Source organism: Oncorhynchus nerka, linkage group LG22, assembly GCF_034236695.1.
Source record: "Oncorhynchus nerka isolate Pitt River linkage group LG22, Oner_Uvic_2.0, whole genome shotgun sequence".
Classification (NCBI taxonomy): Eukaryota; Metazoa; Chordata; class Actinopteri; order Salmoniformes; family Salmonidae; genus Oncorhynchus; species Oncorhynchus nerka.
Window position 1 is genome coordinate 64604352 of NC_088417.1, and position 66892 is coordinate 64671243.

The following is a 66892-nucleotide window of genomic DNA, read 5'->3' on the forward strand; positions in this document are numbered from 1 at the left end:
CTGACAATGAACTGACAAGGTAAAAATCTGTCGTTCTGCCCCTGAACAAGGCAGTTAACCCACTGTTCCTAGGCCATCATTGTAAATAAGAATTTGTTCTTAACTGACTTGCCTAGTTAAATATAGGTTACATTTTAAATTAAAAAATTAAAAAGTTATGGACCACACACTCCCGCACAGTAGGTGGCGGCATGCACGAAACATTTGCAAACGCAATGATACCGAAGAAGGTCGTTAGTAGGGTAGCCAGCTAGCTAATGTCAACTTTATAAAGTTTAGCTACATAGCTTGCCAGTTCCCTACGCGTTTATCTAAATGTCTAGCCACGTTGTTAAAGATAATGTCAAATTGCTGCTGATAACTTCGTGATAGTTGACCAACTTATTTGGCTATCAGCTTTACTCCAGCTAACTTTAGCCTCTAGCTAGGTCGCTTGCATTCTAACTGACAAGCTAGCTAGCAAAGCTACTCGCTAATTTAGCTGGCCAAAGATCTCTGCACTGCAAGTTACTCCTCAGGTCTGTCATCTTTCTTGCTAGATATATCTTACATGTATTTTATTTTACTGTAGAAAGCGTAATGACGACAGGGCAATGTTCAAAGTATGATGACGAAAAAAACTATGAATAACGTTAGCCAGCTAAGCGTGCAATGACAAAGTAAATGGTAGGCTATTATCTCAATCAGGGGAGGGTGGAGAACAATCAACACCTTTTTTTGTGTGTGAATTTCAAAAACAAATATTCTGATTTATATCTACACAAAAATCTGCAATTCCCAAAATAGTGTGGATTGTTCTCTACTCTACCCTGATTCAGAACCATTTTCATTGTCATGGCATTCTTGGTTCCATAGAGCAGTTGAAGACAAACTGCACAGACAACCGGTATAGTAAGTTTAAATGTAATTTTATTAAGCATTCTGTGATGTAAGCAAAATATACATGATTTGCAGGCATTACTTTAAGGCGGTATATACCAATTCATTGTGTATTACAGCCTGATTAATCAGACAACTAGCCACCTAGGTACGCTGTTCTCACATTAATTGAATTGAGTTGCCTGCCATCTGCAATGATTTGACAGGCCGCTAGCCAATTAAACTCAAAGATTTTACGATGGAGTTGGGCAGACTGGATTTATGCACCCAAAGAATAAAACAAAGATAGTTCCAGCTAATCCACACTGCATGAAAATGAACCTACTAACATTTGACTAATCCTGTTGCCTAATCAGCTAACTACATCCAAGTATAGTCTTACAGGGGTAGTATAGGCTTGTCAAAGATGCACTGTGACTGACTTCAGAAGTTGTAACACATTTTGATCTTAAAACAGCAGCTGCCATGGCCTCTTCGGAGTTTCGGGGTGACGTTTCCCAGGTGCGCAGCGGCCGTGACACCATCTTCTCTGAGGCCATCAACCAGAAGATGCGTGTCCCCGACCGGCTGAGAGTGGGGCCAGGCATGGGACAGAGATGGGAAGAGGAGAGGCAGGAGTGTGCTGACTGTCCTGCTTCTTACAGCATGCACATCCCAGACAGGCTGTCTCTCACAGGTGGGGACATGGCTGGTCTGGAGATGGGCCTATTGATAAAGACAAAACAGGAGGCATTTATATGGCTTAAGTTCAAATCAAAATAAAATTGTATTTGTCACGTGTCGAATACAGCAGGTGTAGACCTTAAAGTTAAATGCTTACTTACAAGCCCTTAATTAGGGATAGGCGGGATGCAAATGTCTCAACTGGCCAATTGGCAGGGAAAATGCAGAGCGCCAGATTAAAATAAAATACTATAAAATTCAAGCTTTCATTAAATCACACATGTAAGATACTCAATAAAAGCTACACTCGCTGTGAATCCAGCCAACATGTCAGATTTTAAAAATGCTTTTCGGCGAAAGTATAAGAAGCTAATATCTGATAGCCTGCACCATCTGCACCAGCAGTAAACAAAGGAGTTACTAGCATATTTCAACCCTGCAGGCGCTACACAAAACGCTGAAATAAAATATAAAACATGCATCACCTTTGACGAGCTTCTTTTGTTGGCACTCCAATATGTCCCATAAACATCACAATTGGTCCTTTTGTTCGATTAATTCCGTCCATATATATCCAAAATGTCCATTTATAAAGCGCGTTTGATCCAGAAAAAAACAGCTTACAAAAAACGCAACGTCACTAACAAAATATTTCAAAAGTTGCCTATAAACTTTGCCAAAATATTTCAAACTACTTTTGTAATACAACTTTAGGTATTTTTAAAAGGTAATAATCGATCAAATTGTAGACGGGGCAATCTTCAATACAGGAAAGAAAACAAACAACTCACAAAAGTTTACCCAGTTCCGAGTTGGCCTACTTCTTCATTGCACAAAGGAATAACCTCAACCAAATTCCAAAGACTGGTGACATCCAGTGGAAGCGGTAGGAACTGAAAACAGGTTCCTACGAAATATCCCTTGGCAATAACAAGGCAGGGAACAGGTAAAAAATAATAATACATCTGAACAGTTAGTCCTCAGGGTTTTGCCTGTTATACTCAGACATGATTCAAACAGTTTTAGAAACTTCAGAGTGTTTTCTATCCAAATCTATGAATAATATGCATATCTTATATTCTTGGCCTGAGTAGCAGGAAGTTGAAATTGGGCACGCTATTTATCCAAAAGTGAAAATTCTGCCCCCTAGCCCCAAGAGGTTTTAACCAACAATGTAGTTTTAAGAAAAATAAGTGTTAAGTAAAAAATAGATACAAAAATAAAAGTAACAATTAATTAAAGAGCAGCATTAAAATAACAGTAGCGAGGCTATATACAGGGGGTACCGGTACAGAGTCAATGTGCGGGGGCACCGGTTAGTTGAGGTAATATGTACATGGGGGGCAATGCAATGCAAATTGTTTGGGTAGCAATTTGATTAGCTGTTCAGGAGTCTTATGGCTTGTTAAGAAGCCTTTTGGACCTAGACATGGAACTCCGGTACCACTTGCCGTGCGGTAGCAGAGAGAACCATCTTTTACAATTTTTAGGGTCTTCCTCTGACACCGCCTGGTATAGAGGTCCTGGATGGCAGGAAACTTGGCCCCAGTGATGTTCTGGGCTGTACGCACTACCCTCTGTCGTGCGGTCGGAGGCTGAGCAGTTGCCATACCAGGCATTGATGCAACCAAGGTGCAGCTCTATAACTTTGAGTCTCTGAGGACCCATGCCAAATCTTTTGTCTCCTGAGGGCGAATAGGATTTGTTGTGCCCTCTTCACGACTGTCTTGGTGTGTTTGGACAGTGATAGTTTATTGGTGATGTGCACACCAAGGAACTTGAAGTAGAGTTGCGATAGAACGAAGACGGGTCAGAAAAACTCCTTTAGCCACTTAACAATGCTGGTCTAAAATGCTCTGTTTTTTCATTTTTTTTTCAGGATTTGGGTCAGAGCAATAATGAGATCTGTGTGTGAGTCCCTATCATATCTCGGTGTTCTTATATCTTTGTGACTTACTAATAGATGCCCCGGACATGAGCCCCCATCCACTGTTCACGTCATCCAAGCCAGGCTCAGCCCTCCCTCTGGGGCCTGCATGGGAGGCACAGCAGCACAGTGCCTGGAACAGAGAAAGAGACCCCTACATGAGGGAACCAGTGCAGGTATGTGAGAGTGGAGACTGGACCTTTTCTTTGGGAATGAGTTGTCTGACAATAATTGGATAAGTGTAGTGTCACCGATACATTTAGTGTCAAGCCATTGCTCTGTGTCATTCTTTAAAGTGTTCAGAGTCATGCTTGGGGATAGCATTTGAGGAGATGGAGTTAGCAAAAGATTCAATATGCAGGTACCACCTGGATTGAAACATTCCCAGCAGCTTCCATCTGGACCTATCCTCACCATCGAACTCAGGGATGGCCAACTTTGATGGGGGTGGGGGCCACCAAAAAGATCTGGATTCAACACGGGGGGCCGCAGTGGCTTTCGGTTCTGCATAGCTATATCTATACCTAAACATTGTCAGCCGGCACTAGCCTTTTGGTGGGCCTAAGCAAAATTAAAAGTTTTAGTTAATTTCATGCAATTGTACACATTTTGCCATCGGGTGGAGAGAAATGTTTGCCTGAGAATGACTAACAAAATCAAGGGAGCCCCCGTTTGGTATTTCAACCATGATTACTACAAGTTTAGCTGGCCTCAAGATCAATTTACAATCTAAAAATGTTTGCTGACATGGCTAATTGAGTGACTGACATAACAAGAGAAACTGCTGATGCACAACCACATTTCTAAATTGCAACTTGTGTATTCTGCTCTTTTACCTGACGGAGTCCCACCTCACCCAAAAGAGATTTGCAGGGATGCAAACTAGTCACCTTTTTGGCGAAATACGCCGTTTTGAATCCAAAATAGGTGACCTATGTGATTCGTGTAGAATCGTGCAACTGGAATTTGGAAAGTTTGAGGTGAGGGAGAAAATGTGGTGGAACAAGTATTGTTAGCATTGTTAAGCATCTTGCTACAGTAGCTGGATAGAATTCTCCGTTAGCTAGCCAGAGATATGTTGAGCCACATTAGCCAACATAACTGATCAAATAATTGAGTTTATGGAGTGAAAATTAGCTGGCTAATAACGTCAGACAGCTAACGTTACAACATCAGATGAGCTAATGTTAGTAACCTAACCATTCGCTATAGTATTAACTGGTATACAACTCCTTGTCGTTCCTCAAGTTATAATGCGTTAGTTGCTTAGTGGACCCTGGCAATCTGTGTGAAATGTTAACGAACTGTTTTCAAATCAAATTATATTAGTCACATGCGCCGAATACAACAGCAACCAGTGAAATGCTTACTTACGAGCCCCTAACTGACAAAACAGTTAAAAAAGGATAAGAATAAGAAATAAAAGTAACAAGTAATTAAGGAGCAGCAGTAAAATAACAATAGCGAGACTATATACAGGGGGGTACCGGTACAGAGTCAATGTGTGGGGGCACCGGTTAGTTAAGGTAATATGTACATGTAGGTAGAGTTATTAAAGTGACTGTGCATGGATAACAACAGAGTGGCAGCCGTGTAAAAACAAAAAAAGGTGGGGGTGTACAATGCAAATAGTCTAGGTAGACATTTGATTAGATGTTCAAGAGTCTTATGGCTTCGGGTAGAAGCTGTTTAGAAGCCTCTTGGACCTAGACTTGGAGCTCCGGTACCGCTTGCCGTGCGGTAGCAGTGAAAACCGACTATGACTAGGGTGGCTGGAGCTTTGACAATTTTTAGGGCCTTCCTCTGACACCGCCTGGTATAGAGGTCCTGGATGGCAGGAAGCTTGGCCCTGTTGGGGCGGTATGCAAATTGGAGTGGGTCTCGGGTTAATGGTGTTGATGTGAGCCATGAGCAGCCTTTCAAAGCACTTCATGGCTACAGACGTGAGTGCTACGTGTCGGTAGTTGTTTAGGCAGGTTACCTTAGTGTTCTTGGGCACAGGCACTATGGTGGTTTGCTTAAAACATGTTGGTATTACAGACTCGGACAGGGAGAGGTAGAAAATGTCAGTGAAGACACTTGCCAGTTGGTCGGCGTGTGCTCGCAGTACATGTCCTGGCTATCCGTCTGGCCCTGCGGCCTTGTGAATGTTGATCAGTTTTAACGCTCTTACTCACATTGGGGCCGGACAGCGTGATCAGTCTTTCGGAACAGCTGGTGCTCTCATGTATGTTTAAGTGTTATTTGCCTTGAAGCAAGCATAGAAGTAGTTTAGCTCATCTGTTAGGCTTGTGTCACTGGGCAGCTCTTGGCTGTGCTTCCCTTTGTAGATTGTAATGGTTTGCAAGCCCTGCCACATCCAACGAGCGTCAGAGCCGGTGTAGTACGATTCGATCTTAGTCCTGTATTGATGCTTTGCCTGTTTGATGGTAAGTCGGAGGGCATAGCAAGCTTCCGGGTTAGAGTCCTGCTCCTTGAAAGCGGCAGCTCTAGCCTTTAGCTCAGTGTGGATGTTGCCTGTAATCCATGGCTTCTGGTTGGGGTATGTACGTACGGTCACTTTGGGGACGATGTCATCGATGCACTTATTGATGAAGCCAATGACTGATGTGGTGTACCCCTCAATGCCATTGGAGGAATCCCGGATCATATTCCAGTCTGTGCTAGAAAAACAGTCCTGTAGCTTAGCATCTGCTTCATCTGACCACTTTTTTATTGATCTAGTCACTGGTGCTTCCCGCTTTCATTTTTGATTGTAAGCAGGAATCAGGAGGATAGAATTATGGTCAGATTTGCCAAATGGAGGGTGAGGGAGAGCTTTGTATGCGCCTCTGTACGTGGAGTAAAAGTGATCGAGTTATTTTTTTGGGGGTTGCACATTTAACATACTGAAAGAAAGTTGGTAAAACTGATTTAAGTTTCCCTGCATTAAAGTCCCCAGCTACTAGGAGTGCTGCCTCTGGGTGAGCGTTTTCTTGTTTGCTTATGGCGGAATACAGCTCATTCAATGCTGTCTTAGTGCCAGCCTCTGACTGTGGTGGTATGTAAATAGCTACGAAAAATACAGATAAATTCTCTAGGCAGGTAGTGTGGTCTACAGTTTATCATGAGATACTCTACCTCAGGCGAGCAATAGCTCGAGACTTCCTTAGATATCGTGCACCAGCTGTTATTTACAAAAATACATAGTCCGCCTCCCCTTGTCTTACCAGACGCCGCTGTTCTATCCTGCCGGTGCAGCGTATAACCAGCCAGCTGTATGTTGATAGTGGCGTTGTTCAGTCACGTCAATGAAGCATAAGATATTACAGTTTTGAATGTCCCGTTGGTAGTTTAATCTTCTGTGTGGGTCATCTATTTTATTGTCCAAAGATTGCACGTTTGCTAGCAGAAGGAAGGAAGTGGGGGTTTATTCGATCACCTACGAATTCCCTCTACAGTATGTGGTTAATTTTCAGAATGCGAGAATTAGGTGAAACTTAGGCGTTGCTTGTTAAACAAGTGGATTCAGGGATTAAGTGTAGCTGAGCCTGGCTTAAGCTGGAAGCCACTATAGAGTTGAAAGGAACACCATTACCCTCCCTCTTTTTCAATACAGTGGATAAAAAGGGGTATGCCAGGTGTACTTTGCATGTTTCAGTGCAAAAAAAAAGTGTCACCTTTTTGGGCCCTCACCAGTTTGCATCACTGGATTTGGAAATTGATCCGCAGGCCTACCAAAGGGGGCCACCAGTTACCCATCTCTTCCTTATTGAACTCATGTTACTCTTTCTCTCTTCTGTGACAGAGTCCACTGCGTAGGTCCTACAGTGACCAGGCTTTTGGCAGGAGCAACCCTGGCACCCCCACCTGCAAACAGACACCGCACACCCCTATCTCGTAAGTACAAGGCACATTGGATTAAACACTTTTTTAACTCCTTTTAAATGTCACCATAGAGATCCATCTCTTTCCTTGGACCAGACTGAGTGGCTTATTACATTTACATTTGTCATTTAGTAGAAGCTCTTATCCAGAGCGACTTACAGGAGAATTTAGGGTTAAGTGCCTTGCTCAAGGGCACATCGACAGATTTTTCACCTCGTTGGCTCGGGGATTTGAACCAGCGGTCTTCTGGTTACTGGCCCAACGCTCTTAGCCGCTAGGCTACCTGCCTCTCTGCATGCTCCTCTGCCCAGTGAGGTGGTTACATGTACAACGCTTCCTCAAAAGTGGAGAAAAAAAGCTAAAAAAACACATTACAAAAAGCTCCCAAAACACATGGTGCTGAATGTTTTCAGAACACTTCACTTTGAAGCATGATTTTTGTTGGTTTTCATCACCTTGTGGACGAGACAACTCGGGCCATATGTAACCAGAGTAGCATAAATTACTTACAAAATTACAAAATTCTTTCAACACCTGGAACATTTCAGAAAGACACAAAGGGGAAGTTGCATTGTTGGCTTGGGACACTACATTCTATTGACTTTGCGCTGCCTCAGGCCCCATGCAGCGTTGTCCTCCTATTCGTCACCTGTGTTTCCTGTGTTTCCAGCAGAGGGAGACACATTGGTTTCTCTGATCTCTAGCCTCTCCTTACATGTAGGTTATATTGGAGGCAACGTGAAGTTGTGGCGTTGTCACTATGCTTGGTAAGTGTTGTACCCCTCTGTCTGTCTTGGTGACCCAACCCACCCCCACCCCTCACTTGTGCCTGTTGTAGTTGCGGCGGTGCAGGATGCCCCCCTCAGCGCTCCTCTACTGCTGCTGCAGACACCCTGCCCATGCCCCTGGGGCTCCCTGCCACCCTACCCAGCCTCCTGTCCCCACAGACCATGCTGCAGGCTGCCAAGGAACTGGGCCAGCAGGCCTCACAGTGCCTTCTGCAGACTGTCACTCAGAAATACAGGTTAGGGGTCCTACCTTCTCCGACCTGAGTGACCCCTGCCTACCCAAACCGAAATCTTAACAAATGGCACCTAACCTCCTTCCATTTCTTCCTTGCTTGGGCTTGCATTTATGTCCTTACACTACTAGTTCTAACTTTCTTGGCAAAGCTTTTGCCTCAATAAAGGATTCATTCTTGACTACAGGATCACTTCCTTTACTCACGACTTAGGTTGAAATCATACTATTTTTATTTGACCTTTTATTTTACTAGGCAAGTCAGTTAAGAACAAATGATTATTTACAATGACGGCCTAGGAACAGTGGGTTAAGTGCTCTAACCACTAGGCTACCTGCCGCCCCAAGTATACCATGAAATGCTTGCTTATTAGCCCTTTCCAACGATGCAGAGTAAAAAACAAGAAGATAAGGTATTTGAGGTAGATATGGACATAAAGTGACTAGGAATCATGATATATAATAATAATGAGTAAAATGGTGTCTGTATTTACAGTACCAGTCAAAAGTTGACACCTACTCATTCAAGGGTTTTTCTTAAATTTTTTATTTTCTACATTGTAGAATAATAGTGAAGACATCAAAACTATGAAATAATACATATGGAATCATGTAGTAACCAAAAACGATCAAATATATTTTTGATTGAACACTTATTTGGTTACTACATCATTCCATATGTGCTATTTCATAGTTTTGATGTCTTCACTATTCTACAATGTAGAAAAAAAACTGGAATGAGTAGGTGTCAACTTTTGACTGGTACTGGATATAGTGTACAAAATATTAAGAACATCCTAATATTGAGTTGACCCCCCAGTTTTGCCCTCAGAACAGCCTCAATTTGTCAGGACATGGACTCTACAAGGTGTCAAGCGGTCCACAGGGATACTGGCCCCTGTTGACTCCAATGCTTCCCACAGCTGTCAAGTTGGCTGAATGTCCTTTGGGTGGTGGACCATTCTTGATACACACGGGAAACTGTTGAGTGTGAAAAACCCAGCAGCGTTGCAGTTCTTGACACAAACCGGTGCGCCTGGCACTTACTACCATACCTCGTTCAAAGGCACGCCAATATTTTGTCTTGCCCATTCACCCTCTGAATGACACACATACACAATCCGTCTCAAGGCTTAACAATCCTTCTTTAACCTGTCTCCTCTCCTTCATCTACACTGATTGAAGTGGATTTAACAGGTGACATCAATATGGGATCATAGCTTTCACCTGGTCAATCTGTGTCATGGAAAGAGCACAGTCTATGACTAGGGTGGCTGAGTCTTTGACAATTTTTCAGACCTTCTTCTTACCCCGCCTGATATTAGAGGTCCTGGAAGGCAAGGGAGCTCTGCCCCAGTGATGTACAGGGCCGTCCGCACCACCCTCTGTAGCGCTTTGCGGTCGAGGGAGTTGCATTTGCCATAGCAAGCGGTGATGCAGCCAGTCAAGGTGCTCTTGAGGGTCCAGCTGTAGCACTTATTGAGAATGGGCCCATGCCAAATTTTTTCAGCCACCTGAGGGGGAAGAGGCGCTGTCGTGCCCACTTCATTAATATGCGGGTCTGTGTGGACCATGTTAAGTCCTTAGTGATGAACTGTCCCGTCCCTCTGCACTCTAAACTCTGCATGCTGCTTCTCCCTGCTTTGCTCTTGCTTCGGGTAGAAGTTGCCAGTTGGCGCACATCTTGGCTCAGCCCATTGTACCCTAATCCTAACCTTAGCCTTTACAGGCAACAATGGAAAACTGATCTTAGATCAGCATCCATGGGACAACTTCATCTTACTACTGCTTTGTGCTGTCTTTTGTTGCCCACTTCTGGTTGTTTTTCCTCATGCTGGATCCTTCCCTGTTGTTCTTCTATCTGCCTTGTGTTGAAAGCCCCTTTGCAGACTGTGGTCTCTCTCCCTGGTTTAAAGGTTCAGCTCTCCTGAACACCCAACTACTGCTGTGGTTGAGGAGCCCCCTGTGTATGTCGAAACAGACAGGAAAAGGTGACAAGTTCTGGCAAACCATTGGCATTTCCTATTATTGGGCTTGTTTTGTGGTACCAACAACACTTTTCTGAAGCCTAAAGCATTGAAATGTGGGTGTGTGTGCACATGCACCATTTACCTTTATCCCTGTTTGTGCGGTTGGCAGTGCCATGCGGGACTCCTGGATGAGCCCAGATGAGGGATGTGCAGCTGTGGAATTCATCGTACTTAGGAGACAGGTAAGCAGGCTAATAACCCCTCTCGTGGGTGAAAAGAGACAATAATGAGCTACTTTTGCCTTCCATTGAACGTCTGAATGACACTGTCTGATTGACACCTGTATGTGAACTAGTCTACCTTATAGGATAATGCAAAATCAATATAATATAAATTGACGTGGAAAGTTAAGGGGAAGCTATAGAGCCAGCTGTGATATAGGCCTAGGCTATATGAAGATGAAATTGACAACCATTTGAAAATAGGCTATGGACAGATTGAGTGCATGTCTTCTATCAGCCATTGATACATTTTAGTGAAGCAATCGGTGGTTATGTTGACACTGGGCCTTCATTTTTATTTGATTAATTATTTTATCTAAGAGTAGCCTATACTCTGGCGGATATTTCACTGTTTTTTTTACTTTCGCACATCTCGACAGACAACTTGCCTATCTCTTCCCCCTCTCTCTTAAACGAGTAGCATATAAACTCAGCAAAAAAAGAAACGTTCCTTTTTCAGGACCCTGTCTTTTAAAAGATCATTAGTAAATATCCAAATAACTTCAGATCTTCATTGTAAACACTGTTTCCCATGCTTGTTCAATAATTAACTATAAACAATTAATGAACATGCACCTGTGGAACAGTCGTTAAGACACTAACAGCTTACAGACAGTAGGCAATGAAGGTCACAGTTATGAAAACTTAGGACACTATAGAGGCCTTTCTACGGACTCTGAAAAACACCAAAAGAAAGATGCCCAGGGTCCTTGCTCATCTGCGTGAACGTGCCTTAGGCATGCTGCATGGGGACTGCAGATGTGGCCAGGGCAATAAATTGCAATGTCCGTACTGTGAGACGCCTGAGACAGGATGGACAGTTCATCGTCCTCGCAGTGGCAGACCACGTGTAACAACACCTGCATAGGATCAGTACATCCGAACATCACACCTGCGGGACAGGATGGCAACAACAACTGCCCGAGTTACACCAGGAACGCACAATCCTTCCATCAGTGTTCAGACTGTCCGCAATAGGCTGAGAGAGGCTGGACTGAGGGTTGTAGGCCTGTTGTAAGGCACTGGCAAAAAGTGCTCTTCATTGACTAGTCGCAGTTTTGTCTCACCGGGGGTGATGGTCGGATTCATACTTATCGTTGAAGGAATGAGCGTTACACTGAGGCCTGTACTCTGGAGCAGGACCGATTTGGAGGTGGTGGGTCCGTCATGGTCTAGGGGCTTTGTGTCACAGCATCATCAGACTGAGCTTGTTGTCATTGCAGGCAATCTCAACGCTGTGCGTTACAGGGAAGACATCCTCCTCCCTCATGAGCTACCCTTCCTGCAGGCTCATCCTGACATGACCTTCCAGCGTGACAATGCCACCAGCCATACTGCTCGTTCTGTGCGTGATTTCCTGCAAAACAGGAATGTCAGTGTTCTGCCATGGCTAGCGAAGAGCCCGGATCTCAATCCCATTGAGCACGTCTGGGACCTGTTGGCTTGGAGGGTGAGGGCTAGGACCATCCCCCCGAAATGTCCGGGAACTTGCTGGTGCCTTGGTGGAAGAGTGGGGTCACATCTCACAGCAAGAACTGGCAAATCTGGTGCAGTCCACTACAGTACTCAATGCAGCTGATGGCCACACCAGATACTGACTGTTACTTTTGATTTTGACTCCCCCTTTGTTCAGGGACACATTATTCAATTTCTGTTAGTCACAGTCTGTGGAATTTGTTCAGTTTCTCTCAGCTGTTTAATCTTATGTTCATGCAAGTATTTACACATGTTTGCTGAAAATAAATGCAGTTAACAGTGAGAGGGCTTGTTTTTTAACTTTTTTATATACAGTGGGGCAAAAAAGTATTTAGTCAGCCACCAATTGTGCAAGTTCTCCCACTTAATTTTCATCATAGGTACACTTCAACTATGACAGACAAAATGAGGAAAAAAAAAATCACGATGCTGTCTGTGTGGGTGGACCAATTCAGTTTGTCTGTGATGTGTACGCCGAGGAACTTAACTTACTACCCTCTCCACTACCCTTCCATCGATGTGGATAGGGGGGTGTTCCCTCTGCTGTTTCCTGAAGTCCACAATCATCTCCTTAGTTTTGTTGACGTTGAGTGTGAGGTTATTTTCCTGACACCACACTCCGAGGGCCCTCACCTCCTCCCTGTAGGCTATCTCGTCGTTGTTGGTAATCAAGCCTACCACTGTTGTGTCGTCCGCAAACTTGATGATTGAGTTGGAGGCGTGCGTGGCCACGCAGTCGTGGGTGAACAGGGAGTACAGGAGAGGGCTCAGGATGCACCCTTGTGGGGCCCCAGTGTTGAGGATCAGCGGGGTGGAGATGTTGTTGCCTACCCTCACCACCTGAATGGTGCCATCAATAAAATGCAATTGTAAGTTGACCATAACTTGTCTGCCCATACCATAACCCCACTGCCAACATGGGTCTATCTGGTCACAATGTAGACGTCAGCAAACCGCTTGTCCGCAAGACGCCATACAAGTGGCCTGCGGTTGTGAGGCTGGTTGGACGTACTGCCAAATTCTCTAAAATGACGGGAGGAGGCTTATGGTAGAGAAATGGCCATTTTAATTCTCTGGCAAAAGCTCTGGTGGACATTCCTGCAGTCAGCATGCCAATTGCACCCTCCCTCAACTTGAGCCATCTGTGGCATTGAGTTCTTTGACAAAACTGAATTTTTTGGTGGCATTTTGTCCCCAGAACAAGGTGCACCTGTGTAATTATCATGCTGTTTAATCAGTTTATTGATATGCCACACCTGTCAGGTAGATGGATTATCTTGGCAAAAGAGAAATACTCACTAATAGGGATGTACACAAATTTGAACAAAATCTGAGATTAAGCTTTTCATGAGTATGGAACATTTCTGGGATCTTTTTCAGATCATGAAACAGGACCAACACTTTACATATTGTGTTGACATTTTTGTTCCATGTAGTTAGAAACTTTTGAGCAATTTAAAAAGCATCGATCAATCCTCTTGCTTGCTGAATTGCAATAAAATAGGTCAGTGTTGGCAATGAACTGGCAGGGAAGTTTGAATGGCGAAAGTGACATGTAGCTCTGGTGTAATGTAATCACAAAGGCTAAATTAATACACTGCTAAAAAAAATAAAGGGAACACTAAAATAACACATCCTAGATTTAAATGAATTAAATATTATTTTTAAATACTTTTTTCTTTACATAGTTGAATGTGCTGACAACAAAATCACACAAAAATGATGAATGGAAATCAAATTTATCAACTCATGGAGGTCTGGATTTGGAGTCACACTCAAAATTAAAACCACACTACAGGCTGATCCAACTTTGATGTAATGTCCTTAAAACAAGTCAAAATGAGGCACAGTAGTGTGTGTGGCCTCCACGTGCCTGTATGACTCTCCCTACAACGCCTGGACATGCTCATGATGAGGTGGTGGCTGGTCTCCTGAGGGATCTCCTCCCAGACCTGGACTAAAGCATCCGCCAACTCCTGGACAGTCTGTGGTGCAACGTGACGTTGGTGGATGGAGCGAGACATGATGTCCCAGATGTGCTCAATTGGATTCAGGTCTGGGGAACGGGCGGGCCAGTCCATAGCATCAATGCCTTCCTCTTGCAGGAACTGTTGACACACTCCAGCCACATGAGGTCTAGCATTGTCTTGCATTAGGAGGAGGCCAACCGCACCAGCATATGGTCTCACAAGGGGTCTGAGGATCTCATCTCGGTACCTAATGGCAGTCAGGCTACCTCTGGCGAGCACATGGAGGGCTGTGCGGCCCCCCAAAGAAATGCCACCCCACACCATGACTGACCCACCGCTAAACCGGTCATGCTGGAGCATGTTGCAGGCAGCAGAACGTTCTCCACGGCGTCTCCAGACTGTCACGTCTGTCACATGTGCTCAGTGTGAACCTGCTTTCATCTGTGAAGAGCACAGGGCGCCAGTGGCGAATTTGTCAATCTTGGTGTTCTCTGGCAAATGAAAAACTTCCTGCACGGTGTTGGGCTGTAAGCACAACCCCCACCTGTGGACGTCGGTCCCTCATACCACCCTCATGGAGTCTGTTTCTGACCATTTGAGCAGACACATGTACATTTGTGGCCTGCTGGAGGTAATTTTGCAGGGCTCTGGCAGTGCTCCTCCTGCTCCTCCTTGCACAAAGGCGGAGGTAGCGGTCCTGCTGCTGGGTTGTTGCCCTCCTACGGCCTCCTCCACGTCTCCTGATGTACTGGCCTGTCTCATGTTAGCGCCTCCATGATCTGGACACTACGCTGACAGACACAGCAAACCTTCTTGCCACAGCTCGCATTGATGTTCCATCCTGGATGAGCTGCACTACCTGTGCCACTTGTGTGGGTTGTAGACTCCGTCTCATGCCACCACTAGAGTGAAAGCACCGCCAGCATTCGAAAGTGACCAAAACATCAGCCAGGAAGCATAGGAACTGAGAAGTGGTCTGTGGTCCCCTCCTGCAGAACCACTCCTTTATTGGGAGTGTCTTGCCTATAATTTCCACCTGTTGTCTATTCCATTTGCACAACAGCATGTGACATTTATTGTCAATCAGTGTTGCTTCCTATGTGGACAGTTTGATTTCACAGAAGTGTGATTGACTTGGAGTTACATTGTGTTGTTTAAGTGTTCCCTTTATTTTTTTGAGCAGTGTATATTGCTGCACTGATGCATTGTAAAAATAAAAACAGCCAGAAATGTATTTATTCATTCACACAACAAACTCAGACCTGTCAGTGGCAGGCTACCCTGTATTTTGTCGTATAAAAAATATTCTGCCAATGTATCCAGTCATAAAATGTAGTAGGCTAGAAATTACATGAAATGTTTATATAGGCCTATATTAATTCATGGGGCTGGTAAGACATTAGGGGACTTGGTGAGTGACATCAGTAGCATCTTTAGGCTTAATTTAGGCCTGAATCTCTCGCGATAAACCTGTTTACTGTTAGTGCGGCCTTATACCGAACCTAAACCGGCTGCGCGCATGCGCTATCGTGCATACATTTATTTTGTCCCCCTACACAAGATGCGATCACGACACGCAGGTTAAAATATCAAAACAAACTCTGAACCAATGACATTAATTTGGGGACAGGTCGAAAAGCATTAAACATGTATGGCAATTTCGCTAGTTAGCTTGCACTTGTTAGCTAATTTGTCCTATTTAGCTAGCTTATTTTTCCTGGAATATAAACATTGAGTTGTCATTTTACCTGAAATGCACAAGCTCCTCTACTTCGCCAATTAATCCACACATAAAACGGCCAACCGAATCGTTTCTAGTCATCTCTTTCTTCCAGGCTTTTTCATCTTTGAACTTATATGGGGATTGGCATCTAAACTTTCATAGTATTACCACGACTACCGGCAAAACAGTTTGTCTTTCAATCACCCACGTTGTTATAGCCAATGAGGAGATGGCACGTGGGTTCCTGCTTCTATAAACTGATGAGGAAATGGGAGAGGCAGGACTTTCAGCGTGATCTGTCGTCAGAAATAGGGACTTCTATTTTAGCCCTTGGCATCGCAGACGCCCGCAATAATTGAATAACATGGATTTCTAAATGTATTTTGCGACGCTCGCACACGCAACGTGTCCGGTCTGGTCAGAATGTTATGCTTTTGTTCCATCAATGCAATTATGATAATGTAGCCTGTGTTCAACCAGTAGATGGAGCCATAACTTCAATATTTTCTTCTGGCCATTGAGTCACTAATGTTATGGAAACTTGTATGTTGCATTTCTGTAAGATGTCCTTTCTTGAGTCTCAGAAACTGAGGCCATCTTTACACTACGACAAATGTTGTGTATAAACAAAAAATAAATCTGTCACTTACATTATAACAGATCAGCGCCTTTCTCGTGTCCAGGTGGTGAAGATGAGTCGTCGTCTGGCGGGTCTGGAGAAGCAGAACACTGAACGCAGACAGACTGAACTGGTGCTCTTCTCCCTGCTCCTTTCTGCCTGCCTGCTCAACGGATGGCTCTGGATACGCAGATAACAGACACACGTCACTCAAATAGCCCACTCATCTGCTCTGCAACGCTACTTTGCTCAACTCTGCATTACACATCCACTCAGCTGGGTAGTTTGTCAGTGCACTTATTCTTACACACATGTTGGTGTTAGATGTTGAGCATGTATAGATCGCAATGGCCCATCTCCTTTCTTCCAAGGCCAGGGCCCAGATTCACTAAACACTTCTTACGCAAAAACTTAAGGTTCTTAAGAAGAAAAATACGTTCATAAGATAGTTTAAGTGCAATTCCTCAACAATATCTTCTTACAAATCTTCATTTCTTGGCAACTTATCTAGCTAGCAATGGCAATCATGTTAGCATGATTACTGCTCTAAAACATGTTATTGGGTTTAAGATTTTCAATACTGAAACTTTGAGATGAAGTTTGTGAATTAAACTGCTTTCATGAGCTTTTTCTCACACTGCCAAGAGTTTAGCTAACTTGGAATTAAGAACCAAATTTCTTCTTAAGGAGAAAGGGCAAGAAAATGTCCAATAACCATTTGAGGAATAACAACTTTCTTCAAGTCTATAGTTAAGGTCTAGTTAAGGTTTTGTGAATCTGGGCCCCAGGAGAGGAAGCTATTTCAGCAACTGTTAAGGTAGGGCCTTAGGACTATGATGATAAAATGATGTTGAGCATTAGTGGTGTGCATAGGTCACAAATATGGACTAAGTTGATTGTCAAGATGGATGCTGGCATATTTCAACATTATCAGGGATTGATCCATTTCATGTTTGCCTAAAGGATTGGCCATCTCTGTGACTTGAACAGCTAGTGCTTACCACGGTTGGAGGTGGTGATAGGAAATGATAGTGTTACTGCGGAGGCTTCTATATTGTTGTCGTTGAGATGGATAATCAGATTTACGTCATAGGTCTGTCAAAACACAGCGTGTGTAAACTATACATTTCAATCTAGTTGTTAACCACTGGTGGTGGAATGCCATGAGTCAGTTGGTAACTGGTCCAAAGTATTTAGTATACTATTATGGTATGATTTACTTGGAACTTTTCAGACTTAGAGAAGCCTAAATTGTAATCCGTTTCAGACAGTACATGTGTAATAAGGTCCTTCTGTAAGGCCTCTATTTAATCAAGACTAAAGTGAGACATGTCTGCGTTTGAATGCCTGCGACATGAAGTGCTTTGAAGTTGGCTGCCTCAGTGGCTTTGATCTTTTCCAGACCAGTTTATAATATGAAATGATATGTTTCTCAGAAGTCAAATGACATTAACCATGAATGTAAATTGAACACTAATTGATTACATGGGGTTTCTTGTTCTTTTTCCATTTTTGAAGTTGTACTGGGTTTACAATAAATTAAATATAATGTTGAGTGAGGTTTGTTTTGTCCGTTGGGTCTTTCACCTGCTTGAACCTCGTCTGGGGCCGTATTCATTACGTCGATTCTGTTGCAAACGGAACAGAAGTGTTTTTTTCCATTGGAAAACTTCCGTTTGCTGTTAGGGTACGCATGTTTACTCCAATGGTTTGACATTTGAGTCGTTATTTCTAACATCGATAGTGCCTACACTTTCTTGCGCCGTTTTGAACTTCTAACACAGTAGGGATAATAAGGGAGTGGTTTGACACACGAGCAACTGCTCACACCGCTGAAACATCTGGGTGGTAATTCATTATGCAGATTCTGATGCATGGGATTTGTCAGGTGTTGCATTCAATGGCAACAAGCTGCTTGTGGATTGACAGCTCAAATCCGTTCCACCAAGACACTGCATTTCAATCCGATTGAATCTAGCCCTTAGATTCTTAGATATCAAAGAAGTAATCTAGTCTCGTTCCACTGCATGTTCCCCTCTAATCAGGGACTGATTTAGACCTGGGACAACAGGTGGGTACAATTATCAGGTAGGACAGAACTAGCACGGCGGTGGGAGGCTCTTCATGGAGGGTGTGATGTAAGCAAATACATTGAAAAGTCACCTTGTCCTAGAAAGATTTCCAGGGTTATCGAAACGTTACACCAGGGTAAGCCTACAGGGAACACAGCCCTTGAGTGTTTCTAAAATCCCCTATGGGGTAAAATGAATGGAACCGTTTGACTGCTAGGTTTTATAACTCTTACTGTGGTACTCTATACCAAAAAAATACATGTAGTGTACATTATAAGAGGAAAATGCACAGAAAAGTCACGTTGTATATTTATTTAACAAAATAAATGTAATACTAAACCAAGTAAACTCACTATCTGAAACATTTGGAAAGTCGTCAGGAGTACATAAATTACACCCCAAAAACGTTCAACCACAAATAAAAACGGCATGAAATGTTTTTTTTTTGTAAAACCAGATGGTTGACTAGAAATACAATTTAATTAAACATGAATGGCGATTGTACAGTAATGACATTGTCAAGCAGCATCTATTTTACAGACGTTGAAAGGCACAAATACTAGAAGACCTTGCATCTTTAAAAAATTAACATTCATTACTACCAGAGATTCCGGTAAACTCACCAACTCTGCTCTTGATTGACCAAAAACGTTAATACATAGTTTGATAATTATTCCCATCACCACACTGATAAGGCAGGTCTACAGGCTCACTGACTTAAACATGTAAATGCTAATCATCTGTTTTGACAGTAATGGGTACAGAACACCTTATGAAATTTGAAGCAAGACCCATGGACTGGCATTTGGGTGGGACCGCAAAGAGTTGCATATTGTGCTGTATGCTATCAGTACAGATTTTAAGGGGAACACCTTTGCTTTAAGAGTTGAATTAATGTATAAATGACATTTCTGAAGCTTCCGGTGCAGGCTGGTACAGTACTTGATAACGGGGACTTTGACATGATTGTTGGTAACACCATGAAAAAACATTTGATGCTCTCCCAATAAATTGAACATGAAATCCATTGGCCTTTTGAAAATGTAACCATTGAAAAGTGTCATTTTACAAACAGTAAAACAGCAAGTGCAACTGATAGCCATCCAAATGAGCCTTAGCAAGAAGCGTAAAATGAACACCAAAAATATATATATATATTAGGTGTTCAATCCCATAGTCCCCACCCAAGGTTCAGTCTCCAATCCCAGGGTCCATTGTCTATCCTGGACTAACAACTTGACACTACAAGGGGAGAAATTGCCCCCCCCCCCCCCCGTGCTGGACATTTTTAATTTCTTAACACTATTTGTGCTTTTTATTCAGTTATAAAACTGACATACTGTACACTATATACAAAATTATGTGGACACCCCTTCAAATCAGTGGATTCGGCTATTTTAGCCACACCGTTTGCTGACAGGTGTATGAAATTGAGCACACAGCCATGCAATCTCCATAGACAAACATTGGCAGTAGAATTGCCTGACTGAAGAGCTCAGTGACTTTCAACATGGCACCGTCATAGGATGCCACCTTTCCAACAAGTCAGTTTGTCAAATTTCTGCCCCAGTCAACTGTAAGTGCTGTTATTGTGAAGTGGAAATGTCTAGGAACAACAATGGCTCAGCCGCGAAGTGGTAGGCCACACAAGCTCACAGAACTGCCAAGTGCTGAAGCACGTAAAAAGGCTGTCCTTGGTTGTAACACTTACTACCTAGTTCCAAACTGCCTCTGGATGCAATGTCAGCACAAGAACTGTTCATTGGGAGCTTCATGAAATGGGTTTCCATGGCCAAGCAGCCGCACACAAGCCTAAGATGACTATGCTCAATGCCAAGCAATGGCTAGAGTGGTGAATAGCTCGCCGCCATTGGACTCGAGCAATGGAAACGTGTTTTCTGAAGTGATGAATCACGCTTCACCATCTGGCAGTCGGACGGATGAATCTGGGTTTGGCGGATGCCAGGAGAACGCTACCTGCACCAATGTATAGTGCCAATTGTAAAGTTTGGTGGAGGAGGAATAATGGTCTGGGGTTGTTTTTCATGGTTCGGGCTAGCCCCCTTAGTTCCAGTGAAGGGGAAATCTTAACGCTACAGCATACAATGACATTCTATACGATTCTGTGATTCCAACTTTGTGGCAACAGTTTAGGGAAGGCTCTTTCCTGTTTCAGCAAGACAATGCCCCTGTGCACAAAGCGAGGTACATACAGAAATGGTTTGGCAAAATTGATGTGGAAGAACTTGACTGGCCTGCACAGAGCCCTGACCTCAACCCCATGGAACACCAACTGCGAGCCAGACCTAATCGCCCAACATCAGTGTCCGACCTCACTAATGCTCTTGTGGATGAATGGAACCAAATCCTCTCAGAAATGTTCCAACATCTAGTGGAAAGCCTTCCCAGAAGAGTGGAGGCTGTTATAGCAGCAAAGGAGGGACCAACTCCATATTAATGCCCATGATTTTGGAATGAGATGTTCAACAAGCAGGTGTCCACATACTTTTGGTGATGTAGTGTACTTATTTCAAACACTGGCCTAACTGCATCAGCCAGGTTGGAGAAATGTAGATACGAGGAGACAGTTTGTTCGAGCAGGTGAAGTAAAATTTTGTTTACAGATATTATTGGCCTCAGTGTTGTTGTTTTTTTTAATGTCCACTTAACCTATTGACATTAAAGACAATAGTGGAGTCAGGCTGGTGGAGTGTTTCTTTGGTCCCACATTTTTGTCTTTGGATTAAAAATGCTCACAACTGCTACCTAGATTGTTATATGGGTGGATATTTCAGTCACTGTTTGAAAGTTTGATGTGATATCATAGATATAACATCAAGCCACAGACAAACTCATTCTGTTACCTTTGGTCAAAAGAAAGGGACATGTGCGGTTGTGAAACTGGCTTGGATTTCAACTGCTAACATCACCACATAGGCTGCGTTTAACCAGGCAGCCCAATTCCTATCTTTTGCCCAATTATTGGCAAAAGACCAGAATTGGGCTTCCTTTGTAAACAGAGCCATATAGTTTCATAAATACAATGTCAATCGGTGTAGAAAGACAGTTGATTACCAGATTGTCTGATCATTGCATAAACTAGTAGTTAAAATCCTAACAGACTATTTCAGGCCTAATATCATTTGAAGCAAGTCTGGGCAGAATACCCTTTCAAACCCAACATGACTGGAATGAAGGACACTTAACAGGTATAGTGGAGAACCTTAACTGATGCATAGGCACATCGGTGAACACTAAACCTCTTCTACTGCTGCACTTCTAAAGAGACAGACCCCATCCAGTGGGGTCACACAGGCAGCACATTGGACCACAGTAGAAATGTGAGTCTCGCTCCCCCAAGTTTTCCACTGTGACATGGGGGGCCGGTCCCCCAATACTTTAGACAGTGCATTGTGGTCCTTGGCTGGCAGTGCCATGTAACCGAATGGCTTCTAAAAAAACCTATTCCATTCAGTTCGGTTAAATGATACACATGCCATACATACAGTATCTACAGGTTAAAATAATGTTTTGTAGTTTACAATATCACTGATTACCCAAGTGCCACGTCTAACATTGGTGAATAATGTACTGTTTACTACACATAAATAGATTACCTAAGTCAGACTTAACGTGAAAAAAGTAAGTAGTGCAATAGATGCAACGTATGGTAGCCAATACATTTGGTCCAAGGAGGCTAGTTAACCAATAGCCTCCAGCAACACTGATCGCTCTGATGACACTAAAACCTCCCGAATCACAATCCGTACAAAGTATTGTTCATTAAAGCACATCTAAAAAAGTTGTGCATTTGAACACACCCTCGGTCACTTGACAACTAGTTAAACACCAAACGTTGAAAAAACAAAAAAAGGAATCCTCCACCTATTTTGAAAGTGTGTGTCTGTGAATATTTGTGTGTGTGTATTGATTATGCACAAACACATATTGTCCTCCTGTCCTGTGACCTATAGAGGACATGGTTCAGTTCAGATGAGAATCTCCACCATGTCGTTGTCCTCCTGTTGAGGGGCTGATGTGGCCTGGGGGTGGGACTGCACCATGACACGCCTCTCCAGGGTACTGCTGTGGAACGCTGGCACATCTACAGAAACACAGGGAGAAGTTTGGTCAACTGATCAAAGGGAACATCTACCCCCAAAACAAAGATTCAGCCTGTTCCCCAATCCCCATATAATGCACTACTTTTTACCAGAGCCACATAAGTAGTGCACTATAAAGGGAATAGGCTATTTGCCTTAAAGAAAACAATATCCTGCACACTATATTTGAATGGGCGATTTGACCCCATATTGCCCATCCAGAGCATCTGACCCTTAACCTCTCCCCCCAGCTACTGCTTGGTTGAAACAAATGTGTGGTTTCTGGTAGAGGTTGACCGATTTCAAGTTTTCATAACAATCGGAAATCGGTATTTTTGGGCGCCAATTTGCCGATTTTTTAAAATTTACTTTAATTATTATTATTTTATACCTTTATTTAACTAGGCAAGTCAGTTAACCTCTTCAACCTATGGGGGCGCTAATGTCATTATTGGATAAAAAAAAATGTGCCCGTCTTAAGCGCAATATTTTGTCACGAAAAGATGCTCGACTATGCATATAATTGGCAGCTTTGGAAAGAAAACACTGACGTTTTCAAAACTGCAAAGATATTATCTGTGAGTGCCCCAGAACTGATGCTACAGGCGAAACCAAGATGAAACATCAAACAGGAAATTAGCTGAATTTTTGAAGCTCTGTTTTACTATTGTCTCCTTATATGGCTGTGAATGTGCTGTGAACGAGCTTATGCTCTCTGCCGTTCTTCCAAGATGTCTGAAGCATTGTGACGTATTTGTAGGCATATCATTGGAAGATTGGCCATAAGAGACTACATTTGCCAGGTGTCCGCCTGGTGTCCTTTGTCTAAATTGGTGCGCAATTCTCAGTAGCACTCATTTTCCCATGGGATACAGAGGGAGAAGCACACTTCCAGGAACGATACATCATTGAAGAGATATGTAGAAAAACACCTTGAGGATTGATTCTAAACAACGTTTGCCATGTTTCAGTCGATATTATGGAGTTATTTTGGAAAAAGTTCGGCGTTTTTATAACTGAATTTTCTGGGGTTTTTTGTAGCCAAACATGACGCAGAAAACGGACCGATTTCTCCTGCACAAATCATCTTTCAGGAAAACTGAACATTTGCTATCTAACTGAGTCTCCTCATTGAAAACATCCGAAGTTCTTCAAAGGTAAATGATTTATTGTTTTTGCTGGTTTTTGTGAAAATGTTGCCTGGTGATGCTAATGCTAAATGCTAATGCTAAATGCTAGTTTTGCTATGGTAGAGAAGCATATTTTTGAAAATCTGAGATGACAGTGTTGTTAACAAAAGGCTAAGCTTGAGAGCTAGCATATTGATTTAATTTCATTTGCGATTTTCATGAATAGTTAACGTTGCGTTATGGTAATGGGCTTGAGGCCGTAGTCATGATCCCGGATCCGGGTTGGCTCGACGCAAGAAGTTAAGAACACATTCTTATTTTCAATGACGGCCTTGGAACGGTGGGTTAACTGCCTCGTTCAGGGGCAGAAGATTTTCACCTTGTCAGCTCGGGGGATCCAATCTTGCAACCTTACAGTTAACTTGTCCAACGCAATAACGACCTGCCTCTCTCTCATTGCACTCCACAAGTTACCTGTTACGCGAATGCAGTACGCCAAAGTAAGTTGCTAGCTAGCATTAAACATATCTTATAAAAAAACAATCAATCATAATCACTAGTTAACTACACATGGTTGATGATATTACTAGATATTATCTAGCGTGTCCTGCGTTGCATATAATCTGACTGAGCATACAAGTATCTAAGTATCTGACTGAACGGTGGTAGGCAGAAGCAGGCGCGTAAACATCCATTCAAACAGCACTTTCGTGCGTTTTGCCAGCAGCTCTTCGTTGTGCATCAAGCATTACGCTGTTTATGATTTCAAGCCTATCAACTCCCGATATGAGGCTGGTGTAACCGAAGTGAAATGGCTAGCTAGTTAGCGCGCGCTAATAGCGTTTCAAACGTCACTTGCTCTGAGCCTGTGGTTGTTTCCCTTGCTCTGAATGGGTAACGCTGCTTCGATGCTGGCTGTTGTTGTTGTGTTGCTGGTTCGAGCCCAGGGAGGAGCGAGGAGAGGGACGGAAGCTATACTGTTACACTGGCAATACTAAAGTGCCTATAAGAACATCCAATAGTCAAAGGTTAATGAAATACAAATGGTATAGAGGGAAATAGTCCTATAATTCCTATAATAACTACAACCTAAAACTTCTTACCTGGGAATATTGAAGACTCATGTTAAAAGGAACCACCAGCTTTCATATGTTCTCATGTTCTGAGCAATGAACTGAAACGTTTGCGTTCTTACATGGCAAATATTGCACTTTTACTTTCTTCTCCAACACTTTGTTTTTGCATTATTTAAACCAAATTGAACATGTTTCATTATTTACTTGAGGCTAAATTGATTGTATTGATGTATTATATTAAGTTAAAATAAGTGTTCATTCGGTATTGTTGTAATTGTCATTATTACAAATAAATAAATACAAATCGGCAGATTAATTGGTATAGGCTTTTTTGGTCCTCCAATAATCGGTATCGGCGTTGAAAAATCATATTCGGTCGACCTCTAGTTCCTGGATTATTTCTTGAATTAGTCTCGTACCATGTCAGAACAGATTTTAAACAAAAGCCCATTTGTATTTGGTTAGATCATTTTCCTAGAAACGATTCAGTTCAGTTCAAGTGATGGGCTACACTGACAATCACAAGCGTCGTTTGCCATTCTGCTATGTTGGCACTGCACATTGCAGAAGCATCCTCGTTGGTCACGTCTAGACTAATTGAAAGTTTCTATTTCTCAAATTGCAGGCAGCGAACACTCAAATACTTCATATTAACTGGGTCTGAAAAAACTGTGGACCCTAGTTAAAGCATATAATTAGGACCTGTGGTCAGGACAAACTGCTGGCCTTGTGTCCACGGTGGACAACACTAATGTCGATTGCACTGTCCTACTGTACCTGCGATGCGGTCAGGTATGTAGACGGGGCTGGGGCTGGAGAGGCGGCTAGGCAGGGTCGTGCTCTGCAGGGCTGGGGTGCTAGGCTTGCTGCTAGCCTCCTGGTTCTGGCCCTTGTCTGTCTGGGTGCAGCTGTCCCTGCTGCCCGTCTTAGAGTGGCCTGCTGTCAGGGGCAGGACCGGGGAGGGAGATGACGAGATGGACTCTGTCCTCAGAGAATCGGTACGGTACTCTGGACCCAACAGAACTCCTGAGGGGAGGGAACAGAGAAGACCTGTTAGGCATGTGGTGGTGCTGGGTTACCCATGACAACTTGTTTATTGATGCACATGGAAGCAAGTTGAAGTAAGATAAAATAGTCGATAGTAACAGACAGTACATTCAGCATTCACACAATTAAGCAAGATTCAAATCAGCCTGTACCAGCAAGCACAGCACCATTGATAATATTAAACCACCCTCCTCCATCACCAGCAGGCTATTACTCATTCAATGTTACTATTGAAATCTAAGTTACATAAAAACCCACAGCTGAAGACCATTCATGTCAATGATACCCTCCACACCCCTTTGTCTCTCCGTCATCACGCTCTGACGCACACATCTCAGGGGCCTGCGAATCAACTTCCTGTACCCTCCCTGCCCTCTTCCTCCTAACCAGACTTCCGGCTTTTGTGCCTCTACCCTGCATCTGAAATGACACCCTTATAGTTCACTACTTTTCACAAGAGGTCGAGTCTAGTCAAAAGTAGTGCCCTCCCTATGTCTGCAGTTCCAGTATCTAACCCACTCAATTCAAATTAATCCATCAAATATAACAAGGGAAAACTCAAATAGCCTTTATCATGTGGCACATAACACAACCAAAACCCATTAAAACCAATAGAATTCTTACCCAGGCTGCCCTTCCAGCTGCTGTCCTTGCGCTCTTCTGTGATGGGGGAGCTGCTGAGGCCCAAGCTGTGTGAGAGCAGGCCCGAGCCGCCCGTGTTTGCGATGGACATCAGAGACTTGGAGGGTCGCATGGTGGCCGCGGCATCCCGGTCCTTGTTGGGATCCTTCCTGGAACGCTGGTGGAGCACTTTGATCATGGCATCCTTCTCAATGATCTGGGCGTGCAGGTTCTTGATCCTATGGGACGGGACATGAGTATAGTTCTTCAAATAAAAGGAAGTACAACATCCTGCAAAGTGCAGACTGCATTAATGTGATTGTGTTCTGTATGATCAGTGAGAACAATTGCACTGAAGTTCTAGGATCTAGGGTAAGTGGTTGTGTTAAGCTGTAAAGGATCGTATCTGTATAGTGCACTGTACAGAACATGATTATTATATGAAATGGATAGGTTTAATGCCTCTCCAGGCATTTTGAAGATCAGTTGATCTGAATAGACCTGTGGATGTGTCTCAAACACACAACTATCTACCTGCTTTCCATGTCAAGACAGCGGCGGTTGGCCAGCAGGATCTCCTCCTCCTCCTTCTGGATACGAGCCTCCACTGACAGCTGCTGCTCATAGCTGCTGCTGGCAGAGTGGCTTATCATTGACGACGACGTGTCCCTCTGGGTGGCGACGGAGGCGGCAGCGTCTAAGGCAAACTGCCTCATGACGCTCTCCTCCAGGTACTTCTGCTCCCACTTGGTCATGTCTGCCTCCAGGGCCAGGATCCTCTCCTCCTTCTCCCTCAGGTGCTCCATCAGCGCCGTGGCATTGTACTCCTGACCACTGCTGCTGCTCTGGGAGCCGCCTTGTCTCTGGATGGGTGGAGGGGAGGAAGGAAGACAATGGGAGTGGGAGGTGTGGCCGTCAGTGAACATAATTGTTCCAAGAGCTCGACCGCCATCCAAGTGAGCAATCAAGTCACATTCACATTTGTATTACCAATACACACAATTTCTGCCTATATCATGGCCTATGGCAACACTGGCTGGTAGAGAGGCAAGGCTCCAAGTATGTCTGTAGTCTCTGTGGACCAGACAATCTGTCTGCTCCCAAAGGCTCTAATGGAATATACAGTACCAGTCAAAAGTTTGGACACACCTAGTCATTCAAGGGTTTTTGACTGGTTCTGCTCTCTTCCTCTCTCCTACTTCTCTCCCTTCCCCTCCGGTGTTCTGTCATCTACAACCTTTCCCCCACATTCTCAGCATCCTTGAGGACCTGGCTGCGCTCTATTAATGAGAAAACATCATGTGATGCCCCGCTTGGCTCTGCTCGGACACATAGAAAGAGAGAATGGGATTTAAGGAATAGATCATCTCTGTTGGGACTGGGAGAGAGAGAGCCTGGAATTCTGGGTCAGGTCACCCTGCTGACGCTGAATGCAGCTGAGATGCTGCACCGTCTCATAGGCAGGTTAGTGTTTTTCATCATGAATCTATTTCTGGAGGCCGTTCTGTGGAGTGGTCACTAGCTGGCACAGCCACAAAGTCATAACATCTGATTTAAAGCTAACTCGAACCACACTGCTAACCCTAATGCTTAACACTAACCTTAAATCAAGACCAAAAAGCTCATTTGTCTTTACAATATAGCCAATTTTGACTTTGCAGCTGGCTTAAGGGGAAATCGCTCATTTCTACCTTCAGGATCAGACTCCTGACAATAAACATCAGCATGCGTCTCAGTGTCTTTAACACTGTTTATGTGTTTACGGTGCATGTATGAATCTGTTATTCAATGCGTTTCTATGCCCCCCTCCCCGAGTGTACGTTTAGTTTTTTTGACCTAACACTACACAGCTGATTCAAATAACCAACTCATCATCAAGCTTTGATCATTTATTTATTTATTTTTTATTTCACCTTTATTTAACCAGGTAGGCTAGTTGAGAACAAGTTCTCATTTGCAACTGCGACCTGGCCAAGATAAAGCATAGCAGTGTGAACAGACAACAACACAGAGTTACACATGGAGTAAACAATTAACAAGTCAATAACACAGTAGGAAGAAAAAAAAAGAGTCTATATACATAGATGCAAAAGGCATGAGGAGGTAGGCGAATAATTACAATTTTGCAGATTAACACTGGAGTGATAAATGATCAGATGGTCATATACAGGTAGAGATATTGGTGTGCAAAAGAGCACAATGTGTAGTGCTACGGAAAAAAACTAAAAACGTGGCCCTGGTTTCCCAGGACCGACTTTGGGAAACCCTGCTCTAGAGGGGTTCAAAAGGACGTTCGTTTTGAAGTGTGTGTCCTATCTGAGAGATATGAGAATGATCAGGAAACTTCTTTTTGACACATATTTAACCCCTTTTTTTAAGCTACTAAACTACTTCCATATATATAATATCAGTCTAAACTTTGGACTCACCCTACTCACTCAAGGGTTTCTCTTTATTTTGACTATTTTCTACACTGTAGAATAGTGAAGACATCAACACTGAAATAACACATATTGGAATCTCGTAGTAACCAAAAAAGGTGTTAAACAAATCAAAATATATTTTATATTTGAGATTCTTCAAAGTAGCCACCCTTTGCCTTGAAGACAGCTTTGCACACTCTTGGCATTCTCTCAACCAGCTCCACGAGTTTGTCAGTCACCTTGAAGGCATTTCAATTAACAGGTGTGCCTTGTTAAAAGTACATTTGTGGAATTTCTTTCCTTCTTAATGCATTTGAGCCAATCAGTTGTGTTGTGACAAGGTATGGGTGGTATACGGAAGATAGCCCTATTTGGTACACGTGTTATTTGATGTCTTCACTATTATTCTACAATGTAGCTTATTATATTTAAATATATTAAATGTTAAAAAACAAAGAAAAACCCTTGAATGAGTAGTTGTGTCCAAACATTTCACTGGTTCTGTACTTCCATTCATTTTGTAAACTGGTCCCAGGCTGCCTTCAGGTGAGTGTTGTGAGGCTTGTGGGCTTTCTAGAGCAAAACAACCGACATGAACGTGTTCGTGAGAGGCTCACCTTAGAGGGGTCATATTAGTATGTAGCCCAAACTGTTCGGACGCTACAGACGTTTTCGTGAGATGTTGTGGATTGAGACACAGACCATGCAAAAAAATATATATTTCTATCTTACACAGATTTTGCTGGGGATTTTTTGGAATGCAAATGAGATTTTCACGGGGCCCCGGGAATTCAGTCAAGTAGGTTAACACACCATGTGTGTCTGAGTGTGTGTGCTTCTCTCACCTGCTGCATGCGTAGTGACTCCAGCTCCCGCTCCAGCCGCGTGCGTAAGCGGTGCTCCAGCTGCTCTCTCTTCTCACAGGCAGCCTGGAGCTGGGACAGGGCCTGCTGCATGCGCTCCACCTTCTCCACATACACCTGCTTCTTCTTCAGCTGCAGCCAGGGAGACAAAACATACAGACAGGATGTGGTCACGGCACAGACCGGAAGTCTGGAACACCGGAACTGTCGTTGTGTCACCATTAACTAGATGGCCTGAGAACACTACCTGCCCTCCAGGACACCTACACCACCCGATGTCACAGGAAGGCCATAAAGATCATCAAGGACAACAACCACTGCAAGCCACTGCCTGTTCACCCCGCTATCATCCAGAAGGCGAGGTCAGTACAGGTGCATCAAAGCAGGGACCGAGAGACTGAAAAACAGCTTCTATCTGAAGGCCATCAGACTGTTAAACAGCCACCACTAACATTGAGTGGCTGCTGCCAACACACTGACTCAACTCCAGCCACTTTAATAATGGGAATTGATGGGAAATGATGTCAAATATATCACTAGCCACTTCAAACAATGCTACCTAATATAATGTTTACATACCCTACATTATTCATCTCATATGTATACGTATATACTGTACTCTATATCATCTACTGCATCTTTATGTAATACATGTATCACTAGCCACTTTAACTATGCCACTTTGTTTACATACTCATCTCATATGTATATACTGTACTCGATACCATCTACTGTATCTTGCCTATGCCGCTCTGTACCATCACTCATTCATATATCTTTATGTACATATTCTTTATCCCCTTACACTTGTCTGTATAAGACAGTAGTTTTGGAATTGTTAGTTAGATTACTTGTTGGTTATTACTGCATTGTCGGAACTAGAAGCACAAGCATTTCGCTACACTCGCATTAACATCTGCTAACCATGTGTATGTGACAAATAAAATTAGATTTGAAGTAGACAGGAAGTGAGGGGGGGGGGGGGGGGGGTTGCATTCCATTCCAGAAACCTGCTCCTCCCTTTAACCCGACTTGTTCACTCCCCTTCTGACTGGGTTGGTGAAAGCAATGGTTTCCTTTGTTTGCACCACAATATAATTGCTCTCATCTAAGGAATGAAAAGACAGGAGTTGAAATACGGCTAGGTAGGAAACAGGGAAACAGGTGAGACTTTGTTTCACCTATGCTCCCCTTCCTCCAAACATCCCCCACCCAGCGCCCCAACTCCAACCCACCAATCCAAGATAATGCAGTATCCACAATACCCATGTTTCAATGTCCCTTTGAACTGCTGCAGGAGCTGTATTTGGCTCTACTCAATGGACTGATTTAGCTCAGGGACACTCTTTTTAAAGAAATAAGAGGAAAAGAGAGAAAGAGAGGGACAAATAGAGGAGCATATACAGAGTTCCCACACTGACAGAGAAACAGAGAAAGCAGGCCAAGAATCTGGCACTGTTCAGAGCTTTTTCATGGCAGATATAAAACTCCAACTCAACAGCCTTTGTTCAAGGAAACAAGCGTGAGTTTGTGGCGGTGCCGGGCAAAAGTGGATCAACCCTGTGCTTTTTAGGACACTCCAGGTCTGTTTCCTGCTTCGCTCGGCCCCAACTGGCTAACTAGCCTTCTGGGCTATTTCAGACATATTACCAGCCAACCAACAGAACCAACCAGCCAGGGGTATCAAAGCTCGGAGCAGCTCCACATGAGAGTTTTGTCCAGGTCCACACAGAGGCCAGTCTTTTGGACCATTCCTCTCGGAGGCTGGGCCATGAATGATGTTTTGAGTAAATATAAACAACCCATTTTGCAGTCGTTTGTCTTATCTTTTAAACAGTCCAAACCAACCCCATGAATCACAACTCAACACATACCCGACCCCATCTTTAGCCAATGACGTCATCAATACCAGGTGATAGGATGGATGACACTGTGGTTCAATACTGATATTCTCAGGCTATCCAGCTTAATGGTGACACAACGACAGGGAACATACTAGAGGTTGACCGATTAATCGGCATGGACGATTAATTAGGACCAATTTCAAGTTTTCATAACAATCGGTAATCTGCATTTTTGTATGCCGATTATGGCTGATTACATTGCATTCCACAAGGCAACTGCGTGGCAGGCTGACCACCTGTTACGCGATTGCAGCAAGGAGCCAAGGTAAGTTGCTAGCTAGCATTAAACTTATCTTATAAAAAACAATCAATCTTCTTCTGTTAATTTATCATCAAATCACAGCATACTTCGCCAAATGGGTGATAATTTAACAAAAGAACATTCATGAAAAAAAGCACAATCGTTGCACGAATGTACCTAACCATAAACATCAATACCTTAAAACCAATACACAGAAGTATATATTTTTAAACCTGCATATTTAGTTAAAATAAATTAATGTTAGCAGGCAATATTAACTATGCAACAGTTTGGGCCGCCTGGCTCGTTGCGAACTAATTTGCCAGAATTTTACATAATTATGACATAACATTGAAGGTTGTGCAATGTAACAGCAATATTTAGACTTAAGGTTGCCACCTGTTCGATAAAATACGGAACGGTTCTGTATTTTCCTGAAAGAATAAACATTTTGTTTACGAAATTATAGTTTCCGGATATGACCATATTAATGACCAAAGGCTCGTATTTCTGTGTTTATTATATTATAATTAAGTCAATGATTTGATAGAGTAGTGAGCGGTGGTAGGCAGCAGCAGGCTCATAAGAATTCATTCAAACTTCCCTACGTTTGCCAGCAGCTCTTAGCAATGCTTGAATCACAGCGCTATTTATGACTTCAAGCCTATCAACTTCTGAGATTAGGCTGGCAATACTAAAGTGCCTATTAGAACGTCCAATAGTCAAAGGTATAGAGAGAAATAGTCGACGTGTCATAATTCCTATAATAACTACAACCTAAAACTTCTTAACTGGGAACATTGAAGAACTGGGAATATTGAAGCACCAGCTTTCATATGTTCTGAGCAAGGAACTTAAACTTGAGCTTTTTTACATGGCACATATTGCACTTTTACTTTCTTCTCCAACACTGTGTTTTTGCATTATTTAAACCAAATTGAATATGTTTCATTATTTATTTCTGTATTATATTAAGTTAAAATAAAAGTGTTCGTTGTTCATTCAGTATTGTTGTAATTGTCATTATATATATAAAAAATATATATAAATCGTCCGATTAATCGGTATCGGCTTTTTTGGGTCGTCCAATAATCGGTATTGGCATTGAAAAATCATAATCGGTCGACCTCTAGAACATATTGTAGCTAGTTTATTTTACACTCAACAGAAACTCATGCCTTGTCCACCAGGGGGCATAAATATACCCTCATTCAATCAACTGAACTAATGCCAGGAAGTATTCAAGTATCCAAGACATTTCTGATATCACCTATTCATGAAACAACAGTGAGAACATCATGGCTGCATTTAAACAGGCAGCCTAATTTGGATCTTTTTCAAATATAATTGGTCTTTTGACCAATCAGATCAGCTCTTTTGCACAATAATTGGGCAACATATCAGAATTGGATTGCCTGTGTAAACACAGCATATGACAGTCAGATCCTCACCTCCTCCTCCAGTTTGACTACTTTGGCCTGGGCGTTGTTGAGAGCCTGGTCCCTGATCTCAATGTGTCGTCTCTGGTCGTCCGTGGAGGAGTGCAGTGAGTTCAGCTCTATCTCCAGCTTCTCCTTCTCACGCACCGTCTCTTTGTCTGGGAGACAAACAACACACTGAGGTCTAGCCCTTTAAAAATATTGATCTTCCTTCCATTTACTAAAAATAGTTCTGTCATGAGGTGACTTTAAAAAAAATGGCATTCTCCATATTAACTAAACATTTTAAACAGTGTGTTGTGTGTGTGTCATTTTGTTAAATGTATGCAACTTGTAGTGAATAAGTAGTGTTTTTGCAGTACATGAACCCCAGACCCTTTGCCTGGTTCTTTTTCTAACTGATGAGGCCACACAGAGGTATGTTCAGAGTGGATGTAGAATGTCAGAGAGGCTTGGTCTAGCCTGGCGTTCCCTGATAGTGTGAGTGATTTGCTCACTCTGGGTGAGTAGCTGAGAGATGGTCTTTCGGTTGTCTTCCGTTCCCTCCCACTCCTTAGCAGCTAGCTGCTTGTTGGCAGTATCCATACGCTCTGCAACAGAGAATGGCATTACCAAAGTCAGGTCCGAGCCAGCCTGAGGGCCAAGTGGCCAAAGAGACACACATGTGAACACACACACGCATACATAAATATGCTCTTATTTTTGTAAATCAAATATTTGCAGGAGTTAGATCATAATATGGCAACAACCTGGTCAAACGGGAATAAAGCTCTTTAAAGAAAACACTCTTAAACTCTTTGCAGAGTTGCACATTCCATGTAACCAGCCTCTAGTTAATATGCAGGATATGCGCGGTGGGTAGGGGGATTTTGGTGCTATTAAACAGCTCAAACAGACTTTCAACACACGGCTCTGTGATTGTGTAAATGTAGCCGTACAGCCCATGGAATTAAGGGAATATGGAGGTGGAGGGAATTCATAATCCCCTGAAGAGAATTTAATAGGCCCGGAATCAACGTGGAACGGCTCTAAGTTCTTAAGATCCCAGCCTTCGTTCCACTCACATTAAACGCCTTGGGACCCGGTTGCTCGGCAAAATGGAGCAAGCAAAAATAAAATCACTTTATATGTGCACATTTCTCCGCAGAGGAGGAGGTGGAGGTCAACATTCTCTTTGGAGGATTATTTATTTGTATTTTAAAAACATTCATCACATATTAAATATATATCAGAATCAGTACAACAGGCACCGAGTATTATTTACTTTCCTCTTGATACCCACTCCGGTCCCACAACTCTTCAACCTCCTAACCCTCCCTACCCCACCATCCCATGTAAATACAATTACTTATTGTAGGTAAACTACAACCAAAAAGTAAGAAAGAACTGAAAAGTATGGTAAGAATTGAGTCAGGAGAACATTGTCCTGAAACAAAACACACCATTATTTCTGGGCCAAACGTTTCGGGTGACACGACCAAATGCACACAGAAATGTGAGTTATAGATCTGTCATACTCATTGAAAGCAGGTCTAAGAAGCGGAAGATCTGTTGTATGTGCGCTATTTCTATGCTTTTCGTGCTTAAGTTTTGTTTTTGCTTCTTTTACTTTCGGTTTTGTACACCATCTTCAAACAGCTGAAAATACAATATTTTGGATTATTGAACAGATATTTCACAGCGGTTTAGATGGTACAATGATTCTCTACACTATACATTGCTTGTTTTGTTACAAACTGAAATAAGGCGAACTATTACAATTTTAGCAACCAGGAAATGGCGGAGCGATATCTGCATTTTGCATCTTTAAAATAATATTTTGTTGAGTGTTAAGTCAACTAGGCTGGGTCATGAAACATACAGAGAACATTCCAGAAACAAATATTCAGTTGTTCCATTTCTATTCCGTGTTTCTCGAAACACAACGACTGAGGTATACGTTTAGCCTAAACCCCCAAACGTGGAGCAAGATCCATTTCACATGTGTACGGCTGCCAATACAATAGGGGGGGAAAATAGAGGAAGGAAAGACCCCCCAAAAAAGTTATATGTGATTTGTTGTAAAAGCTTGGAATCTCCCCATGGACCCGGTCTGGGCAGGGAGCCATGAATGGAGGTTTTTCTTTCCTCTGCAGGACTGAAGAGTCCAGTGAGTAGAGACTAGAGACATGAAACTGCCCCCCACCCACTCGGCTTCAGCTCAGAAATTCCTACAGAAACAGAGTGTGAGGATTGGAGTGCTAAGGGTCTATGGTCTGCTTTATAGTAAAGATATGAAGTTGAGACTTTGGACTGCCTGTAAACACTAACATATCCAATTTATTGATCATATTGATTCATTGACAGATCGACCAATTGATTGCTCTTTTACGTTTGCTCAGTACTTTTCCACTGTGCCAAAGTCAATACTAGGACTGTGCCGGTCCTGAAAATGTGTCAGCCGGTTATTGTCATGCAAAAGTCTGCCGGCCCCACGGTAATGGACTGTGGCCTCCAGGCATACAAGCCGCTGATGTGCCTTTTGAACATTTAAAAAAGTTAAATACATTTAATAAGCTGGCCGCCAAATTGAGCAGTTGGGGGAGAACGGCCTTAGTCAGGGAGGTGACCAAAAACCTGATGGTCACTCTGACAGAGCTCTAGAGTTCCTCTGTGGAGATGGGAGAATCTTCCAGAAAGACAACCATCTCTGCAGCACTCCACCAATCAGGCCTTTATGGTAGTGGCCAAAAGGAAGCCACTCCTCTATAAAAGGCACATGACAGCACGCTTGGAGTTTGCCGAAAGGCACCTTAAGACTCTCAGACCATGAGAAACATGATTTAATACATTTTAGATTAAGGCTGTAACGTAACAAAATATGGAAAAAGTAAAAGGGTCTGAATACCTCCCAAAGACACTAAATCCTGTGCCATTATTTTATATTACATGATTTCATAGTAAAAATAATATAATAGAAAGCATATTTTCCCATTACAGAGCGAATGCGCATGTGAAGTGGTTATGTTGAGCGTAAAAGTGATCAATCGAAACACATCCTATATGCTAGATTTTGAGTTATTTGGCAACTTTAGTTGTGAACGAAACAAACCTTAGAATGTCTTAGAAATCAACACATATATGGGCAGCATGATGTGACCATAAAAAGCTTGCGCTCTGTTTCTTGCCTCTGGCTGCAAATGCTGTTCTCTCATTCAAATTATCATATTTTCACCCATCAGACTATTCTCAATTTAAACTCAATTTAAACTCGTCTTGAAAATGATTTAAAATGATTTAGAATGGCCCATTATCAAATGGGAGAGAACAGTATACCATGGGCTCTCCAACAGTATGCCTGTAACTACACACTAATGTCTAATTTGGGAAGCCAAGTGAAATCTGTTCGGGAACATTGATAGTAACATGTTTTTATAACAAAACATATTTCACTAAACTGTTGACAGCCCCTCTCTCTGCGCGCTGGAGAAAGGACTGAAGGAGAGAGAGGAGGAGATGGAAATGCATGGTGGTGAGATATTCTGTAGCTAAAGGTAATGTGTCAGCCTATTTATTATAAACATATAACATATACTAGCCTCACTACTAGGCTATTCAAAATCAAATACAAAATCACTATAATTGTAGGCTAAGTCTGTAAGCCACCCTGTACAGGGGCGGCAGGTAGCCTAGTGGTTAGAGCGTTGGGCCAGTTACCGGAAGGTTGCTAGATTGAATCCCCGAGCTGACAAGGTAAAAATCTGTCGTTCTGCCCCTGAACAAGGCAGTTAACTCACTGTATAACGGCACAGTCTAATTTAACTCTTTTCAGGCTTGGACTCATATATAGGCCTATGCATATAGGTGTTTTGAATTAATCATCACCTTATAAAGTGCTGTCCATTTGATTTGTGTTAAGCTTTGAAACAACACCCACAGCGACCATGATTCCTGTGTCTCAACAGTCATGTGGAATTTTACTGTGGTCATGACTTATGACTCCAGGTATGGCGATAATACGGTCACCGCGACAGCCCTCGTCAATGCACAATAGTGACATTATGAACAACACCAGTTTCAACAACATCACAGCACTCTAGTCAAATGCTTAGGAATAAGACCAGATGGAATTGGTGGAAGCTGGATATCTCCAAGTCCTCAGAAAATCCAGTTAAATCAAACGTAACAATGGAATCAATGCAAATCAAGCCTGGCTTCTGAATATGAATAAATACATTACTGAACAAATATGCTAAACTGAAGTCATCTAAATCCAATGCAGAAAGGACACACACTTTTTGCTCACAAAAAAGTAATGCATGGAATAGGTTTAATCTACTGCCATAAATCCATGAACAGGTATCCTATGAACATTAAACTATGCATGCCTTGGATATTCTAGCTGTTTATGGCCTCTCACCTCTGAGGTCCCTGTTGAAGTCGTGCAGCCTGCGCACCTCCAGCTCCAGCTTGTTCCTCATGGTTTTCTCCAGAGCCTCCCTCTTAGTGGATGACTTGGCCAGGTTCTCATAGGCCTCCGACACCAGCGTGATCTCTGTCTCCAACTGACCGGGGAGAGAAGGGGGGGGAGGGGGGGGGGCTAGTCCTTAGGCACGTGTTGATCCAAAAGGATTGGTGTATGCAATATGGCAGAAGAAGGTGGAACTATAACCATACTGTTTATACCCATTCAAAAATGTCAGATCTACATTTGTCCCCCTTTTACCTTCTGCAGCTTGGTGACCTTCTCGCAGCACACCTCCATCTCCTGCTTGAGCAGCCGGTTCTCCTCTGACACCATGTCCACCATCTGCTGGGCGCGGGACATCATGGCGAAGGGGTCCCCCTGGGGGTGGGGATAGTGCTGGGGAGGGTGGCCCTGGGATGACTGGGAGTGGTACTGTTGGTGCTGGTGTTGGAGTTGTTGTTGTTGCTGCTGTTGTTGATACTGGTGGTGCTGCTGGTGGTGCATCCTGGAGGTGGAGCCGTAGGGGTCGTGTGGGAAGCTGTGGCCCCTCTGAATTGGAGGGTGCATGGGCCCGGGACAATATGGGTCTCCCTGGTGTGATCCAGGGCCCTGGGGGCTTCGGGAGCCATGGCGGCGTAGGGGTCCCCCTGGGGGTGGGGGTGTGTGTGGGAGGGGTGGGAGGCGCTGAGGAGACTACCGAGGGTGGAGGACTGGGCTCGGGACAGAGAGCCCACTGAGGTGACCGAGGAGGTGGGGCTGTGGTGATGGACAGACCTCTGGGAGTGGACGGAGCTCTCCTTATTGGACCTGTGGACGTGACAGCCAATCAGAGAGGTTATCACTAATGGAATGTTCGTTTGTTGACTGTATGTGGGTCTTTGGGTCACTCAAGCACAGCTGACTAACAGTCCATAGATATTAACATAACTTATATCTTAGTGCTTGTTTATATAAATATATAACCAGGCAAAACATAGACAATGATACTATCTGTTTAATGTAAACTATGGTGATTCACCTGCCAGAAGCCAACATGTTTTTTTTCAACTGACCTAAAAACTATTGTGAACCACTTTGGAAATAAGCAAACATTCCTGTCTACATGAGACGTCATCAGAGAGCGAACGATCGTGTCGCCACAGGTTTCAGCTGATGATTAAAATGCTGCGGTATTCATAGCGGTTTGCCAATTATTTACTTTCAGGTAAACAAATGATCAAGCAGGAGGGAAAACAGGCAGAACCGGATGTGTCTATCCCCTCTATCCCGACAACTGGCTCAGTGTGTGTGAGAGAAACAACAGGCCTTCCTCATCAGCTTTCCAGCTAATCAAGAAACCTGTTCACCTAAACAGACCGTCTGGCAGGTAGGGAGGGATGTAGGTAGGCAGGCAGGTAGAGAGGCAGATAGTCAGGGAGGCAGACAGGCAGCCAGATAGGGAGGCAGCCAGACAGGCAGGTAGTCAGAGGCAGCCAGATAGGGAGGCAGCCAGACAGGCAGGTAGTCAGGGAGGCAGACAGGCAGACAGATAGGGAGGCAGCCAGACAGGCAGGTAGTCAGGGAGGCAGACAGGCAGCCAGATAGGGAGGCAGCCAGACAGGCTGGTAGTCAGGGAGGCAGACAGGCAGCCAGACAGGCAGCCAGACAGGCAGGCGGCCAGGCAGGCAGGATGATATATGGATAGGACAAGTAAGTCACCCTCTAGCAGTGTGTGTGTGTGTAGACAATGACCCTAAGTCACAATCACCCCTAAAAGCCTAAATCACCCCTTCGAATGTTAGAGGAGAAGCTCTCAATCATGTTGCCTTGTCCAAAAAAGCTCAAGACACAGTGGGTATGTCATTTGTTGAAGTTCTGGATGCCACCCCAGAAGAGACTTTAAATAAATAGCCAGCAGACACAGGGCAGTCTGTCTCTCTAGGGTCATGTTAGGAGTGTGTTTCTCAGCTGAGCCAGGTGTGTGTCATTCAATTAACCAAGACTATCAGTTTTTGTTACTTAAGTACTGGTAGCCACATCAACAACATGGCACTATTAAAAGTTTGATACTATCGTAAAAGTGATATAGCTCAGACAGGCAGGATGTTCCTTCAGACAGTCAGACAGCCAGTGAGTCAGAACGGGGGGAGGTCTGTTAATCTTACTCACCTGAAGGAGCCGTACTCTGGCGGAGGCTGGTAGCGGACGTGTGGCACCTCGTTCCTGCCCTGCTCCCTTGGCCGATGGTCCTGGTAATAGTGCCCACCTTGTTCCTGATGCTGCGGCAGCTGTTTGGAAGAGGAGCCCATGTTCTTGAAGGGGTAGTCAGGTGGGGGGCCCCGGTGTTGGCCCGAGGGCTTGTAGTAGTCCCCCGGCGGACCCGGAGGGGGCAGCTGGGGGGAAAGAGGGGCACTAGTGACAGGGGCGTGGGCCTTGACCCCGCTGGTGGCCAGCGAGAGCTGCATGAGGCGCTCGGAGAGGGAGCGCACGTGGCCCTGCTTCAGGTCCTTGAGCCCGTCGTCCTGGTGCACCTTTCCCCCGCTGCTCAGACGCTGAACCGTGGGACGCCCCTCCGTATGCACCTTGCCATTGTTGGTTACAGCCGTCACGTAAAATGCTGCGCCCACCGACGGAGGCAACTGTTGTTGTTGTTGTTGATGTAGCTGGTGGTGCGGGTGGCCGCGAAAGTACTGCGACTGCACCTTGGCCTCCTCGTAGGTGGGTAAGTCCTCTGGGTTGGGGCCCTGGCCGCTCCCTCCCCCAGCACCACTCATCCCTCCTACTCCACTACTTCCCCCACCGCGGGAGCCCAGTTTCTCCATGCCACTGTCTGCCTGCAGCTCCTGTCCCTGGGGCTCCTGCCGTGCGATGTGGGGCACCATGGAGTCGTGCCGGTCGTCGTTGGGGCCTCCCTGGCCCGGGTAGCCCCCACTCACCCCTCCTTCCTGCTGCTGCCGCTGCCGTTGCTGCTCCTGCATGGCCAGCTGGTAGTTGCGTCCCTCGTCATAGCGCATCTGCTCCTGGAGGAGTCGTTGCAGGACGGTGTTGCTGCTGCCACTGCTGCTGCTGGACGTCTCGTCGGCCGCCGCCCTCATCTCAGCCTCCCGAAGACCACGCACCTCATGGAAGGACGAACTGCGCCCGCGGTCGATGTTCCCTGAGAGACGGGAGATTGGGACGGAGAAGGGTGGGTGAGGGGAGGAGGGCGATGAGTCGAGAAGGGATTGAATAGAGGGGTTGAGATGGAGTTGGTGACAGCAGGGAGAGAGGAGATGGGGGAGAGAAGGGTAAAAGGTGGAGAGAGTGAGCGAGAGGAGGAGAGGCAGTCAGAGAACACACAAGCCATTTACCAACCACCCCCAACACTCATGAGGGCCATAGCTGAGCACACTGAACACCAGACATAAGTGATGTTAAGGTGAAACAGAATGGAGATGAAAACAACGACAAACGGACTGAACCACCACGATCCTCTGAGAAAACTGGAGAAGATGTGAACCGCCCCACAACCACTCAAGAGGTAGTTCAGCCCAAACCAGAAAAAAAAGCATATCAAACCAAAACTCACTTTGACAAATGAGTCGCATTGGAAGGTATTTTATGGGTTTTAAAAGGTCAAATCGGGTGCTTACAAATGTCGGTTTCCAAGGCTATTTAGAGCCAAATTAAACATATGACTATACAACACCATCGTCAGCAGAAATACTGACTTATAGTCAGGCCAAATTGAAGGTCACCCAAACCAACCGATTACATGGTCCTAAATCCCAGAGTCAGAGCGTTAAGGACCACCCAGGAGCGTATACTGTAACCCCACTCCCCTTGTGTAGGACAGGACATCAGACTTTTACTGTCAACATGCAGTGAGCACTACTATCGTCAAATGAATCGTGCCCATTTTAATTACTCCCGACTCATTTTATCATTACCCAGCAGATCATTTGCAGAAGGCAAAACCGTTGATTCGAAAATCGAAAAACTCTTTGATCCCAAGCTAGGCATTGTGATTGGTAGACATTAGACAATCATACAGTAGGGGAAGGCAAACATGTTTTAGTAAAAAAACATTCAAAAGTCATAAAGTAGAAACCACCCAGGGCATGTTAGCTGTTAATTAGCTAACACGCAGGTCTAAATCAAACACACTCATTTCCGGAGAGTTAAAATGTACTCTTTAACTTCATCCAATAAAAAGCCACAAGCAAGTGTTATGCTTTAAGGGCTTCACTAGATTAAGGAGCTATTTAGAAACTCAGACTTCTTTCATGTTTTTTTTGTGTTTTTTTTCTCCCAAACTGGGTTCTATGGAGTGGTTTCCACTGACGACCTTGAATGCCATTTAAGAGTTCTAGTGGTTAAAGAGGCACCATCTACAAAGTAATGAAGGTGAAATTATTACATCTATTGCTTTCTGATATTCTTCTCATTCTCAAGGAGGACGAAGCTTTTTTCCGAAACATCTGTGGTAAATAAATAAATATAAGAAAGTCAGCTTTGGGCCATCCGCCCGCGGGGCTCTCTTCCAAGTCGAAGAAGGAAAAGAGAGAAAAATTAATGTCACAATGGTAGTATACTCTCCCCGACATACTTCCACTGCTATTTCCTGCTGCTCTTCTCCTTTTTCTGACTCGCCCTCTTCAGAACCAACTAGTACCAACCAGGACAATGGACAAATGGAGGATGGAAGAGAAACAAAACACAAACAACTGAAAATAAACGGGGAGAGAAATGAAGGATGCAGTGGCATGAGAGAAGGCATTGGTTTTTGACACAGTGATTTATTTAAAAGGCTGCTGCCTGCGTCCTGTATACAGAGGATGTAGGGAATCTGACAGGCAGGCAGGCAGCACACTAGACTGGACACCGAGCAGGCGGGGGCATTTCTTAACTCCTTTCATTTTCACATAGTAGTCTCTACTATACTGATGCTAATTCATGAACTAACATTGGCATTCAGAATAGTCTACTTCTGCTCAATCAAATTCATGAAAAGGGTAAAACTACTACTGTGCCAGATGAATTGTGTTGGGTTGCTTGAAATCAAAACTCAGTCTTACTGTACTGGCTCGTTTAAAATCTGCTCGTTAATTATTCTTCTACCCCCCCCCCCCCCCCCCCTCTGTGATTTTGTAACCCCTGCCATCTTCTATACCCCCCGCTAGACTTATTCTACTCGCTCCCTCTGGTCACCTACCTGTGTGGCTGCTCTCACTGGGCTCCTCCAGCACCGCTCTCACTGGGCTCTGCTGCTCATGATGCTGCGGATGCTGGGGAGGACAGGTACCGAGATGGGGGTCTCTGGGGGGTCCGGTGGGGGTCTCCTGCTGGTCCTGTAGCGTCACCAGTTCCTCCAGGCGCTCCAACACGTAGAGGCGCTGGTCCACGTCGCTTATCCCCAGCCACTCTGCAACAGGAAGAGCCACTCTCAACCAACCAGCCTCAATAATGGGGGTGGGGTCCCACACGCATGGCCGCAGGGGCCACTCAGGGGAGGAGGAGGAGGGGCGAGGGTTTTGGGAATGTGAAGGGGGGGGAACTTTCAGTCAAGTCGTTTCCTCCCTCTCAGGTTTGGCCGTGAGCAGATAGCGCAAGCCAGAGTGAGCCTTGCCCCCTACAGCTGTGTGACTGGCTGTGCAGGGGTTTGGGAAGTAACTGTGCGTGTGTGTGTGTGTGTTGGCCTTTGGCTGGAATCAAACACAGGATATGAGGATGTTCAGGATTCGGTCAGAACATAGAGAGAGAAAGGGGATCTGAGCTTTCTCCTGACAAAACAAGACAACTCCCATCTCTGTGTGAACCAGAGGTGATTCTCTGGACGCAATCTTTCGCGGGGAAGTTACTAACATTGTGAGAGACAGTTACAGCTAAAACAAGTTCAAGTATTCGTAAAAACAACTTTGAAAGAGAAAGTCCGCTGAAATGTTCTTCCCTAGGCTCTTTGTCAACAGGCGTTCGGAAGTGGTTGAAATCCCGGAGAGACAGTCAAACTCTCAACAGAAATGGGTCCTACAGACCTGGCAGCCATACCCCACACATGCACACGTACATGCACTTCCCTTCCTCTAACACAGCGAGAGCAATCAGTGCTGATAAAGCCAGATTTGGTTTCTCAAAACACACACACCCAAGACACGTACATCCACTTGCAGACACACGTACATACATGTAAAAACAAATGTAAGAGTACACACACACACACACACACACGATAGGACAGTATGATGAGAAAGACAATCAGTATCACAACAGGGACTAATCACCCTCCCCTCTGAATAATGACTTCCAGATGGTCCCTTCAACCCCCTCTCCCATCGTTTGCTGGCGCTCAAACTGTAAGTTCCTTGACGGTTTCAGATAAACAGTTTATTCCGTAGCCAGAGCTGGCCGCAGTGGATTCAGGGAATCTGGCATTCCGGTCGTTCCTCAGATAGGTCTCCCTGTCAGTGTTCCCATTGGCTTTGACCTCTGTGTGTCATGTCAGCCACACACACACACCTTGCTGACAGTTTAAGTGTTGGCCATGGTGTGTGAGTCAGTCGTGACTGAAAACAACACCTACAGAGAGTCAGGAGCCTGGCGTACCTTTACACATACCTGAGCTAGCCTGGGTCTGGCCTGGGTCTCAGCAGCACAGACAGAGCACAGCATGACATTCACCTCAACACGCACACTGTTTGAAATTCCACTGTCACCATTTGAGAAATAACATTCAAGTTCATGTCTCACATCCATCCACCTTGTTTGAAATACCACTGTCATGATGGATCTTAACTGCAAATTCACACAAAGTATTATAAAGGATCACATACCAAGGGAGCAGTAGGCTACAATGGAATTTTGTGAGATATTCCACAGAACCAAAATAACGCCAAGAGATCCAGCCTACTGTATTCAATCCAAGTCAATCTTTCCCACGAAGCAGCTAACGCACTCAGTATCACACACTGCTCTCAGCTCATACCTTCGTTCTGCAAAGAGCTACCACGGCACGGCACACCTCTCTTCTTCCCTCCCTCCCACTTTCCAGCAGGTGGGGCTTGGACTAGGAGGACAGGTGAATCTGGAGGACCTCCAGGATCTCGTCACACCCTCATACCTCCGCTCTGGTGTAACCGTTCCTTTACACCGTTTGCCATTATACCATTAACCCGCCAGCCACCTGCTGCTTCACCACACACACACTTCCTCTTTAGAGGGCCAGCCCTCACCTGTCGTACCAATGGAGGGACAGACAAACAGGTGAGTCAGGAGAGAGAGATAGAGGGAAGAGATATGAGAGAGATGGGGGGGGGCAGACTAACAGACAAGTACGATATAAGCGTTAAGGAAGATAAAAATGAGTCAGGCCAGAGAGGTAAGAGAGTTGAGTAACCTAGCTAATAGGCAGGTGATTCAGATGTGACACCAAAACATTATGAAACCCGTTGAGGGACAATTACTAACAGATGATAATGGGTTTTGGACCAAAACAAACTAAGGGTGACTCAGGTCGGCTAAATAACATGGACTCATTGAACTCAACATCACAGGAGAAAGGGAGAAGATTCATCCAAATTAAGCTGATTCAGGTCCTTTGATCCCTGATGAGGGTCCTGACCACCTGTGTGCTGTGTAAGGTGTGTGTCTGTCTAAACTCTCGTTAACTTCTCTCCTTGTCTTTCATCAGTAGCCAGGCTGGGGGAGCCAAAGTCAACCCTGGCAGGCAGGTCTGGAATCAGGTGGAGACTGATGGGAGTGTGAGTGGATGGGCACAGTTGTAAACTCCCGCTGGCCCCAGATCAGTGAGTCAGACAGGGACAGACAGGCCTACACAGATAGAATGGCTGGGAAAGCTGTGCAAGAGTTAGTCAGTCTCTCTACAAAAACCCTAAAGGGAGAGAGAGAGAGGGAAGTGGAGGAGGGAGAGAGAGAGAGGAGAGAGAGAGAGAGAGAGAGAGAGAGAGAGAGAGAAAGAGAAAGAGAGGGGGAGGAGGAGGAGAGAGAAGAGCAGAGAAAAGAGAGAGAGAAGAGGAGGAGAGAGGGAAGAGGAGGAGGAGAGACAGAAAAAGAGTATGAGTGGGAAAGAGAGAGTGAGTAAGAGAGTTAAAGGGAGACAGTAGGACAACAGATTTCTCTCTCTCAGAGCTCCACTGAATTAAGATGGCATCAATCATTGATAGCCAGCCACGTTCTAAAACCTACTTATGACCAGAAACATATCTCATCTGAGTGAGAGGTATTCAGCCTTTAGCCTGATCCAAGACCTGTGTAGAGAGAAGACACTGTTTCAACCTCTGCTCCTAGCGTCAGCCAGCGATTAACCGGGAGCTTTGAGATGCACTGATATACACTAGTAGCTCGTTATGCCTATTATGAAATGCCCTCCATATTTTAAATGGAGCCTGAGGTTGCACTGTCTTATGTAAATATTTGCCTTCAATGTGCAAGTTTCCCAGCGCCCCCACACACACAGCCTGTTTATTCTGCTAATACACCAGGAATGCAGAGCGGGATGAGCAGCAGTGGGAGAGAGACGGGGGAAGGGAGAGAGAATGGAAAAGGAAAGAGGGGTGTTGCCACGGGAAAGTAAGCATTTCATTGGATGGTGTAAACCATGTGTATCCTGTACATATGACTAATAAAACCTGAAACAAGGAAGACAGGAAGGAAAAGGAGAGAGAACTAGAGTGGGATAGATGGAGGGAGACAAAGAGAGAAACGGCCCCTGACAGTAAGGTTGATGCTTGACCTCATCAGTGTGAGACACTGCAGGTTTCCCCTCAGTAGACATACTGCAGGATACACACACTGGGTCCTGAAAGTGCACCACACGCACACACTGTGCGTATCCTGCTGTCTCCAGAGAACACATTGTACACACAAGTAGTTTTTCCCTCAGGAGAGATAGTGCAGGTTACACATACAGGGGTCCTGGGAACACCTCACATGCCCCACCACGGACACAGGCCCCCACCACGGACACACGCCCCCACCACGGACACAGGCCCCCACCACGGACACAGGCCCCCACCACGGACACAGGCCCCCACCACGGACACAGGCCCCCACCACGGACACACGCCCCCACCACGGACACAGGCCCCCACCACGGACACACGCCCCCACCACGGCCCCCACCACACACGCCCCCACCACGGACACACGCCCCACCAAGGACACACGCCCCCACCAAGGACACACCCATCACTAAGTACAAACACACACACTTAGTTTTCCCCATGGGGAATCATGAACACAGACTTAGCTTCTCCAGGGGAATCATGAACAGGAGCAGTAGGTAAGATGAAGATGATTTACACTATTTTCAGACCAGGAATAGAGCTAGGGGCAGACCTGGGTTCAAATACTACTTGAAATCTTTCAAAAACTTTTGGCATTTGCGTTAGCCTGCCTGGACTGCCATGCAAGCAGGATTTGCACCTTTAGGACTTTTCCATTAGTTTCACTGCAACAGGCAAGTGCAATCAACCAGCCAAAGTATTTACAAATAATTCTAATAGTATTTGAACCCTGGTCTGCCCAGGGCTAGGAGCTGGGAAACTAGGATACGACGCAAACACTCAACCATACTTCCCTGTGTCTCACAAGAGTCCCAGTCATGTTTTCTCAGAAGGTACTCCCACACGGCCCATATACACATGCAGCTGTAGAGGGCAGAGAACAGTGTCCTAGTCCCCATCTGCTTCAGATCCACTGTTTGCTCTGCCTACGTAGAGAGAAGGGACTGAAGGAGATGACTGTCTTTGTCCTGCATCTGCCTTCTGTCCACTGCACAGTAACAAACACTGTATAGTCGCACACTTAGCCCCAGGGAATGTGTGGGTTTTTGATCCCAATATGGCAACCCCCTTCTGACATACAAACGGACTGGGGGAGAAAGAGAGAGGCAACTAACCCCAAAGAACCCTGTAGCTAAAGCATACTGCCCCCCTTCACTCACACACACACAAACGGTCATCTTTCTCGGCAGTGTTTATGTAAGAGCGGAACATTAGTGGAAGGCTTCCAGTGGTTTAATGAACTCCAGAGAGCTCGTCCACGTTCAGCTTTTCTCTCAACTTAATGTAGGACAAGATAACACTGACAATATTGTTATGGGAGAGACAGGAGAGGAGAGGGAGGGAGGGGGAAGGAGGGAGGTAGAAGGGTGATGGAGAAAAGTGGGCTGGAGCAGAGAAATATATAGGGAAGGTCACAAGAAAAGGCATGAGGGGAGTGAAAGAGGATATTTGGGAGAGAGAGAGAGAGAGAGAGAGAGAGAGAGAGAGAGAGAGAGAGAGAGAGAGAGAGAGACGAGAGACAGAGAGAGAGACAGAGAGAGAGACAGAGAGAGAGAGAGAGAGATTGGGGGAACAAGGGAAAACTGAGAAACATGGCAGGAACCAAGCAGGAAATGCAACATTCCAATCTGGAACGGCCACCCCTCTTCCTCCCCTGGCGGTAGAGAGTATGAAGCCTACTCTCCCTTGGCATCCTTTACACTGGGCTCTGGCCTGGGAGAATCTCCCACCGCAGCACAACTGGGGAAGACAGAAACAGGCCAAGAAAATCTGACACACACAGACATATCTGTACGCTCTCTTTCGCTCTCTCCCTTTACCTCTTTCCATAACCCCTTCTCCCCCCCGTTCTCTCCACCTCCCTCCCCCATCAGTCGCTCCAAGGCTGGCCTTATTATGAGGAGCTGGATCATGTTCCATGAAACATGGGAAGGGGGTGGACAGAGAGAAAGCAGAATCCTCCACAGGGCCCACACTACTTCAGCTTCAGTGAGGACACTGGCGGCCATTGTTGTGACCTCTGTCACAATACTGCAATCTGTCAATCAACACCCTTCACTTTGCCTTTCAAAAACAGCAGCCCCATACCAGAGTATTCAACTAATTCAATTTGACCTAGATATCAGAGTCATATGGGAATTTCCATGAGCACTAACATGTAAAGTTCATAGGAACACATCAAATGTGGTGTCAAATGAAAGATAAGCGTCTATATTTGAGAAATTAAAGCATATACAATGCATTCGGAAAGTATCCGGATCCCTTAGCTTTTTCCACATTTTGTTACGTTACAGCCTTATTCGAAAATGTATTCAATTATTCCCCCCCCCCCTATCAATCTACACACTATACCCCACAATAACAATGCAAAAACAGGTTTTTAGAAATGTTTGCACATTACATAGGACTTTGTCATTCTGTTACCAAATCGGTAACATAAATACCAAAAAAACCTGTTACAGAAATACTGCAACTGAATTGGCTACAATGAGAATTCATAGTAGTCACAAACCAGTTGGATCACCTGCTACTGTCCTCCCTTCCATTAGCACACTTATGTTCAGCTCATAACTGTTCTTTCTGTCGCGTGGTGGTCAAAGCAAGAGTGTGAAAACTATCCCTCCCTCCCATGAGGCCCCCTCTCGTTCCATTTACTGTAACCAGCCCTCTCACCCACTGAGCACCGACTGACACCGAACGTCTATTGACGTTGAAAAGTTGTTGAAATTTGGTAAGTCCAAATCTGAACCAATCAGAAACCTCTTTCACAAGTTTGGATGACACAGTACAGTAAAGAAAAGTAGAGTTTAGTACAGTAGAGCACACAAGTATAATTTACGGTGTTGTACTGTACTATGTACTGTACTATAGCTCAGCGTTCAACACCATAGTTCCTACGAAGCTCATCACAGCTAAGGACCCTGGGACTAAACACCTCCCTCTGCAACTGGATCCTGGACTTCCTGACGAGCCGCCCCCAGGTGGTAAAGGTAGGCAGCAACACGTCTGCCACACTGATCCTCAACACTGGGGCCCCTCAGGGGTGTGTACTTAGTCCCCTCCTGTACTCCCTGTTCATCCAGAACTGCATGGCCAAACACGACTCCAACACCATCATTAAGTTTGCTGATGACACAACAGTGGTAGGCCTGATGACCGACAACGATGAGACACGGCCGTGTGGGTCAGTGACCCGGCCGTGTGGGGGACAACAACCTCTCCCTCAAGGTGAGCAAGACAATGGAGCTGATCTTGGACTACAGGAAAAGGCGGGCTGAACAGGCTCCCATTAACATCAATGGGGCTGTAGTGGAGCGGGTCGAGAGTTTCAAGTTCCTTGGTGTCCACATTACCAATGAACTATCCTGGTCCAAACACCAAGACAGTCATGAAGAGGGCACGACAAAACCTTTTCCCCCTCAGGAGACTGAAAATATTTGGCATGGGTCCCCAGATCCTCAAAAAGTTCTACAGCTGCACCATCGAGAGCATGTATTGAAACTGCTTGGCATCTGACCGTAAGGCGCTACAGAGGGTAGTTTGTATAGCCCAGTACATCACTAGGGCCAAACTCCCTGCAATTCAGGACCTATATAATAGGCGGTATATAATATGTGGTGTCAGAGGAAATAAAATTGTCAGACTCCAGTCACCCAAGTCATAGACTGGTTCTCTGCTACCACACGGCAAGCGGTACCGGAGCTCCATGTCTAGGACCAAAAGGCTCCTTAACAGCTACTACCCCCATGCCAAATGGCCACCGGACTATTACATTGACCCCCCATTTGTTTTGTACACTGCTGCTACTTGCTGTTTATTATCTATGCATAGTAACTTCACCCCTACCTACATGTACTAACCTATACCCCCGCACACTGACTCGGTACCCCCTGTATATGGCCTCATTCATTAATGTTGTTATTGTGTTACTTTATTATTTTTTACTTTAGTTTATTTGTTAAATATTTTCTTAACTCTTCTTGAACTGCACTGTTGGTTAAGGGCTTGTACGTAAGCATTTCACAGTAAGGTCTACACTTGTATTTGGCGCATGTGACAAAGTTTGATTTGAAATGGTTTAAAGTGGAAAATCGGATGTCTCAACGTCATTCTGTTACCGTGGAATTGCTCATTTCGGTTCAGTTTTTTTGAAAGTCCTTTGTTGGGGAGAAGGAATTCAATAAACCTAAATTTGAATGGATAAAAACTCTAGTTCTGGTTGGTCGGGAAGGGTTTGGGGAGAGGTGCTGACATGGGTAAAGTGATTTTATTTGATGAGTTGAAGATCTTTGGCCCTCTTCCTAAATGAGAATCATCATAAATGGACCAAACCCAGCAGCAGCCATTTTGACAACGCTGACATGCTTCCTCTCTGGAGCCTCTCTCCTTCATTCTCTCCATCACTCTCTTTTTCCAACTCAATCAAAATCTCTGTAATGTGGTTTAATTCTCTCCGCAACACATACAAATGTTCCTGATACAGAGCCAACCTTTCAGACACCAACCCCCCTAACCGCTCATATACAACTCCCTAAATCTCTTACCACACGTGCGCACACACACACACACACACACTTACTTGATGGGAAGCATGTGCTGCAGAGATGAAATCGCTTTTTCTCTCTGTCACACTGGCTGTGGAATGATTTGGTCTTCCTCAACAGTTAAGGAAAATCACCCTCTCCCATCTTCTTTACCCTCTCCTCACCTCCTACTCCCTGGCTCTACCTCCCCTTTCAGCTCAACCCCCTCCCCTTTCAGCTCAACCCTTTCCATGTTTATGGATCAACAGTGTGAAGAAAATCAACTATCTGGGTTTATAATGCCAGGTCTACAACTCAACAGTCGATCACGAGACTGACAGCAGTGGCAGACTCAGACTTCCGTCCTACTCTGTCCCAGTAGAATTACACTACCACCAATTAGAACTTCATCGTAATTTGTGAGTGAGCCCTTGACGGAAATGCTCCTGTGTCCAAAACAAACTCCATCTGGAAGTGGAGCCGGACCAGGGGATCACAGCTGGGAAGTGCTGGAATGGTTGTGCCCAAAACACTGATACTGTACTGAGTAACACATCCACCTGGGCACCTAGTGAATGATGGGTCTGGGGTGTTGTGTGTCTGTAAATGAGTCAGTATCTGGCCACGCCTTCTGCACCCCCCCACACCACCACCTTCCATGAGTTCCAGGACTCCGCCTCCCACACTGACACATTCCAGAGTGGTACTAGATGTCTCTTCCCTCCCTGGAGTTAGCAGGTACATTGTGGCCTCTGGTCCCAGTCATTGCGTTGCCCAGCCTCCCACTACCCATTGGGATAAAGGGGACTGGTGGGCCATTGAGTTGATTTTAACAGGTTGTGTGTGTGAAGGGGAGCAATGTGGCACGGAGGCTGTTAGTAATTCACTGAAGTTGCATTTTCCATTAATTAATTAATGAGTGTGCTGATATTACTAAAAAGATTATTATTAAGCAGATTGTGGATCATCTACACCCATTGTGGATGTCGCGTGAGCGCAGAGGAAATCAAGAGGCATTTGGATTATTCCTAGGCTGAGTCAGCAGACATGACTTTGGGCCTCCTCTACAGAAAGAGGGGAAAGGAGGGAAGGCAGGAGAGAGAATGAGAGAAAAATGTGGTACTGAGGTTGAGAGCAAGCGGCTAAGGAGGGAGATAGAAGGGGAGGCTGAGGGAGCAAACTATACAGAGAAAGAGCACTACAGAGAAAATGAGCGAGAGAAAACGAGATAGGAGAGATTACGAGAGAGCGAGGCAGAGTGAGTGGAACAGTCAGAGACATTCCAGTGCTGTGAGTCAATGGTGCTAGGCACTGCTCTGGCAGACACTCACCACCACCTCTAAGACTCAAAGGCCTCCGGCTTCTTGGCTCCCCATTGGCCCAGGCAGGGCCACCATACAGAGGAAGGAAGGGGACAGGACAAGGGAGGGATAATCAACACTGGCTCAGATCCAAACAGTCAGAGACCAGAGAAGGTCATTGTTCTTTGTAATTTGAGCATTTCTTGGAATCCTGTCAAATGGAAGGAACCAAATCACTGTGGTCAAAGAGAATAACCCTAGCTTTCCCTCTGGAATGTATCCTAACACACACACACTTTCATGTAATATACAAATATTTAAATGGGTTAGGTATGAATTGGGCAGATGTAGGCCTAGTATCACAGAATTTGATAAGATAAAATGAATGAATGAAATCCACCTTCCTCAAAAATCCGATGAGAATAAGATCATTCCATGAGGCATCACTGTGTCAAGTGTGTAAATTAAGAACATAAGGGTCAATTAGAGTTAGACTAACTAGTGTGTAATCAGAGCAGACTGAACAGAACAATCCACAACCTCCTTGAGAATGGGGAAACTCACCAACTCCAGCTCATATTTACCTTAGTATCAGTGGTTACATAGAAATAACATTCTCATATATATACACTTCAATGCGTGATCATTACATGTAAATCATTCTTAGTCTATAATGATACAAGTTATTGAACGTGTTTAGTCTACATACCCTTTCTTTCAAACTACACCAACAAGGCCCGTTCCTTGTCGGACAGCATGTGTGCCACACCAGCTAACCCCAGGACTACTACTAGCCTACCACATTCCTGAGGAGCAAGGGGACATCTGTCCACACTAATTGAACCTACAGGGGGATAACATACAGAGGAATTCAGTTTAATAATGGAACAGAAGTCTCCTCACAGGCACACAGAGCTGCCAATGGTTACTGTCACACAAAGGCTAGAGGATGAATGTGAGTGAAAATAGACTGGGATAAGGCTCATTTATCTGCCATGAATGGAAGGACTGACTGTTGTTATGAAGTTGGAAAGCCTTTTGAGGACCTTCACAAGCAAAGTGAAATGGTCCCATGTCTAGGTCTCAACTACTGTATAATAAATGCATAATTAAAGGAATAAAAGGTTCAAGACTGAGCACAGGACACAACATGATACATGCATTAGTCAATTACAGGATTTATGACACATATGAAAAGGGACAGAGGGGGTGGGGTGGGGTAATGTATTGGGTAACTACAGTAACTGTGAAACTTGGGATAGGGCACCATGAAACATTGTATGCTGTAACTTAGTGGCAATGTACTTCATGAAAAATAATATTATAAACTCAATCCGCTACATCACATTTATGGAGTGAGATTTGCTTCTTTATTCTGTAAATGTGTCTACCACCATCTGTGCATATAGTCCACATAACTCAAACAATTAAGATCTGTAAATATTTAGTAAATACAACAATCCGTGAAAAATATTTCACAAACATTCACCATGTCACAAATAAATGGATGATCTGTAAATATATTCATCATAGCACAAACATTCACCATGTCACAAATAAATGGATGATCTGTAAATATATTCATCATAGCACAAACATTCACCATGTCACAAATAAATGGATGATCTGTAAATATATTCATCATAGCACAAACATTCACCATGTCACAAATAAATGGATGATCTGTAAATATATTCATCATAGCTCACAAATAAAACTACAAAGTGAGCAAATGTTCTGAATTCCCTAACATATACAACTGTAGAATGTGCATTTGCACATTCAAAAAGTGCTTGTTGATCTGTATTCTGTGCTATTTTTTTGGAATATGTATTGTAATCCACAAATGTGGCTTCAGATGAGTCGACTATCTCTAATCATTGGGATAATCTGTGTGTCACGGCTGTGTCCTTCTCAGGAGAATGCTTTCTCGCTAGAAGAAGAAAGAACTTCATGAAATATGAGTATAACATTTATTTATTCATTCAATAAATTATATTAACATTTAACAAATTACTTTCATATGTTACATTTTTCTATTGGAGCATGCAACAGGTACATCATCCACTTCAAATTATACTTTTATAAAAAATGTACCTGTAGGATGCCACTCAAAAGAAAATAAAAAAAAACTAAAGAAATGCATAGTTTAAGTGATAAATTCAGTATAAACAGGAAAATAACAAAAAAAGCAAGCCTCCCCCAACCCCACGTCTTCATCAGACAGACTAGCCAACCTCCTCCTATTCACAGTGTTCAAATGGCAATGGCCGTTAGGGATAAAGAAGTGTTTGTATCGGTTGGTCTTGACAGTGGAGAATCAATCCTGTCTGACTGTGCCCACCCTTTACAAAATGAGCAAAACATCTCTAATATTTACACTACCGTTACATTTTTTTTTACGTCACTTACAAATGTCCTTGTTTTTGAAAGAAAAGCTCATTTTTTTGTCCCTTAAAATAACATCAAATTGATCAGAAATAGTGTAGACATTGTTAAATGTTGTAAATACTATTGTAGCTGGAAACAACTGATTTTTTATGGAATATCTACATAGGCCCATTAACAGCAACCATCACTCCTGTGTTCCAATGTTGTGTTAGCTAATTCATGTTTATCATTTTAAAAAGGCTAATTGATCATTAGAAAACCCTTTTGCAATTATGTTAGCACAGCTGAAAATGTTGTGCTGATTAAAAGAAGCAATAAAACCGTCCTTCTTTAGTCTAGTTGAGTATCTGGAGCATCAGCATTTGTGGGTTCGATTACAGGCTCAAAACGGCCAGAAACAAAGACCTTTCTTCTGAAACTCGTTAGTCTATTCTTGTACTGAGAAATGAAGGCTATTCCATGCCAGAAATTGAAGATCTCGTACAACGCTGTGGACTACTCCCTTCACAAAACAGCGCAAACCAGAATAGATAAGAGGAGTGGGAGGCCCCGGTGCACAATTGTGCAAGAGGACAAGCACATTAGTGTCTAGTTTGAGAAAGATGCCTCACACGTCCTCAACTGGCAGCTTCATTAAATAGTACCCGCAAAACACCAGTCTCAACATCAACAGTAAAAGTCTGAGAGATATGCTGTTCTCAGCCTCTCCAGCTTCATGAGGAACAGCTGCCAGTCCAACCCTAATCCGCCAGCTCTCCTCAGCAGATATGGAATATCTACATAGGCCCATTAACAGCAACCATTACTCGTGTGTTCCAATGGCACGCTGTGTTAGCTAATCCAAGTTTATCATTTTAAAAGGCTAATTGATCATTGCAAAGATCCAAGATGGCGTAGCAGTCAGATGTCTTTGTCCTCATCGTGTCCTGTGTAAATATCTTTTTTCTTTGCATAGATTTTTAAATATTTTTCTTACCTCAAATTCGACAATCTCCTGCAATCCGCCTCACCCAATGTGGTATGGATCTGCTATTTTCTTTCTTTTGAACCGGAAACCCCAACAGAAGCTAGCCAACTAACTAGCTACTAGTCAGCTAGCCAATGCTAGCGGTCATCAGCTAACCTTTAGCCTGGACAACTCTTGCCAGGCTGCACAGCGCGACTCAAACCAGAGCACATTGGACTTATTTTTCTCCATATCTCCGAATTCCTACCGCAAGCTCTGAACCATTTCACCTGGATCATCGCAGCTAGCTAGCTGCTATCAGTGGCCAGTCCTGGCTAACGTATCTGTCCTGAAGCAAGAACCAATTAGCCTGGAGCTAGTCTTTGCTAGGCCCATCTCCCAGCTGGCCAAAGAGGTCCGTCAGCCACTCCTTGGGCTACAATACCCATTTTGCCAATTGGCCTGGACCCCTTCTACTGGCGACACAGACCCCCGCCGATCCATCACGACTGGACTACCAACGTAATCTTCCCGAGGTTTTTTTCCCAAGTGGCTCCTCCATCACGATGTCCCCTGAATGTCTGCTAGCCTGTTAGCCGCGGCCTCTAGCTGTCTAGAGCATACCGGACTGTTAACTGAAGAGACCCATCGGACAAATTCTTTGGCCACTATACCTATTTTGCCAATTGGCCTGGACCCTTTACCACACGGAGCCCTGCTGATCCATCACGACTGGACTACTGACGAAACAGCACGAGGGGGCTACAACTGACTTCTTCAGTCGCGACGTCCCTTTAAGGCCCTTCTGCTAGCTTGCTAGCCTCGGCTCGCTAGCTGTCTGAATCGTCACGTCTCCAGCCCGCCGAGCTACTCACTGGACCCCTATGATCACTCAGCTACGCATGCCTCTCCCTAATGTCAATATGCCTTGTCCCTTGCTGTTTTAGTTAGTGATTATTGCCTTATTTCACTGTAGAGCCTCTAGCCCTGCTCAATACTCCTTAGCTAACCCTCTAGTTCCACCTCCCACACATGCGGCGACCTCACCTGGTTTAAATTATGTTTCTAGAGACAATAGCGCTCTCATCGTCACTTAATACATAGGTTAACCTCCACTGTATTCACATCCTACCATACCTTTGTCCGTACATTATGCCTTGAATCTATTCTACCATGCCCAGAAACCTGCTCCTTTTACACTCAGTTCCGAACGTACTAGACGACCAGTTCTTATAGTATTTACGCGTACCCTTATCCTACTCCTCCTCTGTTCCTCTGGAGATGTAGAGGTTAATCCAGGCCCTGCAGTGCCTAGCTCCACTCCCATTTTTCCATTTCCATCCCTAACTATAACATTTTCCGACAAGATAGAACTGCCAAAGGAGGCGGAGTTGCAGTCTACTGCAGAGAAAGCCTATAGAGTTCTGTCTTACTATCCAGGTCTGTGCCCAAACAATTTGAGCTTCTACTTTTAAAAATCCACCTTTCCAGAAACAAGTCTCTCACCGTTGCCGCTTGCTATAGACCACCTTCTGCCCCCAGCTGTGCCCTGGACACCATATGTGAATTGATTGCCCCCCATCTATCTTCAGAGCTCGTGCTGTTAGGTGACATAAACTGGGACACACGGCCATCCTACAATCTAAGCTAGATGCCCTCAATCTCACACAAATTATCAATGACCTTACCAGGTACAAACCCAAATCTGTGAACACAGGCACCCTCATAGATATCATCCTAACCAACCTGCCCTCCAAATACACCTCTGCTGTCTTCAACCAGGATCTCAGCGAGCACTGCCACATTGCCTGTGTCCGTAATGAGTCTGCGGTCAAACGACCACCCCTCATCACTGTCAAACTCTCCCTAAAGCTCTTCAGCGAGCAGGCCTTTCTCATTGACCTGGCCAGGGTATCCTGGAAGGATATTGACTTCCTTCCGTCAGTAGAGGATGCCTGGTTATTCTTTAAAAGTGCTTTCCACACCATCTTAAATAAGCATGCCCCATTCAAAAAAATTTAGAACCAGGAACAGATATAGCCCTTGGTTCACTCCAGACCTGACTGCCCTTGACCAGAACAAAAACATCATGTGGTATACTGCATTAGCATCGAATAGCCCCCGCGATATGCAACATTTCAGGGAAGTCAGGAACCAAGATTTTACTTTATTTATTTGGACCTTTATTTAACTAGGCAAGTCAATTAAGAACAAATTGTTATTTTCAATGACGGCCTAGAAACAGCGGGTTAACTGCCTTGTTCAGGAGCAGAGCAAGAGATTTTTACCTAGTCAGCTCAGGGATTTGATCTTGCAACCTTTCGGTTCCTAGTCCAATATACACAGGCAGTTAGAAAAGCAAAGGCTAGCTTTTTCAAACAGAAATTTGCATCCTGAAGCACAAACTCCAAAAAGACCTGGGACACTAAAGTCCATGGAGAATAAGAGCACCTCCTCCCAGCTGCCCACTGCACTGAGGCTAGGAAACACTGTCACCACCGATAAATCCACGATAATTGAAAATGTCAATAAGCATTTTTCTAAGGCTGGCCATGCTTTCCACCTGGCTACCCCAGTCAACAATACTGTGCAGCTGTATTTATCGACCTGGCCAAGGCTTTCTACTCTGTCAATCACCACATTCTTATCGGCAGACTCGACAGCCTTGGTTTCTCAAATGACTAACTCGCCTGGTTCACCAAGTACTTCTCAGACAGAGTTCAGTGTGTCAAATCGGAGGGCCTGTTGTCCGGACCTCTGGCAGACTCCATGGGGGTGCCACAGGGTTCAATTCTCGGGCCAACTCTTTTCTCTGTATACATCAATGATGCCGCTCTTGCTGCTGTTGATTCTCTGATCCACCTCTACGCAGACGACATCATTCTGTAAACTTCTGGCCCTTCTTTGGACACTGTGATAACTAACCTCCAGATGAGCTTCAATGCAAAACATCTCTCCTTCCGTGGCCTCCAACTTCTTTTAAATGCAAGTAAAACTAAATGCATGCTCTTCAACCGATCGCTGCCCACACCTGCCCGCCTGTCCAGCATCACTACTCTGGACGGTTCTGACTTAGAATATGTGGACAACTACAAATACCTAGGTGTCTGGTTAGACTATAAACTCTCCTTCCAGACCCACATTAAGCATCTCCAAACCAAAATTAAATCTAGAGTCGGCTTCCTATTTCGCAACAAAGCATCCTTCACTCGTACTGCCAAACATATCCTTGTAAAACTGACTATCCTACCAATCCTTGACTTCGGCGATGTCATTTACAAAATAGCCTCCAACACTCCACTCAGCAAACTGGATGTAGCGTATTACAGTGCCATCTGTTTTGTCACAAAAGCCCCATATTACAACCCACCCTTGCGACCTGTATGCTGTCGTTGGCTGGCCCTCGCCTCATATTTGTCGCCAAACCAACTGGTCATCTATAAGTCTTTGCTAGGTAAAGCCCCACCTTATCTCAGCTCACTGGTCACCATAGCAGCATCCACCCCGTAACATGCCCTCCAGCAGGTATATTTCACTTGTCACCCCCAAAGCCAATTTCTCCTTTGGCCGCCTTTCCTTCCAGTTCTCCACTGCCAATGACTGGAACGAACTGCAAAATTCACTGAAGCTGGAGACTCAGATCTCCCTCACTAACTTTAAGCACCAGCTGTCAGAGCAGCTCACAGATCACTGCACCTGTACATAGGTCATCCAACTACCTCATCCCCATACTGTTATTTATTTTGCTCCTTTGCACCCCAGTATATCTACTTGCACACTCATCTTCTGCACATCTATCACTCCAGTGTTTAATTGTCATTTTGTAATTATTTCACCTCTATGGCCTATTTATTGCCCTTATTCTACCTCATTTGCACACACTGTATATATACTTTTTCTATTGACTGTATGTTTGTTTATTCCATGTAACTCTGTTTTTTTGTGTCACACTGCTTTTCTTCATCTTGGCCAGGTTGCAGGTGTGAATGAGAACTTGTTTTTTGGCAATTTCTCGCATGGAATAGCTTGACAAGTTTCAGAAGAAAGGTCTTTGTTTCTGGCCATTTTGAGCCTGTAATCGAACCCACAAAAGCTGATGCTCCAAGAACTCAACTAGACTAAAGGCCAGTTTTATTGCTTTTTTCAATCAGCACAACATTTTTCAGCTGCGCTAACATAATTGCAAAAGGGTTTTCTAATGATCAATTAGCCCTTTAAAATGATAAACTTGGATTAGCTAACAAAGTGCCATTGGAACACAGGAGTGATGAATGCTGATAATGGGCCTCTGCACGCCTATGTAGATATTCCATTAAAAACCAGCCGTTTCCAGCTACAATAGTCATTTACAACATTAACAATGTCTACAATCTATTTGTGATCAAAGTTTATGTTATTTTAATGGACAAAAAAAAGTGCTTTTCTTTTAAAAACAAGGACATTTCTAAGTGACCCCAAACTTTTGAACGGTAGTGTATATGCTGAAACAAAATGACATTTTACTACATTCTTTAGGTCATCATTTCAATCTGGGGACCACAAGGGATGCGCATATTTATTTTTTTTTTACTTCATTACACAGCTGATTCAAATAATCCAAGCTTTATAATTTGAATCAGCTGTGTAGTGGTGCTAGGGCAACGCAACCCCCCCCCCAAGTCCACCCCTTGGGGTCCCCAGGACCGAGTTTGGGAAACACTGCTATAGGTCCTTGGACGAGTCAGCAGTCAGATCAAACAACTCACAAAGGGCCTGGAAAAAAACGAGATCTTGACTAGTGGAGAGTTGCAGTAGAATCCAAAAGCAGCTGGTCAGTGGTAGAACAGGCAAAGAGGGGTCATGGTTCTAGGTTGACTCAGAATGGACAGCTCTGTAAAAAATGAATAACAATACTGAGTTGAGCAGCACAAACCACTTGTTACACAAAACATTTGAAATAGCATGTTATTAAGCTATTTGGTCAAGCTTATAAACAGGAGTCACTCAATAAATGGAGGCAAGAGGACCACATGCTGGAACCCAAGCCAAAAGCACACGGTTTTTGTTCCTGATGACTTGTTAACTCCTTCCCTGTGTCTGAATGGATGACAGGGTGTGTCAATCAGTGCATATATTGTTTCTGCACTTCCATGTGCCATCATTATGCTGTTTTACATATTCATAAGTGTGATCAAGTTGTAATAGATTTACATTTAAATGGGTCATTTCATACTTCAAAACATGTTCACAAAAATGATCAGATTACATTGAATCATAATGGCCTGTGCGTTGTTACACAATTAAACCCTCACGTTATTATTGTCAGGTTAATCATTTTTACTGATAATAGTCTTTACAGTACGAGTATAATAACTTTGCCTTTTATTCAACTGGTAACATTGCCCAGCCCGTCAACGGTGCAACACAATACAGAGAGGGATTGAACTGACCGTAGTCAGACACGGAATGCATATTAATAAATAGTAGGTAAGGATGAACAACAAATGACTTGGCTAGCTAGCAAGCAAGCTTACATGGAGCAAAAAATAGCTAGCTGATTTTCTAATGTTTTTAATCAGAGAGTTATAATTTCTTAACTCCACACCAGTTGGGAAAGAGTGATTAGTCCTGCCAAAGCATCAATTGCCATGTTTAGTCCCTGAAAAGAAAATGGATTGAAAAATATCATTTGCAACATCACCAATTCAGGATTTCAAAACTGAGCGGTTCTTTACAATTGACACATTCCTGAATGAACAACTAAGTTTAACTTTGGTTGTTCGGCTAAACAGCTGATAAGATCGAAGTGTGCAACTGCAGTCCCCAATTCAGGGCGTGTCCGAAAGCTGCGGGCAAAGGACACTGTCTACCGGTCGCCACCGCCTTCCGGGGTGCTAGCTTGCGAGTTAGTGACACTATGTGCTAGCTTGCTAGGGTGAAGGACACCGTCGACCGTTCATCCCTGCCTCCCGCTAGCACAGCAGGTGGGAGGCTGGGGCAACACAGTGTGCCACCCCCACCTCCCGTGTAGCGGAGTCCTCCTTAGGACTAGCTGGCTAAGCTAGAACAGTGTCATTCACTCCCGCCTGCCGAACACCTGCCCTCACCGTCGTTAATAGAACTGTGGGAAAAGGACATGGTCTACCAGTGTACAGCTATTCCCCCACGCCTTCTTCTGTCAGGTTTAGCGGCGGCTGGCATCCAACATTATTCTGCATTACCGCCACCTACTGTACTGGAGCACCCCCGCTTGTCCTAAAAACATTTACCAAGTGTACAGAGGGGTTCCTGCAGATGCAGGAATGCCCCGATTTGTGGGCCGCAATTGCACCCTTCTCATGAGTTACCTGTTAGCTATCAGTAACGTTAGTGTCCAAAGCACACACTCGGCGTTGCATGCCCCAATGGTCGAATTTAACATTCATATGAAAGTCAGTTTCTAAACATTAACATAATTTGTTTAGTAAATAAACGTTATACTCACATTTCATGAAGTAATTTTCTCTTCTAGCTAGAAAGCGTTCTAAGGACACAGACGTGATCTGTCGGCACTCCGCGCATCAAGTAACAAAGATTATCCCAATTATTGGAGATAGCCGACTCATATGAAGTAACATTTGTGGATTGTAATACATCGACATGCAGAAAAAAACTCAATTATGTAAACAAACCACAGATCCACAAGCACCTTTTGAATGCGCAAATGAGCATTCCACAGCTGTAAATGTTAGGGATTTCTGAACATTGGCTCACAAATTGTTCTACATTTGTTCAAATTGTAGCTTTATCTGTTAGACATGTTGAATATATTTACAGATCATAGATGGTTTAATTTGTAATATTTTTACGGATTATTGTTTTTATGAAATATTTTAATACATTCACAGGTCATGGTTTATTTTTGAGTTATAGAATTAAGAAAAACAAATGTCACTCATACACAAGTAATGAAGCCAGAGAAAGAAAGAGGAAACATGGCCAACCCTTTCAGTGCCAGTACATAGGTGAGTCCAAACATGAGCATCATTGAACACTGTTCCACTGTAATAGCACTGTTATGCCACCGAAGTGTCTACAAACGTATATTGGACTACTGTTTTGTTCTATTTCATAAACTACACAAATCTACTTCTGGTAGAGTAACCAACCAATAGCATATATCATACACTTTTACAAGTTATGGCAAACAATATTCCGTTATGTAGTCGTGTTTACCTTTCAATTAAACTTCACGAAGAAACGACTGCTGCTCCGTTCTCGACGTCCCTGCTCGGCTATTTCCATAGATTTGATACAGATCGGATACCGTGCAAAATTCCTCAAACAATTCTAAAAATTCTGATATGACTAATCCATGTTACTTCACGAGTTTCCTTCGAATAGCAGGCTGTTTGCTCTTTTCCACATAATAAAGCGTATGCTTCTGTTCCCATTTCATATTTAATCTGATGAAAAAGTTTAAGAATCTTTTTTCCACTTGACTGCGCTATGAAGGGAATGCATAAAGGAACAGCCCCGAACCGCAAAGTCGCAGTAGCAGTGTATGCATCTGAGAGCCGTCAAGCGCAACCCCCAACCCCTTCCTACCAAAGAAGTCAAAACTTTTCATGGAGAAAAGCCCTCCTTCTCCAGTCTGCTATCGGAAGTAAGCCAATTTTGCTGACGTTTCGGTTGGCTTTTGGAACCGTCACTCAGGCAAGAAAAAAAGAAAGAAAAAAAATACAAAAGCCTTTTGTATGTTAGGAGATCAATTCCTTGGACCTGTCCAAAGCACCTACACGACCGAACTTGGTTAAACCTTATCGATATGAAAATGGTTACAACAGTAAAATACGTATCTGTAAAAGTATCTAGGCTATATGAGCAGTTTACCGACTTTTCAAATGCACATAGACCTGTCCTGGTATTATTGTTCTCGGTCTTTTATGAACTCCCGGGTAGGCCTATATATTCGATTGACTACAGTTCATGCAAATAGTCTACTGGGAGAGGAGTGATTTGCACCATGGAATCCCAAATGGATTCAAACTGTTTTAATACAGAGTTGACTCCTGGGTCCTGATAAGTGCACTTTGGGAAAAAATGCAAACTCCTTTTCAATGCAATACAGCTTTTCAGTCACAATTCAATTATTGCCCCTGATGACTGACTGTATGTTGCTGTCACATCAGACCAAATTAATTGCAGTTACCAACACTCAACTGTAGCCTAGGCTATTAATACGCATAGCCTAAATTACTTAACATCTCAAGCGTTTTAATAATGTTAATAAAATATTCAGTCAAGTGTGTATTATCTGGGAAGTAGTCTATGATGCATCATCACCTTTGTGTACACTACAGGTGAACCGAGGAAGAACACATGATTAGACAGAAACATGGAGGAATGTGCACATCCCAGACAAATTAACTGCAAAAACATCACTGACAAGACTCATTACATCATTCAACAAAGGACAAAACACACCTCACTCATCATGTGATGAGTAGGCCAAGGTAGTGTTTTTTCCCCCATTTAACAATATTCTCCTACCCACAATAGTATGAATGTTTTGACAAAAATCCCACTCCCTGAATTTAAATGGATTTCCCATTCAAGCTCACCAAAGGATGAGGGGGGGGGGTGATATGTCTGAAAAGATAGAATGTAGGCTATAACTTAACTCACCTAACACTGAATCACTGATTTCCAAGAGATTCACGCCAGTTATTGCATTTTCTGTGAGAGAAAAAAGATGTCTATCAATGTGTCACAAATTGTTGGAGGACAATGCTGAACACAGCACTGTGTGATCTCCTGTAGACTACATTATTGCCCAAATGTAAGCTAGAGAGCAGGGATGATAGGCCCAGTCCTGGCCATTCTGCCACCCTCAGTCAAACAAAACAATTTGCTGCCCCCTGCAAAAATTGAATTATCCTGTAAGCAAAATGACATTGAAAAGACATTTCAGGTGTTGAAGTTATGTTAAATGTAGGTTCTTAATGAAAGGTGAAAAGATGTATTTTCCAGAAGGTTAAAATAGGCATTTCCGGACGTTGAAAAATAAGCATTTAAAACAGACATAGAAATCAAGTTCATTTTCTGTTCTCAAAAAAAAGCTGAAAATACATAAACTCGGCAAAAAAAATTTGAATTATCCTGTAAGCAAAATGACATTGAAAAGACATTTCAGGTGTTGTTGAAGTTATGTTAAATGTAGGTTCTTAATGAAAGGTGAAAAGATGTATTTTCCAGAAGGTTAAAATAGGCATTTCCGGACGTTGAAAAATAAGCATTTAAAACAGACATAGAAATCAGGTTCATTTTCTGTTCTCAAAAGAAAGCTGAAAATACATAAACTCGGCAAAAAAAAACGTCCCTTTTTCAGGACGCTGTCTTTCAAAGAAAATTCGTAAAAATCCAATTAACTTCACAGATCTTCATTGTAAAGGGTTTAAACACTGTTTCCCATGCTTGTTCAATGAACCATAAACAATTAATGAACATGAGTCTGTGGAACAGTCATTAAGACACTAATATCTTACAGACGGTAGGTCACAGTTATGAAAACTTAGGACACTAAAGAGGCCTTTCTACTGACTCTGAAAAACACCAAAAGAAAGATGCCCAGACTCCCTGATCATCCACGTGAACGCATCTTAGGCATAATGCAAGGAGGCATGAGAACTGCAGATGTGGCCAGGGCAATGAATTGCAATGTCCGTACTGTGAGACGCCTAAGACAGTGCTACAGGGAGACAGGATGGACAGCTGATCGTCCTCGCAGTGGAAGACCACGTGTAACAACACCTGCACAGGATCGGTACATTCGAACATCACACCTGCAGGAAAGGTACAGGACGGCAACAACAACTGTCCGAGTTACACCAGGAACACTCAATCCCTCCATCAGTGTTCAGACTGTCCACAATAGGCTGAGAGGGCTTGTAGGCCTGTTGTAAGGCAGGTCCTCACCAGACATCACTGGTAACAACGTCGCCTATGGGCACAAACCCACCGTTGCTGGACCAGACAGGACTGGCAAAAAGTGCTCTTCCCTGACGAGTCGCGGTTTTGTCTCGCCTGGGGTGATGGTCAGATTCGCATTTATCGTCGAAGGAATGAGCGTTACACGAGGCCTGTACTCTGGAGCGGGATCGATTTGCAGGTGGAGGGTCCATCATGGTCTGGGGGGCGATCATCGAACTGAGCTCGTTGTCATTGCAAGCAATCTCAACGCTGTGCGTTACAGGGAAGACATCCTCCTCCCTCATGTGGTACCCTTCCTGCAGGCTCATCCTGACATGACCCTCCAGCATGACAATGCCACCAGCCATACTGCTCATTCTGTGCATGATCTGTGCATGATTTCCTGCAAGACAGGAATGTCAGTGTTCTGTCATGACCACCGAAGAGCCCGGATCTCAATCCCATTGAGCACGTCTGGGACCTGTTGGTTCGGATGGTGAGAGCTAGAATTCCCCCAAGAAATGTCCAAGAACTTGCAGGAGTGGGGTGACATCTCACAGCAAGAACTGGCAAATCTGGTGCAGTCCATGAGGAGGAGATGCACTGCAGTACTTAATGCAGCTGGTGGCCACACCAGATGCGGACTGGTTTTTATTTTATGCTGATCCCTTGTTATTTTTGATCCCCCTTTGTTCAGGGACACATTATTCCATTACTGTTAGTCACTTGTCTGTGGAACTTGTTCAGTTATTGAATCTTTTTTATTTTACCCCTTTTTCTCCCCAATTGTTTTTAGTAGCTACTATCTTGTCTCATCGCTACAACTCCCGTACGGGCTCGGGAGAGACGAAGGTTGAAAGTCATGCGTCCTCCGATACACAACCCAACCAAGCCGTACTGCTTCTTAACACAGCGCGCATCCAACCCGGAAGCCAGCCGCACCATTGTGTCGGAGGAAACACCATGCACCTGGCAACCTTGGTTAGCGTGCACTGCGCCCGGCCCGCCACAGAATATCCCTACCGGCCAAGCCCTCCCTAACCCAGACGACGCTAGGCCAATTGTGCGTCGCCCCACGGACCTCCTGGTCGCGTCCGGTTACGACAGAGCCTGGGCGCGAACCCAGGGTCTCTGGTGGCACAGCTGTACCACCAGCGCCCTTAACCACTGCGCCACCCGGGAGGTCAGTTGTTGAATCTTATGTTCATACAAATATTTACACATGTTAAGTTTGCTGAAAATAAACGCAGTTGATAGTGAGAGGACGTTTCTTTTTTTGCT

General features: G+C 44.2%; 2 protein-coding genes across 6 annotated transcripts; one reads left to right on the top strand and one right to left on the bottom strand.

Annotated features, from left to right (window-relative positions):
• The first annotated feature begins 207 nt into the window (after positions 1-207).
• On the top strand, positions 208-17950 carry LOC115105491 (mitochondrial fission factor homolog B-like). Of its 5 annotated transcripts, none has more exons than XM_029627599.2 (8): positions 208-518; positions 1337-1555; positions 3506-3645; positions 7257-7348; positions 8175-8360; positions 10273-10347; positions 10496-10568; positions 16460-17950. In XM_029627599.2, exons 2-8 carry the CDS (start codon positions 1345-1347, stop codon positions 16589-16591), a joined length of 909 nt encoding a protein of 302 aa, XP_029483459.1. In that variant the 5' UTR covers positions 208-518; positions 1337-1344; the 3' UTR covers positions 16592-17950. The 5 variants fall into 5 exon arrangements, with proteins under 5 accessions (XP_029483459.1, XP_029483460.1, XP_029483463.1 ...); XM_029627600.2 differs by having other exon boundaries at positions 1340-1555; XM_029627603.2 differs by having other exon boundaries at positions 16437-16521.
• Positions 17951-18764: 814 nt separating this feature from the next.
• On the bottom strand, positions 18765-52466 carry LOC115105492 (angiomotin-like). Its single transcript, XM_029627610.2, is given in 15 exon segments — positions 18765-22572; positions 25554-25802; positions 26448-26683; positions 26979-27307; positions 29713-29862; positions 33327-33472; positions 33812-33904; positions 37714-37858; positions 38020-38381; positions 38384-38568; positions 39910-40897; positions 42140-42200; positions 42329-42387; positions 42935-43144; positions 52375-52466. Coding segments are annotated over 12 exon segments (3060 nt in total). The 5' UTR covers positions 42329-42387; positions 42935-43144; positions 52375-52466; the 3' UTR covers positions 18765-22456.
• Positions 52467-66892: the final 14426 nt, after the last annotated feature.

Bases quoted from the DNA above. Each gene is read 5' to 3' on its own strand.
- LOC115105491 (XM_029627599.2), top strand. From the start codon at position 1,345: ATGGCCTCTTCGGAGTTTCGGGGTGACGTTTCCCAGGTGCGCAGCGGC. The intron at 1,556-3,505 runs GTGGGGACATGG...ACTTACTAATAG, and splicing joins AGACAGGCTGTCTCTCACAG to ATGCCCCGGACATGAGCCCC. The intron at 8,361-10,272 runs GTTAGGGGTCCT...CCTGGTTTAAAG, and splicing joins ACTGTCACTCAGAAATACAG to GTTCAGCTCTCCTGAACACC.